A 72,089-nucleotide genomic window follows, 5' to 3' on the forward strand; every position below is an offset into this window, starting at 1 on the left:
GAGTTGCTGCAGTGCATCCTGTGGATGGTACATACTGCAGCCATGGTGCGCTGGTGGTGAAGGGAGTGAATGTTTAGGGTGGTGGATGGGGTGCCAATCAAGTGGGCTGCTTTGTTCCTGGGTGGTGTCAAGCTTCTTGAGTGTTGTTGGAGCTGCACTCATCCAAGCAAGTGGAGAGTATTCCATCACACTCCTGACTTGTGCCTTGTAGATGGTGGAAAGGCTTTGGGGAGTCAGGAGGTGAGTCACTGACCGTAGAATACCCAGTCTCTGACCTGCTCTTGTAGCCACAATATTTATGTGGCTGGTCCAGTTAAGTTTCTGGTCAATGATGACCCCCCAGGATGTTGATGGTGGGGGATTCGGCGATGGTAATGCCGTTGAGTATCAAGGGGAGGTGGTTAGACTCTCTTTTGTTGAAGATGGTCATTGCCTGGCACTTTTCTGGCACGAATGTTACTTGCCACTTATCAGCCCAAGCCTGGTTGTTATCCAGGTCTTGCTGCATGCGAGCACGGGCATGGAGGGAAGCTCATTGACGAAGCAGCTGAAGATGGTTGGGCCTAGGACACTGCCCTGAGGAACTCCTGCAGCAATGTACTTGGGCTGAGATGATCGGCCTCCAACAACCATTACCATCTTCCTTTGTGCTAGGTATGACTCCAGCCACTGGACAGTTTTCCCCCTGATTCCCATTGACTTCAATTTTACTTTGGCTCCTTGGTGCCACACTCGGTCAAATGCTGCCTTGATGTCAAGGGCAGTCACTCTCACCTCACCTCTGGAATTCAGCTCTTTTGTCTATGTTTGCACCAAGGCTGTATTGAGGTCTGGAGCCGAGTAGTCCTGGCAGAACCCAAACTGAGCATCGATAAGCAGGTTACTGGTGAGAAAGTGCCGCTTGATAGTACTGTTGATGACATTGTCCATCACTTTGCTGATGATTGGGAGTAGGCTGATGGGGCGGTAATTGGCCGGATTAGATTTGTCCTGCTTTTTGAGGACAGGACATAACTGGACAATTTTCCACATTGTCGGGTAGATGCCAGTGTTGTAGCTGCACTGGAACAGTTTGGCTAGAGGCGTGGCTAGTTCTGGAGCACAAGTCTTCAGCACTACAGCCGGGATATTGTTGGGGCACATAGCCTTTGTTGTATCCAGTGCACTCAGCCGTTTCTTGATATCACGTGTGGTGAATCGAATTGGCTGAAGACTGGCTTCTATGATCGTGGGGATATCAGGAGGAGGCCGAGATGATTCATCCACTCGGCACTTCTGGCTGAAGATGGTTGCAAACGCTTCAGCCCTGTCTTTTGCATTCATGTGCTGGACTCTGCCATCATTGAGGATGGGGATGTTTGCAGAGCCTTCTCTTCCCGTTAGTTGTCTAATTGTCCACCACCATTCACAACTGGATGTGGCAGGACTGCAGAGCTTTGATCTGATCTGTTGGTTGTGGAATCGCTTAGCTCTGACTATAGCATGTTGCTTCTGCTGTTTGGCATGCATGTAGTCCTGTTTTGTAGCTTCACCAGGTTGGCACCTCTTTTTTAGGTAAGGCTGGTGCTGCTCCTGGCATGCTCTTCTACACTCTACATTGAACCAGGGTTGATCCCCCAACTGGTTGGTAATGGTAGAGTGAGGAATATGCTGGGCCATGAGGTTACAGATTGTGCTGGAATACAATTCCGCTGCTGCTGATGGCTCACTGCGCCTCATGGATGCCCAGTTTTGAGCTGCTAGATCTGTTCTGAATCTATCCCATTTAGCACAGTGGTAGTGCCTCACAACATGTTGGATGGTGTCCTCAGTGTGAAGACGGGACTTCGTATCCACAAGGACTGTGCAGTGGCCTACCAATACTGTCATGGACAGATGCATCTGTGACAGGTAGATTGGTGAGGACGAGGTCAAGTAGGTTTTTCCCTCGTGTTGGTTCGCTCACCACCTGCCACAGGCCTATTCTGGCAGCTATGTCCTTCAGGACTCGGCCAGCTCGGTCAGTAGTGGTGCTACCGAGCCACTCTTGGTGATGGACATTGAAGTTCCCCCACCCAGATTACATTCTGTTCCCTTGCTGCCCTCAGTGCTTCCTCCAAATGGTGCTCAACATGGAGGAGGACTGATTCATCAGCTGAGGGAAGGCGGTAGGTGGTAATCAGCAGGAGGTTTCCTTGCCTATGTTTGACCTGATGCCATGAGATTTCATGGGGTCCGGAGTCAATGTTGAGGACTCCCAGGGCCACTCCCTCCTGACTGTATATCACTGTACCGTCACTCCTGGTGGGCATGTTCTGCCAGTGGGACAGGACATACCCAGGGATGGTGATGGAAGAGTCTGGGACGTTGGCTGAAAGGTATGATTCTGTGAGTATGGCTATGTCAGGATGTTGCTTGACTAGTCTGTGGGACAGCTCTCCCAATTTTGGCACAAGTCCCCAGATGTTAGTGAGGAGGACTTTGCAGGTTCGACTGGGCTTGGTTTGCCTTTGTCGTGTCCGGTGCCTAGTGGTCCGATGCCGGGTGGTCTGTCCGGTTTTATTCTTATTATGACTTTTTGTAGTGAGATGAGAGGCTGGATTATTGCTTCTGGCTGCCAAGACATTTGTAATTGTTTTTGGAGGTCTCCTACACTTGAATACTAGGACGCGGGGACATACCCTAACATTTAGAGCCAGGACATGCAGGAGTGAAGTTAGGAAATGCTACTACATGCAAAGGGTGGGAGACATTTGGAAAGCTTTTCTGCAGACAGCAGTTGATGCTCGCTCACTTGTGAATGTTAAATCCGAGATTGATAGATTTCTGTGAACCAAGGGTATTCAGGGATATGGGGCTCAGGCGGGTATATGGATTTAGGTCACAGGTCCACCATGATCTCATCGAATGGTGGAACAGGCTCGAGGGGCTAAATGCCACTTCCACTCGCTGCCTCCTGATATGTGCCATCTTCACCTGCAAGAAATCGGAACGTGTGTCCGGATGATGAGCCTATCATGGTTGAATAGCTGCCAGTGTATGTGGCCTGTGAGTTGTGGGTGGGCAGCTTGATACAGTGGTAATATGTGAGGGTGAGAGGAAGCATTTGGTTGGAAGAGTTGAGTACTGATGGAAAGAGTTTGTTGGTATGTGGGTGATGGGGGGTGTAGTGCATGGTGCAGATGGTAGAAGACGCCACTTGACAGATGACCTCACTCACTTTGACCACTCATGTCAAGGCATTGAACTTCTTCCTGCACTGCATCCATGTTCATGATACTGTGCGCCTGGCATTGACTTCGTCCCCCACTGCCTGCCACTGCCTTTTGGAAAAATGTCTGGAGGGCCTCTTGCCACTCCTCCCCACCCTGAGGATATAGGATATCCCTCCTTCTGTCCACACTTCTTGCACCAAGGCCTCTCGTGCATCAGCAGAGAAGCTTGGTGCACGCACTCTCGCAAGCCTGGTATCAACTTAGATTGGCAGATTGGTGAGGTCTGGCGTGCAGATTGGAGGATGTGGGATTTAGTGTTGCGCAACCTTTATTCAATGTTTTAACATAACTCATCAGTGTGTAAACATGGGGGATGGGACCTGAATCTGTGTTTTACGTATGCGATGTTTGATCTCTGTTCAGACTCCGTGCAGACAGTAGACTGTTATTTTCAGCAAATAACAGGTACCAGCTACCTTTAAGAGTTTGCTAAGAAACATCCTCCCTTTAAGAAATTAGGCTTCCCTTCTGGTGGAAAGTGCGAATTGCATTGATTCCATGTGCAAGGCCTGGAATGGAATGCTGATTGTAGTTTCGTACTCAGGCCAGCCGAAACTCGCGTCCTCCCTGCGCAGCGGTCATTGGGCGTGGGGTAATAGCGCATCACGCTACCCGCGCCCAAAAACGGCCCTTATCCAATTCTTCCCCCATGATTTGATTTGGTTTGATTTGATCTGAACTAATGTGGTGGACTTGATTTAATATGATTTGATTTGAATTGATTTGACTGATCTGATCTGATCTGGACTGCTGAGTTTGATTTGATTTGATTTGATTTCATTTCATTTGAACTAAACTGAACTCAGCTGGTGGATTGGATTTGAATTGATTTGATTTGATTTGATCTGATTTGACCTGATCTGGACTGGTGGGTTTGATTTGATTTGACATGATTTGATTTGGTTTGATTTGAATTGAACAGATCTGGTGGGTTTGTTTTGTTTTGATTTGATTTGATTTGACCAACCAGCAGTGGAGGGGTGGCAGTAGAAGTTGGGGAAGTAGCAGAAGACCCTATTGGACAGAGATGGTCCGAGTAGTGGGCATATCTCCCTCACTTCTGTCCCCAGTCACTAAATTTATACAAACCTCGGCTCATTCAAAGGTCGTAAATAAAATTGAACTATTAATCTTTGGGGAGTTTCTTCCACCATTAATGGTGACTCTTCCTCTTTCTGGCACTGCTGTGCAATGCCACAATTCCCTGGCTGGCAGAGGTCAGCTTCTTGAAGTATGGCAGAGATCCCGCTGGGAGCCTGCCCTGCAGTTCTATTGAGCTCAGTGCAGTTCACAGCGGGTTCAGAACGTTCAGTGGCAGTTCCACTTGACTCACCTCCAGCAATGAAACCGTCCTGGTGGAAAACCCAGCCCAGGAAGATATAATGATATAAAAAAGATACCATGAGAAAAAGCTGCAGCGATGGTTGAAGGCAGTCACGTTATGTACAGGGTTAAGATTAAGTCCTGTCAGTTGATTTATCAACTTTTTTCAAATTTTCTTTCACTGAGGTTTATGGTGGAAGAGGGAAAACTATCGAGGAGACAATTTGACATACTTTAGGTACTTCATAGTCTAAAGCACCCCTGTGTCAACTAGGGACCAAAATTACTGTTTAAGAATGCCAAAAAATGTATTCTATAATTGTTTCCATTGCTTTGTGATACCCCATTTCTTTTGTTACTATTTTGGTTTTCTCTCTGGGGCCATGGGCCATGGAATCAGAACAAACCGTGATTCCCAGAAGTTGAAATTCAAACAAACCACTCTCACATGAATGCCTAAGCGTGAAAGAGCTGTTCATTGTCTATTCATCATTGGGACCATTTTCTGGCATCTCAGTGCACTGTACATTGAGGAGCCATAAGTCTTATGGGTGCTGTTCCTCTACATGTGAGCATCAAACATATATAACACTCAGTGACCTCCTGATTAGAGGTGGATACGGTGCCTGGAAGGACTCAAGAGCCTCAAAGGTTTTGTTTCTAATTTAATATCCTCTGCCTATTTTTCCATTCTTCTCCTCTCCTGAAGGTGTTGACTCATTAGTGGTACAGTCCCCTGAGCACTGGACATCCTGCAATACCTTTAAATCAGTTTCCAGCATTGTACAAACCTGATACAACACCTCCATAGCAAGGCTGAGCCCTTCCCGGTGCTGATTTTCCAATAGGTCTAAATATGATGTGAGGCCTCTGCAAACTCTCCTAATGTTAAGTTCCTCCATTGTCCTAATCCTCTGGACCTTCCCAACCATTCCTTTCTAACCTTTCTCTAACAGCGTTATGACTACAGCTAGCAGTGCAAGTGCCATGTTTCACTCCACAAACAACAGCTGTTAAGTTTACTGCCAGTGTTAAAGGCTGGTCTGAATGTTCCTTACAGAGCTGGTACAGTTCACCATCTCAAAGGTTGGACTATGAACAGCACTTACTGTCAGCATTAGCACAGATCAATGACACAAATAAAATCGTAGCTACAGTTTCTTTTTATTGGTTATTTTAACACTCAGTCTCTGATAATACAGCAAATTAACATTTCTGGTTGGAAAACCTGTATCTGCAACTAAAAGCTTTCTTATTTGTAACCATTTTAATCTATTTTTATATCCTTTAGCTATTAGTCACCCGGTGGAATTTAAGCACTTCCATTAAAGAGGCTGCAAATCGGGGAGCTGCGGGGGGCTCGTTACAGGGAGAGAGAGAGCGAAAATAAACTTTCCTCAGGCATTATTCCAGCCATCGCGTACAGCGGGCAAATCACATTCACATAAACACACCCGCAATTCGTGGTGGGGACTGTACTCACAAATATTTATGCGTGTACAAACAAAAGGTTGCTTCGAATGAAAGTATTAACAGTGTATATTAAGTAAATTAAGTCAGATGAGTATGCTGACAAACTTGTTCATTGGTCAGAGAGCATTCATTTATTTTTCAAAGCTGTGTTTATTTTTAGCTGGGAAAGTCAGCGTTGATCTAGATAGAAAGGCGTAATTCACAAAGAGCACTTAGATATTCTTCATTATCACCATCAAACTCCAAGGCCTTTTCAAACCATCCAATAGCTTCATGCTTCTCCCCATCCAGCTGGTGCAGTAACCCAAGAATACCAAAGGCCTTGCTGTCTCTTGGATTCCTGTCAATTTGTTTTGCTGCAATCTTTCTCAAGTTTGTGCGACACATTTCCCATTCTTTTGTGCCACGTTGGATTTTAAGTCCTTCCAGAAAATGGGTGATGGCATTTGATTCAGGCCTTTTGTGTCGCAGTTGAAATAATCCAGCCTGGCAACATACTGCCTGCTTATTATCAGGGCGAATATCCTCTAATTTCAGGAGATCGCTGCAGATCTCTTCTGCTTTCCAATATTCTCCATTAATTGAACAGATTACTGCAAAATCCAGTTGTGCAATAATAAACGATGGCTTGAGCTCAAATGACTTTTGAAAATAGAACTTGCATTGTTTGACCAACTCGGCTCTCTGTTGAAAAGCAGGATTGCGAGGGTCTTTGCTGCATGGATTTTTGTTCAGTTGAAATAGTTTGCTTCTGTAACACAGACCTATTTGGTGGTGTAAGAAGGTAGAGTTTGGGGTAATTTCTAATGCTTTTTTCAACAGCTGCAGAGATTTTTCCACAGCTCCTTCTCTTCTCAAAAGTTTTGCTGCATATCGAGTTACATATGGAAGATCAGGGGACATCTGCAATGCTCGTTCAACTAATTTGAATGCTTCCTCCTTTTGGTTGAACTCTTGTAGTTTTAGAGCCAACAGCACCATGGCGACAGAGTCATCTGGATCAAGCTCCAGCACACGTCGCAACTGTTTCATTGATTGACTGTGTTCACCACTCTCTGAGGTACAAGAAAACCCTTCCAGACGAAACAGAGCAATCGCATAGCCAACATTCCATTCTGTGTCATCAGGATCTTCCTCCAGAGCCTTCTCAAAACATTCCTTTGCCTCTTCATAATATTTCCTGCAAGATTTCAACAGTGACCAACCCTTCTCCCCGTATACTTCAGGTATCATTGCTGTATACCGAGAGCCATTAGTAAATCGTTTACAGATCATCTCCAGCTTGTCGAGGTAGGACTGGACCTCTGTCAGTTGGCCCATGTGATAATATACCCAGGCATAGTTTCCATAGGTGATGATGCTTCTTTTTTCAAATTCATGTTCATGATTCTCCCTCAGAATCTTTTCAGCTTCCTTTAAGTTTTGAATTGCCTCGTCACAGTTTCCTTGCAGACAGTTTACAAAAGCGAGTTGGTTGTAAGACATGGCTTGATATTTCACACCAGCCTGTATTGAATCTTGTACTCTATGCTTCATGTCGTCCAAGTCAATACTGTCTATCTGTGGGCCCCACGTGAAGTGACATTGAAGCTGATCAAGTTTTGCTTTTAAAGAATCCTTCTCTTTGTTGCTGCAAGAAAGCACAAAATCATCAAAGCCCATCTTATGTGTATCTAACTTACATTTTTAGCTCGTATATAATCAATGTTGCAATGCTGGCAAAGTCTTAATAGCAGAGCAGGTGTGCGGGTAAGTGCAAGTGGGCACAGAAGACCTCTGTAGTAGTTTGACCAGCCTGACATCCCTCAGCCAGGGGGAAACCCATTGGAATCCAGTAATGTTCCTTCAAGCAACAAAAAATGAACCATTGGCTCATGTGTCCAACAGAAAAACAATGACGAATAATGTTTAGGAAATGACTTCAATGAATTTGTCTCAAAGCACTTTACCTTGAAAAGGGAAAACGGTGGCAAGGAGGGAAAAAGTTTGGTGCAGCCAAAGTCACAAAGGATTTTGAGTGGTTTTTGAAAGCACGGGAGGAGATGGCAAGGTGGCAAAACGAAAGGAGGAATTACATTGCACAAAGCAGAGTGACTACCCCACTGCAGCTGGACAACGGAGGCATCATCAAAGTCAGGGCACGAAATGGGGGCTTCATGCCTGCTCTTTGCCCACCCACATGAATAGTGCTCCAAGTTAAAATTGGGGCTACTGCCGTCAGGTATCAGAAGAGGAAGGGAGCAATTGTGGATAACAATCGAGCTGGAGAGTATCACAAGGCAGTGACGTATTGGTTGTTGAGGTGATTTAAGAACAAAAGTCCAGCAAATTAGTATTACTCTCTTTTCTACATTGACGTTCTGATTTTAAGGAGTTCTTTTCTGGGGTTTTAGGAGTTGTAACATTGTACCCTTGACTGCCAGCCAGGCCACTCATTGTATCTCCCCTCCCAATAATTCCAGACCCCACCACCCCCCTCATATAATTCCTATACCGTAAATCCTCCCCGTCGCCCCCCCACCCCCAACCCTGGCACTGTTACAAATTCCACTCTGCTGTAGATACTTCCTGTCACTCATTCCCGTAACTGTTCAGCACATCTTAAATTTATGGGAGTTGTCCTACACTGCCCCATATCTACTTGTATGATGGCAGGGCCCAGGGACATAACAATAGCACCCCCTTGTGACCTGAATCAGATATTTGTGTCTTTCCCATTGGGACCTCTTCAATCTATTTGAGCAAACACTGTGCAAGATGAGACTCATTGCACATCATTAAGCTCACTTTATTTTACAACGAATTAAAAAAACAAAGCAACAGTTACGATTGAATTTATTTATTCCAATTGATAGAACTTGGCTTCGAGGAATAACACAAAATATTGAACACTTTATGTGGCCACACATCAGTGCTTGACTTAAACAGGATCACTCCTAACTATTTTTTATGCATTCCACCCTTCTCATAGCCCTTGGTATCTCCTGCCTGTCTCTGTATTTATCCCTTGCTATTCTCAGCCAGAAAGGGAAGGCCCACGAGACTTCCTGCCTGGGACCAATGGCTCGCCAACATACTGGGTGTGAGTCACTGGATCAATTCATAATGCAAACTAACATAATCCATGGAGAAACATTATCAAAGGCGACTCTTGAGCAGGTTAGCTGCCTATCATCTCAGAGTCTTTTATTTCAATTTGCAAGAATGCACTGTGCTTTAAAACACAACATTTAAAGGTAACTCAATCGCAGAATTATAATTACCTATAGAATTTTCTTTTATATTTTACCGAGCCTTCATTAACGTTTCCATCCTGAGCCTGATCATTGTTACAAACTTTGGGTGTTACATGTTGTGTCCTGGGTTATTAAACTATCTTTTTCCCATAGTTCTGCCAGACTCTGCCCTCGGAACGCTGCCAGGACCCCTCTGCCCACTCATCCCAGACACCCTCCCCAGTACATCCTACCCCATCCAGCCCTCTGCCAGAGCTTTCAGACCCCAGGAACAGGAGTAGGCCATTCAGCCCCTTGAGCCTGTTCCGCCATTCAATTCGATCACGACTGATCTGTATCTTAACTCCATTTACCTGCCTTGGTTAATAATCTATCAATCTCAGTGTTGAAATTTTCAACTGACCTAGCCTCTAAGTTTTTGGGGGAGCGAGTTCCATGGGCCCGATGTTAGCAGGCCTGCGGGTTCCTGGCGGGGTTGTTATCGGGCGCGTGGATAACGCGGCCAGTGAATTGAGTGCGTCCCCCGTGCGATCACAGGATAATTGAAGTCATTTACCTGTGGTTACGGGTTTTCCGCTGCTCAGCTGCGCGCCGGCAGCCTGTGCATGCGCAGTGACGTCTGAGTGGTGGTGGAGCTCTATTTAAAGGGGCAGTCCACCAATGCTCCTCCTGCTGCAAACAAGAAGTAGCACACCATGGAGCACCCCAGGGGTAAGGCTGCCCCACGATTTTCTGACCACTCACTCCAGCTGCTGCTGGACGGGGTAAGGAGGAGGAGGGAGACGTTGTTCCCCAGCGACGGAAGGAAGTGCCCTGGCTCCGCCACCAGGAAGGCATGGGCGGAGGTGGCCGCGGAGGTTAGCAGCAGGGGCAACACCACCAGAACATGGATCCAGTGTCGCAAGAGATTCAATGATCTCACTAGGTCCGGCAAAGTGAGTACACTAACGCATTCTCCCACACTCCGTCTTCCACATCACCTCAAAGACCTCACAACCCCTTCTGCACTGCCACCACAGCGCTCCCGCATCCATCCTCACAGCCACTCAACTATCATCCTCACCGTGCCTGCACGTACCCAACGTCCCTGTCCCCATTCGAACACTACCACACACCCCAATCCCCATACAATGGGATGGGCATGTGGCACACGCATCCTCCCATCCATCTCCCACACGCTCAACCCACCCACACCAATGCTTGAAGCGTCTCACAATGCAATCATCACTCAATCACACATCTGTGTTTTGCCTTGACAGGAGAAGAGATGCAAGAACGCCCTGGAAAGGGCACGCAGCGGAGGGGGCCCGCCACACGAGGTGGTTCTAACGCACGCAGAGCTGGACACCTTGGAGATCAGCCACACGCTACATTGCCTGTCCGTGGCGGATGGTGAGGCTGGGGCTGCAGAAATGTCCGGTTACGGAAAGCTGACACTCAGCACTCATGATCGCGAATGATCTTAGCATCACCTGGCATCTGCCGCACCTCAACATTTGTCCACATGCCTGATATTGCCCTTTGTTCTCTTGCAGGGCCGTCTGCGAGCGCCGTGTCTGTGGAGGGCGATTCCTCAGAGGACATGCCGGTCTCTGAGGGTCCATCGTCACATAGGAGCCAAGCATCCACCAGTGCAGATACACACACCTCGGTGGGTCCCCCTCCTCAATTAGTTGGGATTGCACATGGTGAGTCACCGCGCACATGTGAGCATGAGCAGACCCTGGTGGCAGGGGCAGCCGCGGAGGGTCCGCGTCGGTGGGAGCACTCTTCTCCAGGCTCTGCTCAGCTGGACCCAGATGCTGAACCCAGGGGGCCACCAGTCAAAAGGCGAGTCGTCGAGGGGCACCAGCACACTGCCGAGGTACTGGAAGAGGTGCCAAGCACACTGTCCACAATCGCGCAGGTGATGGAGGAGTCCAACTCCTGCATGCGGGCAATGGTGGCACACGTACAGGAGGGTATCGGCGACATAGTGTCGCGGGTCGGTGCGGGAACGTCTGCGGTGGAGGAAAGGCTAGCCTCCCTCGAGCGTCACGCACAGCTCAACATTGAGTCCATCCAGGCCCTGACAACGGCTGTTCGGATTCAGGGTGAGCAACATTCTGCCGCCATAAACAGGCTGTCAGATACATTAGAGGTGGCCTTGCAAGGTCTCACACAGGTCATCAAAACAGCCGTCCAGCAGGGTGGAAAGGGTGATGTGGGCCTAGGCCATGAGAGGGAAGATGGTGAACGGGGACATGGAAGTGGGGACGCTACTCAAAGTGCTCCCACGTCTCACCCGTTGCCCCCCTCTCAACCAGTACCCGCAATGGTGCTTCCTCTCCAGGTGGCCGAGTCTGCCCCTGCACAGGTGCAGGAGGAGCAGTCTGTGGAGGTGCCCTCACGGGCACCGAAACCCAGGGGGCGTCGGCCCAAAGCATCTACCCGGTCAGGGCACGAACAAGAGCAACCTGCCACTACCTCTGCTGGAGCCACAGGGGTAGCACCACGTAGGGGTTCCCGCAAACGTAAGGCCAAGGTGTTATGAACACAAAGGGAATGCACCAGGGTGTATGACAATTTGTTATGTTTTTATTTATCGTCGTTTACTGCACATACACAATAAACACAATTGTTCTCACCACTACTGCCACCTCTTGTCCATTCTTGAGTGGCTTGTGCAATAGGTCCCTTTCGTGGGGCTCATCATGACGACGAACACCTGGTCCCACCCATTGGGTCACACTACAGTGGGTGCAGGAGTAATAGCACCACTCTTCTGTGGAGGGGGCTAGTATGGCCGCTCCTCTGTGCACGTGATGAGGTCTGGACGCCTCAGACAGTCTGATGTTAGGAGAACCGTTGACATATGAGTGCCTCCCTGGCCTGACGAGCATCCAGGTGAGCCGGTGTTCGGCCCATGGGTCGTTCCTCCTGCTCTTGCTCCTCCTCCTCCTCCTCCTCCTCCTCATCGTCGTCCTCAATATGGGTGGTGGATGTGCATGGGGCCTCCTCCAGCGGCACCCCTCTCTGTTGTGCCATGTTGTGCAGGGCACAGCAGACAACTATAATCCGTCCCACTCTGAGTGACGCGTATTGGAGCGCTCCCCCAGAACGATCAAGGCACCTGAAGCGCATCTTGAGCACCCCTATAGCCTGCTCAATTGTAGACCTGGTAGCAATGTGGCTGTCATTATACCGACGCTGTGGCTCGGTGATGGGGCTCCTCAGAGGTGTCATAAGCCACGTGTGCAGGGGATATCCCTTGTCGCCGAGGACCCAGCCGTTGCCGGTGTTGGGTGAGTGGAAGAGGGGCGGGACGGTGGACTCCCAGAGGACGAAGGCATCGTGGCAGCTGCCAGGGTATCTGGCGCACACATGTAGGAATCTCTGGCGGTGGTCACAGATGAGCTGGGCGTTCATGGAGTGATACCCCTTCCTGTTGATGAACAGTCCTGGCTCACGTGGAGGTGCCCGTATTGCGATGTGGGTGCAGTCGATTACACCCTGTACCCGTGGGAAGCCAGCCATGGCATGGAATCCAACCGCCCTCTCCATCTGGCCGCGCTCATCCATGGCGAAGTTGATGTAGTGCGAGGCCCTGTGGAACAACCCATCGGTGACCTGCCTTATGCACTTGTGTGCAGAGGACTGACAGACCCTGGTGATGTCCCCGGTGGCACCCTGGAAGGATCCGGAGGCGAAGAAGTTGAGGGCAATGGTGACTTTGACGGCGATGGGTCAGGAGATGCTGCTTGGTCCATCCGGGAGCAGCTCGTCATGAAGGAGGCTGCAGATGTCGACGACTACCTGGCGACTGACTCTGAGCCTCCGTATGCACTGCTCCTCAGAGAGGTCCAGGAAGCTGAGCCTCGGTCTGTAGACCCTGTGCCGAGGGTAGTGCCTCCTGCGACGCATCTCTCTCTGCGGTTGCCCTCCCTCCTGCTGTGCAGGTGGATGTGCCACAGCACCGTGTTGTGGGGCTCCACGTGTCTGAGTCGGACGGCGTGGCCTGCGAGGCTGCTGAGGCTGGTGATGCTGTCCGTCCTCCGAGGAGGTCAAGGCGGCCCCCATCTGGAAGGTGTAGGTCTGAGGGGTTCTGCAAGGTAGGTAAGTGTGTCCTCGCACCGGGGTTGTGGTTCCACGCCGGTGAATCTTCTTGCTTGGAGGAGGGTGGTGGAGGGCAGGCGTTGCCCTATGTGACAGAGTGGCCTCCTGCGTTGGTGAAGGGTCTCCCCCACCCCCCACCTGTGGAATGCACCTTGCCAGCTGCCACAGGCTGCTGGCTGCAACTCGTCCGTTTGAAGTGAGAGTGTTTCCCCCAGGATGGGAAACAGTCTCAGTTCAAGGTAAAATCCCACCCTTCCTAATAAAACAGCTCAATCAGGCCTGTAAACGACCTGAAATAGCTAAATAAATACTGTCAAGTGGCATCCCGCTGGCTTTAATTGCCTGCGGGATTCCCACCAGCGGGGGCTGCGCGCGCACGCTGGCGCGTCCGTGGGGAACCCGGATGTGGGCGGGATCGAGGCGGGCTCCGGTCCCGCGCCGGGATTCCCCGATTTTCGGGGCCCCCCCGCCGAGAACGCACCCGATAGCGGGTGGTAAAATCGAGCCTCATATTTCCAATATCCTTTGTGTGAAAAAGTGCTTCCTGACTTCACCCCTGAACGGCCTGGCTCTAATTTTAATGTTATGCCCCATTGTTCTGGACACTTCCACCAGGGGAAATAGTTTCTCTCTACCTACCCTAAGAAATACATTAATCATCTTAAACAACTCAATTATATCACCCTTTAATCTTCTATACTCTGGAGAATCCAAACCTAGTCTATGAAACCTGTTCTCATAATATAACCCTTTTAACCCCTGTAAACAATTTTACAACACCAAGTTATAGTCCAGCAATTTTATTTTAAATTCACAAGCTTTCGGAGATTTTCTCCTTCCTCAGGCAAATGTTTCAAGATCTCCTTGAAGCCTACGCATTTATACATATTGAACAATAATAAATGGTGTTTACAGACTGCCCCTGCAACTGCCCGTTGCCAAGGCAATCACCGTGTTCAGACAGAGAGGTGTTACCTGCAGAACCTCCGAATACACATTCAATAAAAAAACAAACAGGGAAAAAAAACAGAGAAAAAAAAACACAGAGAGAGGCAGAAACATCCGGAAGGCAGAGAGAGCCAGCAAATGACCCATTATATTAAAAACAGATAACATTTGTTCGCTGGTGGGGTAACGTGTAGCGTGACATGAACCCAAGATCCCGGTTGAGGCCGTCCTCATGGGTGCGGAACTTGGCTATCAATTTCTGCTCGACGATTTTGCGTTGTCGTGTGTCTCGAAGGCCGCCTTGGAGTACGCTTACCCGAAGGTCGGTGGATGAATGTCCATGACTGCTGAAGTGTTCCCCGACTGGGAGGGAACCCTCCTGTTTGGCGATTGTTGCGCGGTGTCCGTTCATCCGTTGTCGCAGCGTCTGCATGGTCTCGCCAATGTACCATGCTCTGGGGCATCCTTTCCTGCAACGTATGAGGTAGACAACGTTGGCTGAGTCACAGGAGTATGAACCATGCACCTGGTGGGTGGTGTCATCTCGTGTGATGGTGGTATCTGTGTCGATGATCTGGCATGTCTTGCAGAGGTTACCGTGGCAGGGTTGTGTGGCGTCGTGGACGCTGTTCTCTTGAAAGCTAGGTAGTTTGCTGCGAACGATGGTCTGTTTGAGGTTGGGTGGCTGTTTAAAGGCGAGTAGTGGAGGTGTGGGGATGGCCATAGCGAGGTGTTTGTCCTCATTGATGACATGTTGAAGGCTGCGGAGAATATGGCGTAGTTTCTCCGCTCCGGGGAAGTACTGGACGACAAAGGGTACTCTGTTGGTTGCGTCCCGTGTTAGTCTCCTGAGGAGGTCTATGCGATTTTTTGCTGTGGCCCGTCGGAACTGTCGATCGATGAGTCGAGCGTCATATCCCGTTCTTACTAGGGCGTCTTTCAGCGTCTGTAGGTGTCCATCGCGTTCCTCCTCGTCTGAGCAGACCCTGTGTATTCGCAGGGCCTGTCCATAGGGGATGGCCTCTTTGACGTGGTTAGGGTGGAAGCTGGAAAAGTGGAGCATCGTGAGGTTGTCCGTGGGCTTGCGGTAGAGTGAGGTGCTGAGGTGCCCGTCTTTGATGGAGATTCGTGTGTCCAAGAAAGAAACTGATAACCCCGGTATCATTCTGGTGAATTTGCGTTGACCCACTCCAAGGCCACTATATCCTTCCTGAGGGGCGGTGCCCAGAACTGAATGCAGTGCTCCAGATGTGGTCTAATCAGAACTTTATACAACTGTAGCATAACTTCTACCCCTTTGTATTCCAGTCCCTGAGATAAAGGCCAACGTTCCATTAGCTTCTTTGATTTATTTTTTCTACCTGAACACGAGTTGTTAGTGATTTCTGTACATGGACCCTTAAATCTCTCTGCTCCTCCACAGTTCCTAGCTTCTCACCATTTAGATAATACACTGATCAATCTTTCTTATGTCCAAAATGGATGACCTCACATTTCTCCACACTGAACTCCATCTGTCACAGTTTTGCCCACTCACTTAATCTATCAATGTCCCTTTGCAACTTTCCACTCCCATCTGCACTACTTACTGTGCCACCTAACTTAGTGTGGTAGCAAACTTGGATAAACAGCTCCCGATTCCTTTATCTAAATCAATGATAACTGTAGTGAAAAGCTAAGGGTCCAGTATAGATCTCTGAAGGACACGGCTAATCACATCCTGCCAATTATAGTAAATACCCATTATCCCTGCTCTCTATCTCCTACCTCCCAACCAATTCCTTACCCTTCAAAGCTGTAAGACCACAGGCCTTGCCTGAAGGTATTACCAGATCCTGGGATCCCACTTTCAATGCTCCCATACCCTAGTTCACATCCCAACCCCATCCCTCCCAGTCTTCTGATATCTCAGGATCACCCCAAAGTTTCTAGGTTCCTAAGTGCCCACAGACCAAGAGACAGATTCTAAACCCACCCCCTAAGTGCTAACAGACGGAGGCAGATTCCAAACCCTTTCCCCTAAGTCCTCACAGATCCAGAGACCCCTCTTTTGCACCAGTCCCTTCCTCGTCCTCCCGCACGCCAGGTCCCTTTTCCAATATTGCCAGACTTCAGGACACAATTCCAATGGCTCCAATATCCCATGAAGTTATCACAAACCTAGACTCACCCTTTCTCCTTCTACCAGATCTCCATCCCCAAAACACTGATTAAAAACTCCATAAAGCAGTTAACAAAAATGAAATTTGACAGAATCTGTTTTCATAAATCAGTGGCCCCTGACAATGATACATGATTATTGTTATAAAACAGGATATCCATCGAGTAACCATTAGCAACGCACTTGGAGATTCCTCATTGTGTCTTATATAAAAATGTACAATCTGTTTGTACAGTAATAATGCGTGCAACTAATAACTCTACACTGTCACCCTCTGGAACCAAGTGTATGCACCATTCCCAGCACTCACAGAGAGGGAGGGAATACAGGGAGATGCAGTGGAGAGAGATAAAAAGAGAGAGAGAGAGAGAGAGCAATTCCACTGTCACCAACCTCCTGCTTTAAGAAATGCTCGATTTTCTTTGCGGCAGACATAGGGAGCTAGGTTTGGGAAGGAGCTCGCGCTGAGGCAGGTACCTTGCTCGAAATATCCTGCTGCTGTAAACAAATAGCTCCATCTCCCTTCATTTCAGTGGGTTTGAAAACAATGGCTTCGATATTAACCAACCCACGAGGGGCGGGGGGGTGTTGGTTAAACAGTCAATTTTGTGAAACGCGACCCTAACCCTCCGCGAACACACCTGCCGCCTTTTTTAGGGCAGTGGATATCGGGGCATCCGGGTTCGGGAAACTCGGCAGTGAAACCGAGGCGAGATTGAGCAGCAATTTATCGGGGCAGTTAAAGGTCAGGAGGCCCGATCTGAATAAAGGTTCAGTGCTCACTGCTGCTTTCTCAGTTCCCTCTGGGACATAGTTTGGGGAGAGTACTTGATGTGAGAGACTTATTTGTAGAGTTTTGAGGTGTTCCGACAGACAAGGTCATGACGGGTGGCGCCATGGCTTCTAACCAAATCGATTCTGTCTTTGAACCGATTACGAAGAAGAGCAGAGGTGCTCTCCCCAGTGTTGTGATCAATTAACCAACATCACTACAAATAGATTATCTGGTCATTATCACATTGTTGTTTTTGGGACCTTGCTGTGTGCAAATTGGCTGCCGCATTTCCTTCAGTACAGCAGTGACTACACTTCAAAGGTACTTCATTGGCTGTAAAACACTTTGGGATGTCCTGAGGTTGTGAAAGGTGCTATATAAATGCAAGTCATTCTTTCTTTCTTTGCTTAATCAGGTTAATCTGAATTGTCATCCTTCTGCATGTTGTATAGTTTGAACAGTGTCCTGATTAAATATTGGTCTGTTGATTAAATGTGCAAATTAAGTTCTGGCAGCAAATCAGCATTTCGTGTCTCAGAGCTCCAGGTCTACAGTTAGTCAGTGCAGGTTAAAGTATTCAAGTGAGACTGTTGACACTTCGAGTGCCTTTAAACTGAAGCAAGTTACAGTCAGGCAGAGCCCAGTTTACATTGATTAGCTACCGCCTGGCTGTAACTGTCCTGTTTAGGAGAGAGCTCTGTGCATGTCAGGTTACCACGGTCAGAGCTGTCTGACAAAAGTTACAGATTTAAATGTTAGAGAATGTGGAGAGTGGAATCTCGATTCCCCAAACATTGAGATTAAGGTTCGGTCGGTTTGGAAAATATTCAGGGGATTCAACAGACCCCCTGAGTGCTTCACAAACCAGATTTGACACCACACTTCCCTCTCCTCTTACTGCCATCAAATTCAGCCCTTGCCTCCCCTTCATTGTCCTCCATTTCACTCCCTTCCCTTTCCTGTCAGAGTTGCTGTTGGACAGAAAAAGTGAGAGGGAAGGGGGAGGGATAGGCTGGTAATATCTTGCTTTATTGCAAATGACTAGTGCAGGGCTATTCAGCTCAGCTTCCTTGATCTTGCTGTGAGTCTCTCTCTCTCTCCTTCTCAGCTCCTGTCCTTCTCCAGGCTGCTCTCGGGACTCTTATCATCTCTCCGCTGCTCTCTTGAGTTTCTCTCTTGAACTCTTCTCCTCTCCAAACAGCATTCGGGGCTTTTTTGCCTCTCTTTGCCTTCCTGCATATACTGCCCCCCCTCCCTCCTGTCTTCCCATGTTCTGGCTGACTTCACCCCGCTGCCCACTTCACACTCCACCTTCTGAAGTGACGCACTGCAGCTGTTCACACTACTTCCAGAGAGTGGGGCATTCTCCCTCCTCTCCACTCAATCACGGACAGACCGTGACTGTATGTGTCACTGTTAACAGTTACATTTTGACTTGTTACATTGACACTACCTAAGACAAAGAAAGTGAACAGACCCAGAGTGAGCAAGAGACTTTGGAACATGGACTTCTTTGGTTTAATTAGTGTAATATAAAAGATTGTATTTTTTATAGAAAGACTTGCATTTATATAGCACCTTTCACGACCTCAGAAAATCCGAAAGTGCTTTACAACCAATGAAGTACTTTTGAAGTGTAGTCACTGTTGTAATGTAGGAAATGCAGCAGCCAATTTGAGCACAGCAAGGTCCCACAAACAGCAATGTGATAATGGCCAGATAATCTGCTTCAGTGATGTTGGTTGAAGAATAAATATTGGCCAGGACACCAACAACAACAAAAACAACTTTCATTTAAACATTGCCTTTAATGTAGTAAAACGTCCCAAGGCTTTGCAGGAGCGTCATCAAACAAAATTTGACACCGAGCCACATAAGGAGATATTAGGACAGGTGACCAAAAGGTCGGTCAAAGAAGCAAGTTTTAAGGAGCGTCTTCAAGGAGGAGGGAGAGGTAGAGAGACGGAGAGGTTGAGGGAGGTAATTCCAGAGCTTAGGGCCTAAGCAGCTGAAAGCACGGCCGCCAATGGTGGAGCGATTAAAATCGGGGACGTGCAAGAGGCAAGAATTGGAGGAGCGTAGGAATCTCAAAGGGTTGTAGGGCTGGAGGGGGTTACAGAGAAAGGTAGGGGCGAGGCCATGGAGGGATTTAAAAATGAGGATGAGAATTTTAAAATCGAGGCGTTCCTGGATCGAGAGTCAATGTAGGTCAGCGAGCACAGGGATGATGGGTGAACGGGAGTTGCTGCGAGTTAGGAAATGGGCAGCAGGGTTTTGGATGAGCTGATGGAGGATGGACATTATTGAGGGTGGAAGATGGAAGACTGGCCAGGGGAGCATTGGAATAGTCGAGTCTAGAGGTAGCAGAGGCATGGAATGAGGGTTTCAGCAGCAAATGAGCTGAGGCATGGGCAGAGACGGGCGATGTTACAGAGGAGGAAGTAGGCGGTCTTGGTGATGGAGCAGATATGTGGTCGAAAGCTCATCTCAGGGCCAAATAGGATATGAAGGTTGTGAACGGTCTGGTTCAGCCTTAGACATACGAACATACGAATTAAGAGCAGGAGTAGGCCATTCGGCCCCTCGAGCCTGCTCTGCCATTTGATAAGATCATGGCTGATCTGATTGTGACCTCAACCCTACTTTCCCGTCTACCTACTATAACCTTTGACTCCCTTGTTAATCAGGAATCTTTCTAACTCAGCCTTAAAAATATTCAATGACCCCGCCTCCACCGCTCTCTGGGGAAGGGAGTTCCACAGACTCACGACCCTCTGAGAGAAAAAATTTCTCCTCATCTCCGTCTTAAATGGGAGACCCCTTATTTTTAAACTGTGGCCCCTAGTTCTAGTCTCTCCCACAAGGGGAAACATCCTCTCAGCATCTACCCCTTCAAGTCCCCTCAGGATCTTATATGTTTCAATAAGATCACCTTTCATTCTTCTAAACTCCAATGTATAAAGGCCCAACTTGTCCAACCTTTCCTCGTAAGATAACCCCCACATCCTGGGAATCAGTCGAGTGAACCGTCTCTGAACCGCCTCCAAAGCAATTATGTCCTTTCTTAAATAAGGAGACCAAAACTGCACACAGTATTCTAGATTTGGTCTCAACATTGCCCTGTACAACTGTAGCAAAACATCTCTACTTTTATATTCCATTCCCCTTGCAATAAATGACATCATTCCATTTGCCTTCCTAATCACTTACTGTACCTGCATACTAACTTTTTGTGATTCCCGTACGAGGACACCCAGATCCCTCTGTACCTCAGAGTTCTGCAATCTCTCTCCATTTAAATAATATGCTGCTTTTCTATTCCTCCTGCCAAAGTGGACAAGTTCACATTTTCCCACATTATACTCCATCTGCCAAATTTTTGCCCACTCACTTAACCTATCTATATCCCTTTGCAGACTCCTTATGTCTTCTTCATAATTTACTCTCCTACCTACCTTTGTGTCATCAGCAAATTTAGCAACCATACATTCGGTCCCTTCATCCAAGTCATTGATATAGATTGTAAATAGTTGAGGCCCCAGCACTGATCCCTGTGGCACTCCACTCATTACAACTTGCCAACCTGAAAATGACCCATTTATGCTCACTCTCTGTTTCCTGTTAGCTAATCAATCCTTTATCCATGCGAATATGTTACCCCCTACACCATGAGCTCTTATTTTGCGCAGTAGCCTTTGATATGGCACCTTGTCAAATGTCTTCTGGAAATCCAAGTACACCACATCCACAGGATCCCCTTCATCCATGTTGCTTGTTTGTCCCTCAAAAAACTCTAATAAATTAGTCAAACACGATTTCCCTCTCACAAAGCCGTGATGACTCTGCCTGATTGCATTGAGATTTTCGAAATGCCCTGCTATAACGTCCTTAGTAATAGATTCTAGCATTTTCCCGATGACGGATGTTAAGCTAACTGGCCAGTAGTTTCCTGCTTTCTGTCTCCCTCCTTTCTTGAAATGAGGAGTTACATTCACTATTTTCCAATCAGATGGGACCCTTCCAGAATCTAGGGAATTTTGGAAAAATAATACCAATGCATCTATTATCTCTGCAGCCACTTCTTTTAAGACCCTAGGATGAAGTCCGTCAGGACCTGGGGACTTGTCAGCTTTTAATTTTTTCAGAACCCTTTCCCTGGTGATTATAAATGTTTTAAGTTCCTCCCTCCCTTTCACCTCTTGATTCACAATTATTTCTGGCATGTTATTTATATCCTCTACAGTGAAGACGGACGCAAAATATCTGTTCAATTCATCCGCCATTTCCTTGTTCTCCATTATTAATTCCCCAGATTCACTCTCTAGAGGACCAACGCTCATTTTACTTACTCTTATCCTTTTTAAATACCTGTAGAAACCTGTAGAAACAGTGGCCAGGGCGAGGGATGGAGTCGAAAGACAAATGGCTTCATTCTTTCCAATATTTAGTTGGAGGAAATTTTTGCTCATCCAGTACTGGAGGTCGGAAAAACAGTGTCACAAATGAGAGACAGTGGAGGGGTCGAGAGAGGTGGTGGTGAGGTAGAGCTGGGTGTCGTCAACATGCATGTGGAATCTGATGTTGTGTTTTCGCATGACATGGCTGAGGGGAAGCATGTAGAGGAGACCTCCGCTGCTCTTCTTCGAAATGGTGCCTTGGGGTCTTTTATGTCCACCTGCGAAGGCGGACAGGGCCTTGGCTTAATGTCTCGTCCAAAAGACGACACCTCCGACAGTGCAGCACTCCCTCAAAAGTGCACTGGAGCGTCAGCATGGATTTCGTACTCAAGCCTTTGGAATGGGACTTGAACCCACAACCGTCGTGACTCAGAGGCAAGGGTGCTACCACTGAGCCACAGCTGACAACTCTACCATATATGTTAGTTACACATGAAAATTTCTCTTACCTCATGATGTTTTGAATTAATAGGCCAGTTTCTTGTTAACTTTCACATCTGTTGTCTGATCAGCTGGAAAAACAGAACTAAGTGCATTCAGCTCTTCCAAGACGTTTATATACCATCCACACCCTTTATAGTCGGGTGATTTTGCAGAATTGCACTTGAGATTGGAAAGTGAAAGCAACAGAGAACTTATCTGCTGCAGAAAATGTGTTAGCCAACGTCACCAAAACAGAAGAACCCCCTAGATTATTTGCTTTTTCACATGTTGTTTAGAACTTCCAGTGTGTATATTGGCTGCTTTGTTGACGTTATCTTCTGCTGCATAGCAACAATGGCTGGACATTATAAAAGAATTAATTGCATGTGAAGTGCTTTGGGATGACAATGATAGGGGAGCGATGAGATAATTTCCATGAACTGTTCCCCAGGTGTACAGACATCAACATACTTCCATACTTTCAGTAGTGACTGGGATAGAAATTGGACCCCACTGCACCTGTTTTTACATAAAGGGGCAAAAAGCTTCAATTTCCCAGTGCCGTCTCCCATGCCCCAAGGGTGGCTTATTGCGCCGGACAACAATCAGGCATCCAGGCCCCTTGCATATGTTAAAGAGGGGCCCAGCACCTGTTTCAGGACCTCTGGTGAAATCTATGAAAAGGAAAGAGGATAATCTTTAATCCCCTAACAAAATACGAGCAACTTCAACGGATCAAAATATCTGGGTTGACCCAAAAAATAAATAACCCACCAATGTTTCTGATGCGTGTAAAACAAGATCATTAGGCTTAAAAAATAACAATAAAAAATCTCAAAATTAAGGATAAACCTAGACAATCTGAAACAAACTTGACTCAGCGTCTTGCCTTTGAGTCAGAAGGTTGTAGATTCAAGTTCCACTCCAGAGATTTAAACACTTAATCGAGGCTGACAGTTCAGTGCAGTACTGAGGGAGTGCTGCACTGTCGGAGGTGCTATATTTCAGATGAGATGTAAAACTGAAGCCTCGTCTGCCTTCTCAGGTGGACATAAAAAATCCAATGGCACTATTCGAAGAAGAGCAGGGCAGTTCTCTCGGGTGTCCAGGCCAATATTTATCCCTCAACCAACATATCTAAAAAAACAGATTATTTGTCATTACCTCATCTTTGTTTGTGGGACCTTGCTGTGTGCAAATTAGCTGCCGCATTTCTTACATTGCAACAGTGACTACACTTCAAAAGGCAGCATCTGCCTGTTCCAATGGTTCAGGTGGATTCTATGACACAATTTGAATGGAGTTGTACTTTCCAACATTCTTCCCTCAGCCAACACCACCAAAAACAGATTGGGTGGTCTTTCATTTCGCTGCTATTTTTGGGATCTTGCTGTGTGCTGAGCTTCCGACCCCATATCCTCTCCATCACAAAGACCATTTACATTCACCTCTACAACATTGCCTGATCCACTCCTGTCTCAGCCCATCTGCTGATGAAACTTTCATCCATGCCTTTGTCACCACCAGACTTGATTACTCCAATGCTCTCCAGACCGGATTCCCATTCTGCACCTGTCATAAACTTCAGCTCATCTAAAACTCTTCTAGCTGCACCAAGTCCCACTCACCCATCACCCTTGTGCATGCTGACTTATATTGGGTCCCAGTCCACCAACGACACAAATTGAAATTCTCATCCTGGCGTTCAAATCCCTTCATAGCCCCACCCCTCCCTGTCTCTGTAATCTCCTCCAGCCCTACAACCCTCTGAGAACTCTGTATTCCTCTAAATCTGGCCTAGTGATCATCCCCCACTTCCTTCACCATTGGCGCCCATGCCTTCAATGCAAACAGTCCCGAATCTCTGGAATTCCCTCGCTAAACCTCTCCATCTCACTCTCCTCCTTTAAGACTCTCCCTAAAACCTACCTCTTTGACTATGCTTTTAGTCACCCCTCCAAATGTTATCTTTAGCTCGGTATCAATTTTTGTCTGATTACGTTCCTGTGAGGCGCCTGGGATGTTTTACTATGTTCAAGGCGCTATATAAATACAAGTTGTTGTAGTCGTGCAAACTGAGCTGTCACATTTCCGTACAAAACAACAGTGACGGCACTTCAAAATAATTCACTGAGTATGAAGCACTTTGGGACATTTCTGAGAGGTGTGATAAAGTGTTATATCAATACAAATTCTTCCTTGCTTTCTTCCTGTTCAATTCACACCAGCTCACTTCATCTCCCACCCAACCCAGCTCATTCTTGTCTACTCCACCTGCCTCATGTTGATACTTTTCTTCCTTTCCCCATTAATCCAAGCTGTCGTTCTTACCCCCCTGCCCCAGTTCATGGTGGCATTCCTCCTTTTGCCACCCAGTTCAAACTGGTACACCTGTCCTTTTCCCCAGTTCATGTGGGCACTCTTCTCCCCCTCCCCCCATTCTCAATTTAAGTAATCACTTCCCCTTCTCCTGCCCACTTTAACCTGACACTCTTCTCCTGCATTTCATGCTACATTCATCCCCCCATCCTAGTTCATGCTGTTCTCTCCCTTTGCTTTATACTTCTGATTGCTTTAGTTTGTATATATGCTGAAAATCACGATTTTAAATTCGTAAATCTTTTCTAGATTACCAAAGGACACAAACTTTTTTCTTCAAAGTCTGCATACAGCCTGAACACACCTACACAATACTCGTTTCTACAACATTATAAAATTCAAGCTTAACTTGGTACTTTCTACAAAGTCTGAGTGGAAAGTAATTTTATTGTTTATTTGAAATATTACCTGATATAATACAATAAACAGATCTGCCTTTTGTCTCTTATTTCTTCTGACAATCACCAGTCTTGGTGAAGCAGTATTAGGGTTAGGGTTATTTGTACGTCTCACTATGAACAAACAATCCCATTTCTATGCATTTCAACTGCTTTGTAATGAATGCTATTCTATTTCTGAAAACAAGCCCCCCATTCAATAGTCTACCTGTAAATTAAAATACAAAAGGAATTCCTATTGATCTGGACCTCATGATGCTGATCCGATGGAAAATGATGTTGATTTCCTTTTTCAGCTTCAACTTTACTTCCAATGGTGAGCTGATCAAGAACTGCGTTTGGTTTGTTATCATTTCCAGCACATTTATACTGCCCAGTCATGTGATTTCTAGGAATCATTGCCGGAATGTGAAGCAAAACTATAGCTGGAAAATTAAACTAAGAACAAATGTTTTTATCCAAGAAATAGTGGTGCCAGTATAGTAACATTGTGTGCTGTCACAGGACTCCACAGAGCCTATTATAAACATAGGCCAGTTCAGAAACAGAAAAAGGACACTTGGCCCAAAAGGACCAAACTTTTTGGTTCATCTCAACTCTGCCTGCTCACCATATCCCTCAGTCACCTCCAGTTGTCTTTTGAACTCACTTAATCTATCTGCTTCAATGGCATTTCTCTGGTAACTTGCTCCATGTTACTCTTACCCATTACCAGGCTGCATCCAGTTATTTTTCTGTAAGAATGGCTAATCCAGCGGCAGCGTTGAGGGTGCCAACGCCTGGAAGGGCTCCCAGTTTCTTGGACGCATCCTTGGTGGTCTTTTCGTAGAAGTCAGGGCCGGAAGAGCAAAACACTTTTGGACACTGAGGGCAGAAAGCCCCATAAGAGGGTGGTGTAGTCTGGCTGGAGGGAGATGGCAGAGCCAGACAGTGCTACCTCCACCATCCCAAGAGCTGCCACACAGTGTGGGAAGAGATTCAGTGACCTCATAAGCATAGCTAAGGCAAGACAAGATACTCATCCAATACACATTCTCTATCACTCATAGGACCTTCACTCACATCTTTCCCGCTCATACTCTTTCTCTCTCAGAATCTGGGTGTCAGAGGAACTCACTTCTGAAAAGGGAAACTTCTGTAAACACTCAAGCACCTTCTTTCTTCAAAGCCAATCTCCCAACTCATACTGCCTGCCACAAGGGCGACAACTAGTCAACAAGGATGCTTCACTTAAAGGAACAATGCACCTCCATATTTCAGCATCACGGAATGCATGCATTCATATGGGGGAAAGTGTGTATGGAATTTATATGCCCTTAACATTGTAGGAAATACAACCAGCACCAAAAAAAATAGAACCGAGGGGAGGAGCAGCAGATTCTGAGCACGCATGAAGAGGAGATGATGTATATCATGGGCAGGGAGACAGGAGAATCTGTGCAAGAGGTTGAGGTTGGAGGCAAGATGGCAACACAAGGTTGGTAAAAGTTGGGAAATGCCCATCATAGGTAATCTCAGCTTTATGTGCTTTCTTAAAGCATTGCAATCAGCTTACACTCAGCAATTATTAATTCAAGGGGAATGTCACCGTGCATGCGATTAAACGAGCTCTTGTTTGTTTCACATCATAGGGCATGCCTTCAGGCAAGAAGCCAACCATGATGATGACCACCCAGGCACGTCCACTTGGGGAATTCGCTGCTGGAACCACAGCCTCAGCTCCTGTCACTTCCTCACCAACTGTGCAATGACATCTTGTTTGCACCAGTACCAGCACAGAGACACTGACTGTAGAGGAAGTAGCTGATGAGTCAGAACGGTTGTCACTGGGTGAAGCACCGAGCACTAGTGAGAATGAGGATGTGGGAATGGAAGAGCTGGAGATTGCCTTTCCTCCATGGAGGATGGAGAAACGACCACTCTCGGCTGAAGAACCTGGAGACCCAGATCTCAATGGCCCAACTAATAAATGTTAGCAGTGATCGTCCCTGGAATCACTCTAATAAATCTCTTCTGCACCCTCTCCAAGGCCTTCACATCTTTCCTAAAGTGCGGTGCCCAGAATTGGACACAAAGCTCCACTTGTGGCTGAACCAGTTATATAAAGGTTCATCATGACTTCCATACTTTTGTACTCTATGCCTCCATTTATGAAGCCCAGTATCCTGTATGCTTCTTTAACTGCTTTCTTAACCTGCCCTGCCACCTTCAACAATTTGTGCACATACACCCCCAGATCTCTCTGTTCCTGTACCCTTTTAGAGTTGTGCCCTCTAGTTTATATTGCCTCCCTTCATTCTTCCTAGCGAAATGTATCACTTCGCATTTTTCTCCGTTAAATTTCATCTGCCACGTGTCCGCCCATGCCACCAGCCTGTACATATCCTTTTGAAGTCTATCACTATCCTCCTCACTGTTCACTGCAGCCTGGTTTGTGTCATCTGCACATTTTGAAATTGTGCCCTGTACACCCAAGTCCAAGTCATTAATATATATCAAGAAAAGCAATGGTCCCACCACTGACCCCTGGGGAACACCACTGTACACCTCCCTCCAGTCCGAAAAACAACCGTTCACCACTACTCTCTGTTTCCTGTCACTTAGCCAATTCTGTATCCATGTTGCTACTGCCCCCTTTATTCCATGGGCCGCAATCTTGATAATAAGCCTACCATGCAGCACTTTATCAAACGCCTTTTGAAAGTCCATACACACATCAACTGCATTGCCCTCATCTACCCTCTCTGTTACCTCATCAAAAAACTCTATCAGGTTAGTCAAACATGATTTCCCTTAATAAATCCATGCTGGCTTTCCCTAATCAATCCACACTCGTCCAAGTGACTGTTAAATCTGTCCCGGATTATCGTTTCTAAAAATTTCTCCACCACTGAGGTTAAACTGACCGGTCTATACTTGCTGGGCTTATCCTGACACCTTTTTTTGAACAAGGGTGTAACATTTGCAGTTCTTCAGTCCTCTGGCACCGCACCCATATCTACGGATGTTTGGAAGATTATGGCCAGTGCCTCTGCAATTTCCACCCTTACTTCCCTCAGTAACCTAGGATGCATCCCATCCGGACCGGGTGACTTATCTACTTTAAGTACAGCCAGCCTTTCTAGTACCACTTCTTTATCAATTTTTAGCCCATCCAGTATCTCAACTATATCTTCTTTTACTGAGACTCTGGCAGCATCTTCTTCCTTGGTAAAGACAAATGCAAAGTACTCATTTAGTACCATGGCCATCCCCTCTGTCTCCATGAGTAGATCTCCTTTATGGTCCCTAATCGGCCCCACCCTTCCTCTTACTACCCGTTTACTATTTTCATGCCTGTAGAAGGCTTTTGGATTCCCTTTAATTTTGGCCGCCAGTCTATTCTCATACTCTCTCTTTGCCCCTCTTATTTCCTTTTTTACTTCCCCTCTGAACTTTCTATATTCTGCCTGGTTCTCATTTGTATTATCAACCTGATATCTGTCATACGCCCCTTTCTTCTGTTTCATCTTACCCACTATCTCTTTTGTTATCCAGGGAGCTCTGGCTTTAGTTGCCCTACCTTTCTCCCTCGTGGGAATGTGCCTAGACTGTACCCGAACCATCTCCTTTATAAAGGCCGCCCACTGTTCAATTACATTTTTGTGTGCCAATCTTTGATTCCAATTTACTTGGGCCAGATCTGTTCTCATCCCATTGAAATTGGCCCTCCTCCAATTGAGTATTTTTACTTTAGAGTGGTCCGTGTCCTTTTCCATACATATTTTAAACCTTATGATACTATGATCGCTGCTCTCTAAATGCTCCCCCACTGACACTTGCTCCACTTGGCCCACCTCATTCCCTAGAATCAAGTCCAGCAATGCCTCCTTCCTTGTTGGGCCGGAATCGTACTGGTCAAGAAAGAGCACAAGAGGTCTGAGTCCCTGATGAATACCTGAGTGTGTAGATTCTCCCCCTATTTCTTTTCATATCATAAAATTATAGAATGCCATGTGTATGCCCATTTCAACAGTCTGTGTTCTCCTGAAGTCTTTTACTATCCTTCTCACTGTTTATTACATTTCCGAGTTTCGTGTCATCTGCAAATTTTGAAATTATGACCTGTATGCCCAAGAACATGTCATTAATATATATCAAAAAGAGCAGTGGTCCTAATAGCAACCACTGGGAGACACCACTATATACTTCCCGTTAGTCTGAAAAACAACCGTTCACCGCTACTCTCTGCTTTCTGTCCCTTAGTTAATTTCATATCCCTGCTGTCACTGTCCCTTTAATCCCATGGGCTTCAATTTCATATACAATCATAGAATCATACAACGATACAGCACAGAAAGAGGCCACAGGAGGCAGATGTTACACAAAATAAGGCCTAATGGGGTTTGGGGAATATATTAGCATGGATAGAGGATTAGTTAATGGGTCATTTTCAGATTGGCAGGCTGTAACTAGTGGGGTGCTGCAAGGATCAGTGCTTGGGCCTCAGTGTTTACAATCTATATTGATGGCTTAGATGAAGGGACGATACAAAGCTAGGTGGGAAAGTAAGCTGTGAGGAGGACACAAAGAGTCTGCAAAGGGATATCGACAGGTTAAGTGAATGGGCAAGAATGTGGCAGATGGAATATAATGTGGGGAAATGTGAGGTTATTCACTTTGGTAGGAAGAATAGAAAAACAGAATATTTTTTAAGCTCCTCTTATTTCTTGATTAATACTCTTTCCAACAGTGTAACTACTATTAGGGGGCCTATAAACTACTCCCACCTGTGTTTTCTGCCCCTTGTTATTTCTTATCTCCATCCATACTGATTCTACTTACTGATCTTCCAAGCCAAGATCCTTTCTCACTACTGTCTTTATCTCATCCTTTATTATCAGGCCTACGCACACCCCGCCCCCGCCACCCTTTTCCATTTTGTCTGCCTTTTCAAAAAGTCAAGTACGCTGGAATATTTAGTTCCCAACCTTGGTCACCTTGCAACCACGTCTCAGTAATGGCTACTAGATCAAACCCATTTATCTCTATTTGTGCCATTAATTCATCTATCTCATTACGGATGCATCATGCATTCAGATAAAGCGCCTTTAAATTTGACTTTTTACTACTTTTCCCTGATTTGACCTTATTTACTGATGCACTATTACCATTAAACTCTTTGACGCACTCTGCTTATCTTTGCCAAAATCGCTGCACTGCTCAATGGCCTTGATAAGAGGAGGGTTGGGGCCGATTAGGGAACAAAAAGGAGATCCATGCATGGAGGTAGAGGGCATGGCTGAGGTACGAAATGAGTACTTTCCACCTGTCTTTACCCAAGGAAGAAGATGTTGCCAAAGTCACAGTGAAAGAGATGGTCGTTGAGTTATTGGATGGGCTAAAAATTAATAAAAAGGAGGTACTAGAAAGGCTGATTGTACTTAAAGTAAATAAAGTCACCATCCGGATGGGATGCAACCTAGTTTGCTGAGGGAAGTAAGGGTGGAAATTGCAGAGGTGCTGCAATCATAATCTTTCAATCCTCCTTCAGATGGTGCTGGAGGACTGGAGAATTGCAAATGTTACAACCTTATTCCAAAAAGGGTGTAAGGATAAACCCGGCAACTACAGGCCAGTCAGTTTCACCTCAGTGGTGGGGAAACTTTTAGAAACGATAATCCAGGACAAAATTAAAAGTCACTTGGACAAGTGAGGATTAATAAAGGAAAGCCAGCACAGATTTGTTAAAGGCAAATCGTGTTTAACTAACTTGATTGAGTTTTTTGATGAGGTAACAGCAAGGGTTGATGGAGTATTGTGTCCAATTCTGGGCACCACGCTTTAGGAAGTATGTGAAGCCTTAGAGAGGGTGCTGAAAAGATTTACTAGAATGGTTCAGTTACATGGATAGACTGGAGAAACTGGGGTTGTTCTCTTTAGAGGAGAGAAGGTTAAGAGGAGATTTGAAAGAAGTGATCAAAATCATGAAGAGTTCAGATAAAGTAAATAAAGAGAAACTGTTCCCATTGGCGGAAGGTTCGAAAACAGAGGACACAGATTTAAGGTGATTGGCAAAAGAACCAAAGGCGACATGAGGAAGAACAGTTTTACGCAGTGAGTAGTTATGATCTGGAATGCACTGCCTGAAAGGATGATGGAAGCAGATTCAATTGTGGCTTTCAAAAAGGAATTGGACAAATACTTGAAGAGAAAAAATTTACAGGGCGACAGGGAAAGAGCGGGGGATTGGGACTAACTGGATTGCTCTAACAAAGAGCCGTCACGGGCTCGATGGGCCGAATGGCCTCCTTCTGTGCTGTAACCATTCTATGATTCTACGATTCTATGATTCTAACTTGTCCTACCACCTTCAGCGATTTGTGTATGTATACCCCCATTCTCTCTGTTCCTAGACCTCTTTTAAAATTATACAATTTAGTTTATAATGCCTGTCCTCATTCTTTCTACCAAAATGCATCACTTCACACTTTCCTGCATTAAATTTCATCTGCCCCTGAGTCTACCCATTTCACTGTCTATGTCCTCCTGAAGTCTGTTACTATACTCCTCATTGATTGCTACATTTCTGAGTTTCATTCATCTGCAAACTTTGAAAAGTCCAGGTTATTGATATATATCAAAAAAAGCAGTGGTCCCATCACCGACCACTGGGAGACACAACTGCACACTTCCCTCCAGTCTGAAAAACAACCATTCACCACCACTCTCTGCTTTTTGTCCCTTCGCTAATGTCGTATACAGTGGTCACTGCCCCTTTAATCCCATGGGCTTCAATTTTGCTAATAAGTCCATTATGTGGTACTTTAACAAATGCCTTTCAAAAGTCCATATTCATAACATCAACCGCACTACCCTCATCAACCCTCTCCAACACTTCATCAAAGAACTCAGTCAAGTTAATGAAACACAATTTACCTTTAACAAATCCGTGCTAGCTTTCATTTATTAACCCATATTTTTCTAAGTGCCAATTAACTTTGTCGCCGATTAGTGTTTCTAAACGTTTCCCTCTCACCGATGTTAGACTGACTGGCCTGAAGTTGCCGGGTTTATCCCTTTCCCCTTTTTTGAACAGGGGAGTAACCTTTACAATCCTCCAGTCCTCTGGCACCACTCCCATATCTAAGGAGGATTGGAAGATTATGGCCAGAACATCCGTAATTTCCACCCTTACTTCCCTCAGCAACCTTGGATATATTCTATACAGACCAGGTGACTTTTCAACTTTGAGTGCTGCCAACCTTTAAAGTGCCTCCTCTTTATATCCATTTTCATCCGATCCAATTTCTCTACTATCTCTTTCTTTATTGTGACATTGGCAGCATCCTCTTCTTTAATGAAGACAGATGCAAAGTATTCAATTATTACCTCAGCCATGCCCTCTGCCTCCATAAGATCATCTCCTTTTTGGTCGCTAATCAGCCCCACCCCACAATTAAGGTTCGGTCGGTTTGGAAAATATTCAGGGGATTCAACAGACCCCCTGAGTGCTTCACAAACCAGATATGACACCACACTCCCCTCTCTCCTTCATTGCCCTCCATTTTCTCCCTTATCTCTCCTCTTCACCTTCACTCCATTGTCCTCCATTTCGCTCCCTTCCCTTTCCTGTCAGAGCTGCTGTTAGGTGGAAATGGAGAGAGAAAAAGTGAGAGGGAAGAGGGAGGGACATGCTGGCAATATCTTGTTTTATTGCAACTGGGTATTGCAGGGCTATTCAGATCAGCTTATTTGATCTTGCTGTGAGTCTCTCTCCTTCTCAGCAGCTGTCCTTCTCCAGGCTGCTGTCAGGGCTCTTGTTTTATTTTGACTTGTTACATTGATACTACCTAAGACAGAGAAAGTGAACAGACCCAAAGTGAGCAAGAGACTTTAGAACACTGATTTCTATGGTTTAATTATTGTAATATAAAGGATAATATCTTTTAAACAAAGGAAGACTTGCATTTATATAGGGCCTTTCACGACCTCAGGACATCCCAAACACTTTACAGCCAAAGAAATACTTTTGAAGTGTAGCCACTGTTGTAATATAAGAAATGCTGCAGCCAATTTGGGTACAGCAAGGTCCCCCTAACTGCAATGTGATAATGGCCAGGTAATCTGTTTTAGTGATGTTGGTTAAGAGATAAATATTAACCCCCTCAGGACAGTAGAACTCCTCTACTGTTCTATTGATCTAGTACCATGGAATTTTTTACATCCACCCAAGAGGGCAAACAGGTTTAACATCTCATCTGAAAGACAGCACCTCTGACAGTGCAGCACTCCCCTGGAGTGTCAGCCTGCATTTTGTGCTAGGAGTTTCTGGAGGTGATTTGAAGCCTTAACTCACTGACCCAGAGGGGAGAATAGTACCACTGAGCCACAGCTGACACCTGTATGTGGTATGTTATTTACACATGAAAGTCTCTCTAACCTCATGATGATTTGAATGAATAAGCCAGTTTCTTTTTTATTATCAATTATGCTGTCTGATCAGCTGGAAAAACAAAATTAATTGCATTCGGCTCTTCCAAAATATTTATACACCATCCACCCCCTTGAGAGTCAGGTGATTTTGGAGAATTGTGCTTAAGGCTGGAAGATGAAACGAAAAGGTAATTTATAATCTGCAGACAATGTGTTGATCAATGTCACCTAACCAAAATAACCCCTCTCTGGATTATTAGTTCATTTATATGTTGTTTAGAACTTACTGTGTGTATATCGGCTGTTCTATTGACATTATCTTCTGCTGCATCACAACAATGGCTGGACATTACATGTGAAGTGTTTTGGGATGACAATGATCGGGGAGCGATGAGATATTTTCCATGAACTGTTCCCCATACTTTCAGTAGTGAGTGGGGTAAAAATTGGACCCCACTGTGCCCATTTTTTCGGGTACATAATGGGGGCAAAAAGCATCAATTTCCCAGCGCTGTCTCCCATGCCCCAAGGGTGCCTTATCGGACTGAACAATACTCAGACGTCCAGGCGTTAGGCCCCTCGCCTATGTTAATGAGGGGCCTAGCAGCTGTTTCAGGACCGTTCCTGGAAGTTCATCAGCGCTGAACGGAGCAGGCGTCAGCATTTTGATTCCTTCTGCGGCCTATCCAGCTGTCCTTAAAGAGACCGCTGGAGGAAGTCACCAAAAAATAACGTTTTTCTTTTAACTTACCTTCATGTGGAGCCAGGAGGAGCAGGATTGTTCCCCCAGTTTCACAGCACTATTGCGGGCCGCTGCTGGCCCGTGTTCACCCCCTCCCCCTTCCCAGGACCACCCTGAAGGTCACTGCCTGACGAAGCAGCCGGACCAAATTGGTGCTCCATAGTCGGGCAAGCTTCCTCTCGACACCGGATTGGTGTCTGCGGTTCGTCAGAAATATGTTGCTGAGGCCCGAGGTCCAATGTCAGTCGAGCCCGAGCCTCGAGTCTCAGGCGTCTGGCACGGGCCTGAGTGCACCGACTATTCTGCATCTGAAAACGGGCCGAAACCAATTTCCAGGTCAGTGTGTGCTGACTGCATTGATGTACTGCTGAGCTGTTCAGAATGTTATTTTCTAACTAGAGTTAAACTTACACCAAATTCACAACATTAATCTGAACTTTAACTTGTGCGGTTAATACCAGACAGTCAAAGTGCAGAAAACAGCATCCAAGACCGAAGATAGAGAAATGACTGTTACATTTCATGGAGATAGAACTGTAGAAATTGGTGAAATCTATGAACAGAAAAGGGGATAATCTTTAATCCCCAACAAAATACGAGCAACTTCAATGGATCAAACTATCTGGGTTGACCCAAAATATAAATAAGTCACCAATGTTTCTGATGAGAGTAAAACCAGCTCATTGGGCTTAAAAAATAATAAAAATCTCAAAATAAAGGATAAACCAAGACAATCTGAAGCAAACTTGGCTCAGTGGAAGCACTCTCACCTCTCAGTCAGAAGGTTGTGGATTCAAGTCCCATTTCAGAGACCTGAGCACATAATCTAGACTGACAGTTCAGTGCAGTACTGAGGGACTGCTGCACTGTCAGAGGTGCCATCGTTCAGATGAGGAGGAGGAGCCCATGGAGATGAGTAGAATCAGTGCTTCAAACAACAAGGGATCCTGACTTACAGGCCTCGATTTTATTGCGGGGCGAGATCCTTCTGTGTGATGCGCCAGAGTGAGCAATAAGCTCACATGTTGAGGCCCGGAGAGATTTTAACTCCTGGGTCTCATTTCCACACCCAGGCCCCAACTCCCTCCCAAACTCGGCTTGAATCACTACCTGGCTGGCAGACAGGAGTGAAAATTCGGACAGCAGAAGGCCACTGCTGGGGACCAGAGGGAACAGTCCTCGGCAGTAAAGTAAGTGGTGAGGAGGGAGTCCTGGGGCAAGGGAGGTGCAAGATTTCCTTGTGGGGACCAGAGGAGCACTCCTGCTCCTCCTGGCCCACTCCTGCTCCTCCTGGCCCATTCCTGCTCCTCCTGGCTCACTCCTATTCTGCCTGGCCCACTCCTGCTACTCCTGGCCTACTCCTGCTCCTCCTGGCCCATTTACTGCACCTGCTGGCCCATTGCTGCTCCTCCTGGCCCACTCCTGCTCCTCCTGGCTCATTCCTGCTCCACCTGGCCCACTCCTGCTCCTCCTGGCTCACTCCTGCTCCTCCTGGTCCACTCCTGCACCTCCTGGACCACTACTGCTCCTCCTAGCCCATTCCTGCTCCTCCTGGCCCACTCCTGCTCCTCCAGGCCCATTCTTGCTCCTCCTGGCCCACTCCTGCTCCTCCAGGCCCATTCTTGCTCCTCCTAGCCCATTCTTGCTCCTCCTGGTCCACTCCTGCACCTCCTGGCCCACTACTGCTCCTCCTAGCCCATTCCTGCTCCTCCTGGCCCACTCCTGCTCCTCCAGGCCCATTCTTGCTCCTCCTAGCTCATTCCTGCTCCTCCTGGCCCACTCCTGCTCCTCCAGGCCCATTCTTGCTCCTCCTGGCCCACTCCTGCTCCTCCAGGCCCATTCCTGATCCTCCTGGCCCATTCCTGCTCCTCCAGGCCCATTCTTGCTCCTCCTAGCCCATTCCTGCTCCTCCTGGTCCACTCCTGCACCTCCTGGCCCACTACTGCTCCTCCTAGCCCATTCCTGCTCCTCCAGGCCCACTCCTGCTCCTCCAGGCCCATTCTTGCTCCTCCTGACCCACTCCTGCTCCTCCAGGCCCATTCTTGCTCCTCCTAGCCCATTCCTGCTCCTCCTGGTCCACTCCTGCACCTCCAGGCCCACTACTGCTCCTCCTAGCCCATTCCTGTAACTCCTGGCCCACTCCTGCTCCTCCAGGCCCATTCCTGATCCTCCTGGCCCATTACTGCTCCTCCAGGCCCATTCTTGCTCCTCCTAGCCCATTCCTGCTCCTCCTGGCCCACCCCTGCTCCTCCAGGCCCATTCTTGCTCCTCCTGGCCCACTCCTGCTCCTCCAGGCCCATTCCTGCTCCTCCAGGCCCATTCTTGCTCCTCCTGGCCCACTCCTGCTCCTCCAGGCCCATTCTTGCTCCTCCTGGCCCACTCCTGCTCCTCCAGGCCCATTCTTGCTCCTCCTAGCCCATTCCTGCTCCTCCTGGCCCACTCCTGCTCCTCCAGGCCCATTCTTGCTCCTCCTGGCCCACTCCTGCTCCTCCAGGCCCATTCCTGCTCCTCCTGGCCCATTCCTGCTCCTCCAGGCCCATTCTTGCTCCTCCTGGCCCACTCCTGCTCCTCCTGGCCCATTCCTGCTCCTCCTGGCCCACAAGAAAACCAATATATTTTTAGTATTACCTTATGAACCTCTTTTGGCCCACGGTCCAGCTTCCATCAATTTTGACCGGTTGGGGAAGCCGTCACTGCTACTCTGTTCAGGCCTCCAGGTGAAATAGCAGATTGGGGCCCCGATGATGCTCGGCTTGGGGCGGGTGTCCTCACTGCCTACAATTTAAAATTGCAGACGGTCAGATCAGGACAGGAAAGGAGTGGGTAAGTACCCCACTCTCTTTTAACTAACCCCTGGCCTGTTTCCGCCAGGCAGGAGGAATTAAAATTGGGGCCACAAAATCAGTTCCAAAGGGGGAACAGAGCTGACAACTGAATTGCTGCCTCTCCCATTTTATTTCTGGAAACCAACTCCTTGTTCAATGGTCGATATGTAAATTTAAATACAGATGGAATTCCAATGATTTATACCTCATAATGCTGATCGGATGGAAAATCGACAAATTCCTTCCTTAATTTTACCACCAATGGTGAGTTGATCGAGAACAGAGCTCAGTGTGTTATCATTTCCAGCTTATCTGTTTCCTGAATGTGAAACTAGAAACTGAGCCTGATAATCGAAACTAACCACCACTGTTTTGCTCTCTGCCTTCTCACCATATTCCTCAGTCACCTCCTCTGCAATCCACTTATACGACATTCTTCAGTGGTATCTCCATGATAAATTGATCTAAGTGTCTGTTACGCCTAAATCTGGAAATCCCAGTCAGACTGCTGAGCCACTAGAACTGGGCTGTGGCAGGACTTCCCGCCCACCAGTCTGCCCCAGCACTGACACCATTCCCAATCCCGGGGGCAGGGCCATTAGTATAAAGGGGGAGGATGCTTCCGGGGCATCACCCATACCACCCCCCCATCCTAATAACCAAAGTTCCTGATCCTTTGCAGCCCACTCAGTACAGCTGTATTCAACATTTAATGCATTTCAATGGTGAGCAGATATCAAGAGGAGCAGGAGTGCTTCATCCAGGCCCAACAGGGTCATCTGGCCGACAGGAACCCTGTGATGCTGGACTTCCCTCGCCCCCCCGATCTCTGTTGCTGGCTGGATGTTGTCGCTGGCTGACCCCCCCTCCCCCCACCGATCTCTGATGATGGCTGATACCCCACCCCCTTATTGTTGCTGGCTGACCCCCTGGCATTGAATGCAGCCAGTCTGACTTCAGGAGTCCACAGGAGAACGCCAAGTCATTTGAAGATTAAAGCCATCCCTACTTTTTTTAGGGAATCTTTCTGCTTCATTCCGACAACTTCCACACACTGCTGGAAACTGTCCAACTGGTACTCAGGGTGAGAAGTGTGGACCCGACAAGGGAACAGAATCCGGCTCCCAGGACAAATAGGTCAAAGTGAGTGTGATTCATGGGCGCTCGATCCAAACAGTGAGCTGAAGCATCAGGATCTGGATCTGGATCCTGCCAGCTACTGATTGATGGAGTGGCTGTTGAGATGGAATGCCTATCAGATCAGGGTAGACCAGCAGTGCGCCATTCATGGGTGATGCTCACATTATCATGTCTGTCCTGGTCCACTGAAGACTTCGATCCCATACAAGTACCTCCATCCTCCTTGTCCTCAGTACCACTTGGTTAGTCCCCAGCAGTGTGTGAAGAATGCCTGAATGGCCATCAGCCCCCTTGTAAGTTGCTCCCTTGTAAGGTCCTCTTCATTCTTCAAGTAACACGGCATTTTCCAACCACCTGTTTGGGTCTTGGGTCTTGTGGGGAGTGTTTGGTTTGTTTGTATTCCTCTGGGTTGCCTTTGGGTGTCAACAAACTGAGTTCTGGGATGTGCTAAATGTTAACACTGCACGGGAGCTGAGGAGGGAGGGGAAAAACATGTGGGCATGTTCTCCAAATTAGGACATCTAAAAAATGTCTTAAAAGGGAGGTCAGGCCATAAGAAATTTTCCCCAGCAAATTGTGCCGATGCTTCCCGATAATTAGGTTCACATTCCCCCCCATTCAGCCCATCAATGTTTAGGAGCTGATGTTTCATCCAATCATTGCTGGGTCATTAACTGAACTCCAATCCACTGAGCACGGCACGGCCTAAGGGAATGGCATCAGCTCCCAGCGAATTAAAGGGCGTTACAGTTAGCACTTCAAAAAAGATTGGGACAGTTTTCGTTCAAGCTGTAACAAAACAGAAGTGGGAACTCTGGACAAGCCACCGACCAGTTTCAAGTCATCGTCGAATGTTCGGGGAGTGGCTGCTGGTACGGAGATAATTGGAAACCGTGCTCCGAGGCAGCTGTGTTCAGATGGTGTCAGCAAAGTAGAAGTGGAAAAGCAATCGCCTTGTAATGCATGTCCTTATCAGGGCCAGAGGATCATTGCAAGGAACAGAAAGTGGAAGAAATGAGTTCTCCAATGGGGGGGGGGTTGAAGAATGGGGATTGTCCCTGGGCTCAGCTGCTGTCTGGGTGAACTGTCTGAGCCACACACCAGGCAGGGCCCAGAGACAATCCCCAAATGTACAAAAAGAGCAAGTAAAGACTATTAGGCCCATCAACCTCGCCCCATCCAGTAGACAGGATAACCTTGCACGCTGCTGTCCCACCTCCTGATTACGCTGTCTCGTGGAACAAACAGAAGAAACTTGGCCAATTCAGGAAAAACCTCGGGGTAATTTCTCTGCAATCTCTGAGGCTCCAGGAGAGCACTGTTGCTCCCAAAACATCACAATCTAAACTTGCCACTAACTCCCTGTAATTGGTAATGTCCTCTCAGGAACTTGTCAAGTTCCCCTTTAAACAACTGTACTGGCCCCAAACTCACATGTTGCGTATGTTTGTTCCAGAGGGCGATGACTCTGTGACAAGTCAGAATCGTACAGCACAGCAGGAGGCCATTTGGCCCATCATGCCTGTGCCAGCTCTTTGAAAGAGCAATCCAATCAGTCCCTCTCCCCTGCACTTTCCCCATAGCCCTGCAATTTTTTCATTTGCAAGTATATATCCAATTTCCTTTTGAAAGTTACAGTGGATGGAATTATAAGTGGATGGAATTCTGTAATGTGATCCCCAAAGTTCCAGTAATTAAATCCCACAATCCCATGTCAGTAAAAACTGAATTTGACTTATTCAGTCAGCAAAGAACCAGTGGCACTTTTAAAGTTTCAGGTCACATCAAGGGACCCCTCCAAAGTCTGATTAAATAACAAGGTTGTGAATTGGTACAAAAGAAATACGAGGGGGAAGGGGTTGTGGGGGTGAAGAATTGAGTGGGGGAAACAAGACAAGACTGGCATCCTTACCCAACCATGTATTAAGAGCCAGAGTTGTGTGTTGGGTTTCCAGCCCTCCGGGATTGTCCTGGAGTCTCCAGGAGTTAAAGATTAATCTCCTGGACACTATTGTGGACAACCCAGGAAATAAAAAGGTGTGTTTTTTTTCCATTTTCTTTGAACACTTTCATTTATAAGTTATAAAAATATTGGAGATGGGGGAATAAAGGCTGTTTAAGCAGACGGGGTGGTTGGAGGCAGGAGGTCATGTGATGAAACCTCCAGGAATATGTCCAACCAGAGATGGTAATCCTCGTTGTGTGACTCATGCCATTTATATATTATGACAAAATAAAATAAGAATAGAACAAATTGAAAATTATGGGCAACACAAAAGAAAGACGCAGAATGTGAACCCTGTTGAATTATCGTTGACTGATGGCACTCACCGTTATTTATGTGCAAATGCTACAGCAACTTTAGGCGAGGGACAGATGAACGGTTAAACCTGGATATCCAAAAGTTGCTGTTCGAGATGCGCTGCTCCACCGTTAATTTCGCAAAAATGGCATCTCGATGTCTGCTCACCATTGAAATGCATTGAATGGTGGGAAGTTGCTGTATTTGTGTGGTAGACACAAACTAAACTCTCCACAGAAAGTTGTCAAGTCATTTCAAGTATCCGTATCCTTTTAACGATGTGATCAGTGTTAAATTCTGTGGCACTGAAAATGAATTATTACAAGTGTGGAGTCTCATTCCTTCAGGTTTTAATTGTTGTTCAAGATTTTAAAAATGTAAAATTTAAAATTAAACATTTTTTTAAACTTTTCCTTTCTGTATCTTTTTTCTCTCTTATTCCAATCTTTCTATCCCTCTCTTTATTTCTATTTCTGTACCTGATTTGACATTGAATTCACCCACTCTAATTTACACTTCCTTCTCAGTCCTTGCATTGTTTATTCACAATCCTTCACTCTGATTGGTGAAGGAGATACACAGTTGCTTGCCCTGTTTCCCTCCTGCCCCGTTATCAGCTCGCACTTTCAGCAACTTACTCCGCAAAAAATTTAAAAACCTAAATGTGCAAGGCCAAGTCTAACTAACGGCAGACACCGTTAGATGTGTTGCTACATCAAAATGTGGCCCAATAGGTTTCGTTTTGGATGTATTTAACTCTCAAACTCTCATTACATGGAGTTACATCGAGTCTAAAGCACAGAAACAAGCCATTTGGACCAACTGGTCTGTGCTGGTGTTTATGCTCCACACGATCCTCCTTCCTCCCTACATTATCTAACCTTATCAGCATGCCCTCCTGTTCCTTTCTCCATCATGTGCATATTTATCTTCCCCTTAAGTGCATCTATATTGTTCACCACATAGCTTGCCAAAAAACAATTGGTTTTCTTTTGATCACATATTCAAGTTACAATCAGTCAGCTCAGTTTTACCCCTTCTGTACCCAGAAGATTGAAGAACTTTAGTTTTCAATAGGAATTGAGAATTACTTTTTGGGACCACCTTCCCAGGTTTAACTCAAGAATTTGCACAAGATAACATACATAGAATTACATCGCATGCGTTTATAAAGCTCTGATGACATATTAAATGCCCCAAGGCACTTCAGAGAAGAGAAAGAGATGCCAAATAGTAAAAGAAGGAAAGAAACCATGGACACGAATAACACCACCTTAACTGGAGAGCTGCTCTAACTATAACCTTCAATCTGTCTCCTCAACAGATATCAATCCAGCTCCTTCTTTAAGGTGACAATTGACCCTGGATGATAATCTTGAGATTTATTCTCCTTTTTCTTTCTTTTCCTGGCCCCAGCATTAAATTACTTTTATTTTCCATTGTCTTCCATCTGCAAATGTGAGCTCTGGTGTTTGATAGGCAAACATGCTCACATGGATCGCCTATATACACATTCGCATTTATATATATATTTTTAAAAAGTGAGGATATTGCACCGCGAGATCCAATCCATGTGCTGCCCTCATAGTGGGTGAATAGTCTAGGGCCTGGTCATTACTAGGACAATGTTGAAGGAAAAAGAACCACCTTCAAGGTTGGTGCTAAATTTAGCAATCACCAACTTTCCAATGTTGACACAAGATAAATAATAGCACAATACAATTTTAATTTATGCCCGCCAATATCTAAGTGGTATCCAAAGGAAAGAACTTGCATTTATATAGTGCCTTTCACAATCCCAGGACCTTCCAAAGTGTTTACAGCCAATGAAGTACTTTCTTGAAGTGCAGTCACTGTTGTAGTGTAGGAAACACAGCAGCCAATTTGTGCACAACAAGGTGCCACAAACAACAATGAGATAATGATCAGGTAATCTGTTTTAGTGATGTTGGTTGAGGGATTAATATTGGTTTGGATACTGGGGAACGCCCCTGCTCTTGTTCTTAATAACACCAAGCAATCTTTTACATCCACCCGAGAGGGCTGACGGGGTCTCCGTTTAACGTCTCATCTGAATGACAGTACCTCCGACATTGCAGCACCACGTCAATACTGCACTGGAGAGTCAGTTTGGATTACTAAATTCCGTTCTACCACTGTGCCATGGCAGACACCTAAATCCAAGATCTAGATGATTTTAAAAGCACAGATAATGGAACAAGAAACATGAATGAGTTTCAAGAAGGAACTAAACAGGTTCATATCAACAAATGGGTTTCAGGGTTATTAGAAATGCACCAAGGGAGTACAGTGGATCGGTGGGCTAGATGGACAGAAGGTTTCCTGCCTGCAACTGTTGCTATGTTACCCAACTGGTTCACTAATGTCACTGAGAGAAGGAAACCTGCCATCCTTACCTGGACTGGCCAATATGTGACTCCAGCCCCAGCCCAACATACTTGACTCTTAACTGCCCTCTGAAGTGACCAAGCAAACCATTCCATAGTATCAAACTGCTACACTGCGGAGGTTCAAGAAGAAGACCCACCACTACTTTTTCAGGGCCACTAGGGACGGGCAATACATGCCGGCCTTGCCAGCCATGCCCACATCCCACAAATAAATTTTTTAAAAATTACTGATTGCATGGTTCCCTGTGTTCAGTTACAAGCAACAGATTTTATAAATGTAGAGCTCATTAATGTCAGTAGACAAGTTCTTTCATAAGTGACGAAATAAATAATGTTACTATTGTTCACCTCATACTACTGCATTATTGAACTTCTGCATGCAACCCTTTCTCAAAAATATCAAATTAAAATACAGTCAGTGGCCTCACCGAGTGTGAAGGATACTTGCACACTTATTGTAGGGATCACAAATACACAGCTTAAGATTTGTGGTGAAATGTAAAGCATCACTCCCACGCCAAATTAACCCCTCCTCTCTTCTCCTGAAGCTAATGACTCATGCTGTACAGAATGGTTCCACCACGAAAAAAAAGACTTACATTCACATAGCACCTTTCACATCCTCAGGCCATCCCAAAGTGGTTTACAGCCAATGAAGTACTTTTGAAGTGTAGTTCCTGTTGTAATGTAGGAAATGTGGCAGTCAATTTGTACACAGCAAGGTCCCACAAACAGCAATGTGATAATGATCAGATAATCTGTTTTAGTGATGTTGGTTGATGGATAAATATTGGGCAGGACACCGGGAAGAACTCCCTCTACTCTTGTTCGAAATAATGTCATGGGATCTTTTACATCCACCTGAGAGGACAGATGGGGCCTCAGTTTAACATCTCATCCGAAAGGCAGCACCTCCAACAGTGCAGCATTCCCTCAGTACTGTACTAGAGTGTCAAGTCTCCGGAATGGGACTTGAACCCACAACCTTCTAAATTAACTCAGTATAGACCAAGGATCGAGCCCAAGTCTTTCCTGGACTGTTCGCTCAATACCACTCCAAATGGAGCAATTAATCACTTTGCCACTGGTGGGGCCCCATGTGGAAGAACAGAAAAAAAAGACCAAGCTGAATTTTCTTTGACCTCATTAACTGAAATCGTCAAGTGCCACAATTTTAAAAGTAATCAGCAAGGAAACTGAGGGGAGGGGGGAAGGGGGCAGGGAAAGGGCAATTAAGCAGCTATTCTAACTGTTGCCCACACAATGCTGCGGGAAAAGTGTCACAACAACTGCACAGAAGCACAGTGGCACAGAGTAAAAGTGATTATTTTAATTATTCATGCTTTTTAAATTATTTTTAAAAATATGGAAATTGAACATTATTGCATAGACTTTCCTATTGCCAGTTTAAAGATTAAACACCACGGATAAGAACAAGATAGTCCACCCTACCTAAACTGAGCCCACCTTTAAGGACTTCCTTCACCTGTAAACGACATTTGCACAAACAATGGGGACGAAATTCGTCTTCGTTGCAACGTAAAACAGGCGATAGTGAATCGGCCGCCCGTTTTTACACTCCGTCCAATTTCCTTTTCCATTGAAGCAAAAAATTTAAATGGTGCCTTCAATTTGCTGTTGCCCCTTTTACACTACAGCCCAAGACTAATTTCTACCCCCACAGGGGGGCGAAATCGGTCTCCGATCATCGGGCTTGTCGGCAACTTGGCGGCATCTTCTACACCACGGGAGAACGCAAAAGAAAACCGGGCTGGTGGTTTGTGATGAGTTCATTTTACACTACTGGTGGAGACCAGTTTCACTCACAGTATGTTAACATGTATAACAACATCTTGCATTTATATAGCGACTTAAAGGAGGGGAGAGAGGTGGAGATGTTTAGGGAGGGAATTCCAGAGCTTAGGACCTAGACGGCGGAAGGCACGGCCACCAATGGAGAAGCGATGAAAATCCGTGATGCGCAAGAGGCCAGAATTGGAGGAGGGCAGAGATCTCGGAGGGTTGTAGAGCTGGAGGAGGGTACAGAGAAAGGGAGGGGCAAGACCATGGAGGGATTTGAAAACAAGGATGAGAATTTTAAAATCAAGGCATTCCTGGACCAGGAGTCAATGTAGGTCAGTGAGCTCAGGGGTGATGGGTGAACGAGACTCGGCGCGAGTATCTACACATGAGGTATTTGGTCGGAGGTGGGGGGGGGAAGTACTTCCCTCTGGCCCTACCCCTGCATTCGATTACAATCAATGGAATGCGTATGAAAAGCATAGTTTTCTGGTTGTGTTTAACAAATCTAACACCAAGCCAACAAGTAATCTAATTTAAACAGGGCAACAACTGGCACTGCAAGGAAATGTGATTTCCATTTTCAGTTATTTCATTCCAGAATTCCCCTGTGGACATTTTAACAAGAGTTTTGCACGTTTAACCACAGTGATACTTCAAGGGGTTATTTCATAGTATCATATTATCATAGTAGGTATAGCACAGGAGAAGGCCAGTTAGCTCTTTGAAAGAGCTATCCAATTAATCCCATTCCCCTGCTCTTTCCCCATAGCTGTGTAAAATTTCCCTTCAAGTATTTATCTAATTCCCTTTTGAAAGTTACTGTTGACTCTGCTTCCACCACCCTTTCAGGCAGTGAATTCCAGATCATTACAACTCGCTGCGTAAAAAGATGTTTCCTCATGTCGCCTCTGGTTCTTTTGCCAATCACCTTAAATCTGTGTCCTCTGGTTACCGACTCTTTTGCCACTGGAAACAGTTTCCCGTTATTCGCTATCAAAACTGTTCATGATTTTGAACACCTCTATCAAATTTCCCATTAACCTTCTCTGTTCTAAGGAGGTGATGCTCTCCTTCACTTCAATAACAGTCCTGGGCCAGATTGTTGTATCATCCTCAGCTCCACTTCCCCATAGAATCATAACAACATCAACTTGTATTTATACAGCACCTTTAACATAGTAAAACGTCCTATGGCACTGCACAGGAGCGTTATCACCGAGCATCATTGGGAGATATTAGGACAGATGCCCAAAAGCTTGGTGAAAGAGGTAGGTTATAAGGAGCATCTTAAAGGAGGAGAGAGAGATGGAGAGGTGTAGATGTAGATAGGGTGTTGATAGGGAGGGAATTCCAGAGCTTACAGCCTAGGCAGCTGAAGGCACGGCCAGCAAGGGGGTGCGATTAAAATCGGAAATTCGCAAGAGGGCAGAATTGGAGGAGCGTAGAGATTGTGAAATGTTGTAGGGCGGAGGAGGGATGATGCAGCACAGAAAGAGGCCAATCAGAACATTGTGCCTGTGGTGGTTTTTGGAAGGAGCTATACAATTTGTCTCAGCCCCTGCCCTTTCCCCATAGCCCTGCAAATCATTCCCCAACTTCTGCTAGCATCACATTCCTCTCCCTCTCTTCTTCTTCATGAAAATCTTTAGCTTCAATCAAGAGGATGGGAGAACTTGCTTCGGCTTCTTCTTGATTCTGTCGCGTTGCTTATCCAACATCCACCCTTGGGTGAGCATAAATTTCTGCCAATTAAGCACTGGGAAGACTGGAGCCATTATCTTTGGCCCCCGCCACAAACTCTGTTCCCTCGCCATCGATTCCATCCCCCTCCTTGGCTACAGTCTCAAGCTGAACCAGACTGTTCGCAACCTCGGCGTCCTATTTGACCCTCAGCTGAGCTCCATCACCAAGACCGTCTACTTCCACCTCCGTAATATCACCTGTCTCCACCCCTGCCTCAGCTCACCCGCTGCTGAAACCCTCATCGATGCTTTTGTTACCTCCAGACTCGATTATTCCAATGCTCTCCTGGCCGGCCTCTCATCTTCCACCTTCCGTAAACTTGAGCTCATCCAAAACTCTACTGCCCTTCTCCCATTCCGCACCACGTCCCACTCACCCATCACTCCTGTTCTTGCTGATCTACATTGCCTCCTGGTCCTCCAACACTTCAAATTTAAAACTCTCATCATTGTATTTAAATCCATTCATGGCCTCACCCCTCTGTAACACTCTCCAGCCCTACAACCCCTCCTCCTGCACTCTCTGTTCCTCTGACTCTGGCCTCTTGTGCAACCCCCACTCCCTTTACCCCACCATTGGTGGCAGTGCCTTCAACCATCTATACCCTATGCTCTAGAATTCCCTCCCCAACCCCCTTTGCCACTAATCCCTCTCCTCTTTTAAGACCCTTCTTAAAACCTACCTCTTTTTCGATCAAGCTTTTGCTCACCCCTCTTAATATCTCCTTCTTGATCTCAGCATCCCTTTTTTCATTACATCTCAGTGAATTGCCTTGGGACATTCTACTACATTAAAAGTGCAATATAAATGCAAGTTGTTGTTGTACGTAAGAAGAGTCAATGCACTCCAAAAGTAAATTATTGCGTGAGGTGCTTCAACTCATGCTAAGGCACTGCATACGTGCAATTATTATCATTTACATTAGAGACTTTATAATGCTCCAACACTTTTCTCCCTCTATGAAGGTTGTGGGTTTAAGCCTAACTCCAGGTATTTGAGCACATCAATCAAAAGCAAAATACTGTGGATGCTGGAAATCTGAAATAAAAACAGAAAATGCTGGAAATAATCAACAAATCAGGCAGCATCTGTGGAGAGAGAAACAGAGTTAAAGTTTCAGGTCAAAGACCCCTCGTCAGAACTGGACGATAGTCAAGAGTCAACCGTTTTTAAGCAAGTACAGATTCAGGGAAAGGAGGGGGAGGGGGAGGGAGGAATGAACAAAAGGGGAGGTCTGTGATAGGGTAGAGAGCAAGAGTGGTTAAATGACAAAAGGGATGATGGTGCAAGGCAAGGAGGGTGGTAATAGGACAAGTAAAGAAAGAAAAGATGGGTCTAGAGGAGCCGTAAATGGCAACAGCAGAACCATTATCAGCATCTTCTGTTCTACAAAAAAAAATGGGAGCAGTGGTTTTGGTCTGAAGTTATTGAAATCAATGTTGAGTGTGGAAGGTTGTAAAGTACCTGAACGAAAGATGAGGTGCTGTTCCTCGAACTTCCGTTGAGCTTCATTGGAACAGTGTAAGAGGCCGAGGACAGAGTGGGAGTGGGACAGGGATTTAAAATGGCAAGTGACCGGCAGGTCAGGGTCACGCCCGCGGACAGAACAGAGGTGTTCAGCAAAGTGATCACCCAATCGGCATTTGGTCTCCCCAATGTAGAGGAGACTGCATTGTGTGCAGCGGTTACAGTGTACTAAATTGAAAAACGTACAAGTAAATCGCTGTTTCACCTGGAAGGAGTGTTTGGGGCTCTGGACGGTGGGAAGGGAGGAGGTGAAAGGGCAGGTGTTGCATCTCATGCGCTCATATGGGAAGGTGCCGTGGGGAGGAGAGCGGGTGTTGGGGTGATGGAAGAGTGGACCAGGGTGTTGTGGAGGGACCAGTCCCTGCGGAATGCTGAAAAGGGAGGGGAAGGGAAGATGTGTTTGGTGGTAGGATTACGTTGGAGGTGGCGGGATTGGCGGAGGATGATGCATTGAATGTGGAGGCTGTGGAGTGGAAGGTGAGGAAAAGGGGGACCCTATCATGGTTTTGGGGGGAGGGCAAGGGGTGAGGGCAGATATGTGGGAAATAGGACGGACATGGTCAAGGGCCCTGTCAACAGTGGAGGGGAATCCTCAGTTGAGGACAAAGGAAGACATATCGGAAGCACTGGTGTGGAAGGTGGCATCGTCAGAACAGATACTACGGAGACAGAGAAACTGGAAGAAGGGAATAAAGTCCTTACAGGAAGCAGGGTGGGAGGAAGTATAATCATGGTAGCTGTGGCAATTGACGGGCTTATAAAAAGATATTGGTTGACAGCCTATCCCCAGAAATGGAAATAGATTTGATTTGATTTGATTTGATTTAAACTGAACTGGACTGCTGGGTTTGATTTGATTTAATTTGATTTGATTTGACTTGAATTGTACTGAATTGAACTGATCTGAACTGAACTGGATTGGTGGATTTGATTTGATTTGATTTGATATGAACTGAGCTGGACTGGTGGGTCTGATTTGATTTGATTTGATTTGACTTGATCTGAAAAGGGTTTGTGGGTTTGTTTAGATTTGGTTTGATTTGATTTGTTTTGACTTGATCTGATTTGAATAGGACTGTTGTGTTTGATTTGATTTGATTTGATTTGACTTGAACATGACTGGTGGGTTTGATTTGATTTAATTTGACATGCTTTGATTTGATTTGATTTGAACTGAACTGGACTGCTGGGTTTGGTTTGATATGATTTGAATTGTACTGAATTGAACTGATCTGAACCAAACTGGGCTGGTAGATTTGATTTGATTTGATTTGATATGAACTGAGCTGGACTGGTGGGTCTGATTTGATTTGATTTGATTTGACTTGATCTGAAAAGGGTTTGTGGGTTTGTTTAGATTTGGTTTGATTTGATTTGTTTTGACTTGATCTGATTTGAATAGGACTGTTGTGTTTGATTTGATTTGATTTGATTTGACTTGAACATGACTGGTGGGTTTGATTTGATTTAATTTGACATGCTTTGATTTGATTTGTTTTGAACTGAACTAGACTGCGGGTTTGATTTTATTTTATTTGATTTGGTATCTCGTGATTTGAATTGTACTGAATTGAACTGATCTGAAGCGAACAGGGCTGGTGGGTGTTATTTGATTTGATTTGGTAAGTACTGAGCTGGACTGTTGGGTGTGATTTGATTTGATTTGACCTGATTTAAACTGATTTGATTTGATATGATTTGATTTGATCTGAACTAAATTGAACTGGTCTGATTGGTTTGATTTGATTTGATTTGATCTGAACTGGACTGGACGGATTGATTTGATTTGATTTGAACGGGGTTGGTGAGTTTGTTTAGACTTGGCTTGATTTGATTTGTTTTGAATTGACTTGATTTGATTTGAATTGATATGACCTGAGCTGGACTGGTGGGTCTGATTTGATTTGATTTGATTTGATTTGTTTTGACTTGATTTGATTCAATTTAAATTGACTTGATTTGATTTGTTATTGAACTGAACTTGTCTGCTGGGTTTGATTTGATTTGCTTTGATTGATATGGTTTGATTTGAATTGTACAGAATTGAACTGATCTGAACCAAACTACGTTGGTGGGTTTGATTTGATTTGATTTGACCTGAACATGACTGGTGGGTTTGGTTTGAATTGATTTGATTTGATTTGATTTGATTTCGTTTGGTTTGGTTTGAATTGTACTGAATTGAACTGACCTGAACCAATCTGGGCTGGAGGATTTGATTGATTTGATTTGATTTGATCTGAACCGTATAAGTGGGATGGATTTGATTTAATTTGATTAGATTTAATTTGATCTGAACTGAACTGGACAAGTGGGTTTGATTTGACTTGATTTGAACTGAATTGAGTTGACCTGGACCGAGCTGGGCTAATGGATTTGATTTGATTTAATTTGATTAGATCTGACAGGACTTGTGGGATTGATTTGATTTGATTTGATTTGATCTGACAGGACTTGTGGGATTGATTTGATTTGATTTGAATTGATCTGAACAGGGTTGGTGGGTTTGTTTATATTTGGTTTGATTTGATTTGTTTTGACTTTGTTTGCTTTGAACAGGAATGATGTCTTTGATTTGATTTGATTTGAGCTGAACATGACAGGTGGTTTTGATTTGATTTGATATGATTTGAATTGAACTGATCTGAATCCAATTGGGCTGGAGGGTTTGTTTTAATTTGATTTGATTTAATCTGAACAGGACGACCGTGATTGATTTGATTTGATTTGAACTAAATTGAACTGGACTGATTGGTTTGATTTGATTTGATTTGATTTAATTTGATCTGAACTGGACTGGTCAGATTGATTTGATTTGATTTGAATTGATCTGAACAGGGTTGGTGAGTTTGTTTCGACTTGGTTTGATTTGATTTGTTTTGACTTGATTTGATTTGAATTGAATTGACATGACCTGAGCTGGACTGGTGGGTCTGATTTGAATTGATGTGTTTTGGTTTGATTTGTTTTGACTTGATTTGATTCAATTTAAATTGACTTGATTTGATTTGTTATTGAACTGAACTGGACTGCTGGGTTTGATTTGTTTTGATTTGATTGATATGATTTGAATTGAACTGATCTGAACCAATCTGGGCTGGTGGGTTTGATTTGATTTGATTTGACCTGAACATGACTGGTGGGTTTGATTTGATTTGATTTGATATGATTTGGTTTGAATTGTACTGAATTGAACTGACCTGAACCGATCTGGGCTGGAGGATTTGATTGATTTGATTTGATTTGATCTGAACCGTATAAGTGGGATGGATTTGATTTGATTTGATTAGATTTAATTTGATCTGAACTAAACTGAACTGGACTGGTTGGTTTGATTTGATTTGATTTGATTTGATATGACAGGACTGTTGGGATTGATTTGCTTTGATTTGAATTGATCTGAACAGGGTTGGTGTGTTTGTTCATATTTGGTTTGATTTGATTTGTTTTGACTTTGTTTGCTTTGAACAGGAATGATGTGTTTGATTTTATTTGATTTGACCTGAACATGACAAGTGGTTTTGATTTGATTTGATATGATTTGAATCAAACTGATCTGAACCGAACTGGGCTGGAGGGTTTGATTTAATTTGATCTGAACAGGGCTACGGTGATTGATTTGATTTGATTTGTTCAGAACTAAACTGAACTGGACTAGTTGGTTTGATTGAATTTTATTTGATTTGATATGAACTGAGCTGAACTGGTGCATCTGATTTGATATATACTGAGCTGAACAGGTGCATCTGATTTGATTTGATTTCATTTCATTTAATTTGATTGGATTGGATTGGATTGGATTGGATTTGATTTGTTTTGATTTGACTTGATTTGATCTGATTTGATTTGAATTGTACTGCATTGAACTGCTCTGAACCAAACTGGGCTGGTGGGTTTGATTTGATTTGATCTGATATATATTTGAGCTGAACAGGTGGTGCTGATTTGATCAGATTTGATTTGTTTTGATTTCATTTGATTTGATTTGAATGAACTGAACTGAACTGGACAGGTGGGTTTGAATTGATTTGATTTCATTGATTGGATTTGACATGAACTGTGCTGGACTGGTGTGTCTCATTTGATTGGATTTAATTTGATTTGATTTGATGTGACCTAAACTGAATTGGACTGTTTTTTTTTTATTTGATTTGATCTGAACAGGGTTAGTGGGTTTATTTAGATTTGGTTTAATTTCATTTGTTTTTACTTGATTTGAGTTGATTTGATTTGATCTGAACTAAACTGAACTGCGCTATTTGGTTTGATTTGATTTGAATGAACTGAACTGAACTGAACTGGACAGGTGTGTTTGAATTGATTGGATTTCATTCAATTTGATTTGATTTGATATGAACTGAGCTGGACTGGTTGTTTTGATTTGATTTGATTTGATTTGAATTGATTTGATTTGATTTGAATTGATTATCTTTGATTTGATTTGATTTGATTTGATTTGATTTGATCTGAACAGGACTGGTGGGATTGATTTGATTGATTTGATTTGATCTGAACAGGGTTGGTGGGTTTGTTTAGATTTGGTTTGATTTGATTTATTTTGCCTTGATTTGATTTGATTTGATTTGAATTGATTTGAACAGTACTGGTGTGTTTGATTTGATTTGATCTGATCTGATTGGATTTGATCTGAACATGACTGGTGGGATGATTTGATTTAGTTTGTTTTGAACTGAACTGGACTGCTGGGATTGATTTGATTTGAATTGTATTGAATTGAACTGAGCTGAACTGAACTGGGCTGGAGAGTTTGTTTTCATTTGATTAGATTAGATTTGATTTGTTTTGATATGAATTGAGCTGGACTGGTGTGTCTGATTTGATTTGATTAGTTTTGATTTGGTTTGATTTGATTTGATCTCAACTAATCTGAACTGGACTGGTTGTTTTGATTTGATTTGGCTTGATTTGATTTGTTGTGAACAGGGTTGAATGGCTTGCTTGGAATAGGATTGATTTGATGTGTTTTGAATGGATTTGATTTGAACAGGACTGTTGTAATTGATCGATTTGATTTGACCTGAACATGACAGGTGGGTTTGGTTTGGTTCGATTTGATTGTTTTGACTTGATTTGATCTGAACATGATTGGTGGGTTTGATTTTATTTGTTTTGACTTGATTTAATTCAATTTAAATTGACTTGATTTGATTTGTTTTGAACTGAACAGGGCTGCTGTGTTTGAGTTGATTTGATTTGATTTGATTTGATATTATTTGATATGAATTGTACTGAATTGAACTAATCTGAACCGAACTGTGCTGGTGGGTTTGATTTGATTTGATTGATTTGATTAGATTGGATTTGAACTTAACTAAACTGATCTCAACTGATTGTTTTGTTTTGATATGATTTGACCTGAACAGGGTTGGTGTGTTTGTTTAGATTTGGTTTGAATTAATTTGTTTTGACTTGATTTGATTTGATTTGATTTGATCTGAACAGGGTTGGTGGATTTGTTTAGATTTGTGTTGATTTGATTTGATTTATTTGGAACTGCACTAGACTGTTGGGTTCGATTTGATTTGATTTGATATGATATGATTTGATTTGTTTGGAACTGCACTGGACTGCTAGTTTTGATTTGATTTGATTTGATTCGAATTGATTTGTTTTGAACTGCACTAGACTGCTAGTTTTGATTTGATTTGATTTGTTTTGCTATGAACTGACCTGAACCGAACTGGGTTGGAGGGTTTAATTGATTTGATTAGATTTGATTTGATTTGTTTTGCTGTGAACTGAGCTGGACTTGTTGGCCCGATTTGATTTGATGTGATTTGATTTGATTTGATTTGACCTGAACTAAACTGAACTGGACTGGTTGTTTTGATTTGATTTGATTTAATTTGATTTGTTTTGAGATGATTTGATTTGATATGAACTGAGCTGGACTTGTGGGTCTGATTTGATTTGATTTGATTTAATCTGATTTGATTGGATTTGATCTTAACTAAACTGAACTGGACTGATTGTTTTGATTTGATTTGATCTGAACAGGATTAGTGGGATTAATTTGATTTGATTTGTTCTGAACAGCGTTGGTGGGTTTGTTTTGATATTATTTGTTTAGTCTTGATTTGATTTGAACAGGTCTGTTGTGTTTGATTTGATTTGATTTGATCTGATTTGATTTGATCTGAACACGACTGGTGTGTTTGATTTGATTTGTTTTGAAATGAACTGGACTGCTGGGTTTGTTTTGATTTGATTTGCTATGATTTGATTTCAATTGTACTGAATTGAACTGATCTGAACTGAACTGGGCTGGTGGATTTGATTTGATCTGAACTAACTTGAACTGGAATGGTCGGATTGATTTGATTTGAATTGATCTGAACAGGATTGGAGAGTTTGTTTAGAATTGGTTTGATTTGATTTGTTTTCACTTGATTTGATTTGGTTTGAATTGAACTGATTTGATTTGATTTGATTTGATTTGATTTAAATTGACTTGATTGTATTTGTTATTGAACTGACCTGGACTGCTGGGTTCGATTTAATTTGATTTGATATGTATGGTGCTGGACTGGTGGGTCTGATTTGATTTTATTTGATCTGATTTTATTTCATTTTATTTGATTCAATTTGATTCGGTTTGATTTAAATTGACTTGATTGTATTTGTTATTGAACTGACCTGGACTGCTGGGTTAGATTTGATTTGATTTGATATGATTTGATTTGAATTGTACAGAATTGAACTGATCTGAAACAAACTGGGCTGGTGGGTTTGATTTGATTTGATTTGATCTGACAGGACTGGTGGGATTGATTTGATTTGATTTGAATTGAATTGATCTGTACTGGATTGGTGGGTTTCTTTTGATTTGATTTGATTTGATTCGATTTGAATTGAACTGATCTCAAGTTGTGGTTTTGATTTGATTTGATTTCATATGAACAGGACTGGTTGGTTTGATTTGATTTGATTTGAACTGAACTGATCTGCTCGCTTTGATTTGATTTGAATTGATTTAATTTGATTTGATTTAATTTGAACTGGACTGAAGGGTTTGATTTGATCTTGTTTGATTTGACTTGATTTGATTTGAACTGGACATGTGGATGTGATGTGATTTGATTTGATTTGATTTGATCTGAACTGAAGTGGTAGATTTGATTTGATAGTATTTGATTTGATTGCATTTGGCTGATTTGATCTGATCTGCTCAGGACTGTTAGGTCTGATTTGATTTGATTTCATTTGATTTGAACTGAACTGAAATCAAGTGGTTGTTTTGATTTGATTTGACTTGAATTGAGTTGAACTGGACATGTGGGTTTGATTTGATTTGAACTGCACTTCCATTATGGGCGTTAAATTGGGCCATGCAGCGCCCGTTGCTTTGGAGCTACACGGCATTTTTGACATCCAAGATGGTGTCTTGGATGCGTACGCACGTTTCCAGCGTAATGTCCGCTGGACATCATCTTGGTATAGGAGTTATGGTAGGCGCAGATAATGAACACTGGAATCATGTAAAGTAGGCAGAAAATGGATACAATCAGTGTGCAATGCTGATTTAAAGTGATAGACACCATTTTGGGACTTAATGCTCAACTCAACACACAGTCTTAACCCCGACCATCTGAATGTGTCTCAGAGTGCCTGGAGGACTCCCAACCAGCGCTATTTATAGGGACCATGCAGGATTTACAGAGTTTTTTTTATTCGTTCATGGGATGTGGGTATCGCTGGCGAGGCCAGCATTTATTGCCCATCCCTAATTGCACCTGAGAAGGTGGTGGTGAGTCGCCTTCTTGAACCACTGCAGTCCGTGTGGTGAAGGTTCTCCCACGGTGCTGTTAGGTAGGGAGTTCCAGGATTTTGACCCAGCAACGATGAAGGAACGGCGATATATTTCCAAGACGGGATGGAGTGAGACTTGGAGGGGAACGTGCAGGTGGTGTTGTTCCCATGTGCCTGCTGCCCTTTTCCTTCTAGGTAGTAGAGATCGCGGGTTTGGGAGGTGCTGTCGAAGAAGCCTTGGCGAGTTGCTGCAGTGCATCCTGTGGATGGTACACACTGCAGCCATGGTGCACTGGTGGTGAAGGGAGTGAATGTTTAGGGTGGTGGATGGGGTGCCAATCAAGTGGGCTGCTTTGTTCCTGTGTGGTGTCAAGCTTCTTGAGTGTTGTTGGAGCTGCACTCATCCAAGCAAGTGGAGAGTATTCCATCACACTCCTGACTTGTGCCTTGTAGATGGTGGAAAGGCTTTGGGGAGTCAGGAGGTGAGTCACTCACCATAGAATACCCAGCCTCTGACCTGCTCTTGTAGCCACAATATTTATGTGGCTGGTCCAGTTAAGTTTCTGGTCAATGGTGACCCCCAAGATGTTGATGGTGGGGGATTCGGTGATGGTAATGCCATTGAATGTCAAGGGGAGGTGGTTAGACTCTCTTTTGTTGAAGATGGTCATTGCCTGGCACTTGTCTGGCACGAATGTTACTTGCCACTTATCAGCCCAAGCCTGGTTGTTATCCAAGTCTTGCTGCATGTGAGCACGGGCATGGAGGGAAGCTCATTGATGAAGCAGCTGAAGATGGTTGGGCCTAGGACACTGCCCTGAGGAACTCCTGCAGCAATGTACTTGGGCTGAGATGATCGGCCTCCAACAACCATTGACATCTTCCTTTGTGCTAGGTATGACTCCAGCCACTGGACAGTTTTCCCCCTGATTCCCATTGACTTCAATTTTACTTGGGTTCCTTGGTGCCACACTCGGTCAAATGCTGCCTTGATATCAAGGGCAGTCACTCTCACCTCACCTCTGGAATTCAGCTCTTTTGTCCATGTTTGCACCAAGGCTGTATTGAGGTCTGGAGCCGAGTAGTCCTGGCAGAACCCAAACTGAGCATCGATAAGCAGGTTACTGGTGAGAAAGTGCTGCTTGATAGCACTGTTGATGACATTGTCCATCACTTTGCTGATGATTGGGAGTAGGCTGATGGGGCGGTAATTGGCCGGATTAGATTTGTCCTGCTTTTTGAGGACAGGACATAACTGGACAATTTTCCACATTGTCGGGTAGATGCCAAGGGGTGTTGAAGCTGTACTGGAACAGTTTGGCTAGAGGCGTGGCTAGTTCTGGAGCACAAATCTACCAATACTGTCATGGACAGATGCATCTGCGACAGGTAGATTGGTGAGGACGAGGTCAAGTAGGTTTTTCCCTCGTGTTGGTTCGCTCACCACCTGCCACAGGCCCATTCTGGCAGCTATGTCCTTCAGGACTCGGCCAGCTCTGTCAGTAGTGGTGCTACCGAGCCACTCTTGGTGATGGACATTGAAGTTCCCCCATCCAGATTACATTCTGTGCCCTTGCTACCCTCAGTGCTTCCTCCAAATGGTGCTCAACATGGAGGAGGACTGATTCATCAGCTGAGGGAGGACGGTAGGTGGTAATCAGCAGGAGGTTTCCTTGCCTATGTTTGACCTGATGCCATGAGATTTCATGGGGTCCAGAGTCAATGTTGAGGACTCCCAGGGCCACTCCCTCCTGACTGTATATCACTGTACCGTCACTCCTGGTGGGCATGTTCTGCCAGTGGGACAGGACATACCCAGGGATGGTGATGGAAGAGTCTGGGACGTTGGCTGAAAGGTATGATTCTGTGAGTATGGCTACGTCAGGATGTTGCTTGACTAGTCTGTGGGACAGGTCTCCCAATTTTGGCACAAGTCCCCAGATCTTATTGAGGAGGACTTTGCAGGTTCGGCTGGGCTTGGTTTGCCTTTGTCGTGTCCAGTGCCTAGTGGTCCGATGCCGGGTGGTCCGTCCGGTTTTATTCTTATTATGACTTTTTGTAGTGAGATGTGAGGCTGGATTATTGCTTCTGGCTGCCAAGACATTTGTAATTGTTTTTGGAGGTCTCCTACACTTGAATACTAGGACGCGGGGACATACCCTAACGTTTAGCGCCAGGACATGCAGGAGTGAAGTTAGGAAATGCTTCTACATGCAAAGGCTGGGAGACATTTGGAACGCTTTTCTGCAGACAGCAGTTGATGCTCGCTCACTTGTGAATGTTAAATCCGAGATTGATAGATTTCTGTGAACCAAGGCTATTCAGGGATATGGGGCTAAGGCGGGTATATGGATTTAGGTCACAGGTCCACCATGATCTCATCGAATGGTGGAACAGGCTCGAGGGGCTAAATGCCACTTCCACTCGCTGCCTCCTGATATGTGCCATCTTCACCTGTAAGAAATCGGAACGTGTGTCTGGATGATGAGCCTATCATGGTTGAATAGCTGCCAGTGTATGTGGCCTGTGAGTTGTGGGTGGGCAGCTTGAAACAGTGGTAATATGTGAGGGTGAGAGGAAGCATTTGGTTGGAAGAGTTGAGTACTGATGGAAAGAGTTTGTTGGTATTTGGGTGATGGGGGGTGTAGTGCGTGGTGCAGTTGGTAGGAGAGGCCACTTGACAGATGACCTCACTCACTTTGACCACTCATGTCAAGGCATTGAACTTCTTCCTGCACTGCATCCATGTTCATGATACTGTGCGCCTGGCATTGACTTCGTCCCCTGCTGCCTGCCACTGCCATATGGAAAAATGTCTGGAGGGCCTCTTGCCACTCCTCCCCACCCTGAGGATATAGGATATCCCTCCTTCTGTCCACACTTCTTGCACCAAGGCCTCTCGTGTATCAGCAGAGAACCTTGGTGCATGCACTCTCGCAAGCCTGGTATCAACTTAGATTGGCAGATTGGTGAGGTCTGGCGTGCAGATTGGAGGATGTGGGATTTAGTGTTGCGCAACCTTTATTCAATGTTTTAACATGACTCATCAGTGTGTAAACATGGGGGATGGGACCTGCATCTGTGTTTTACGTATGCGATGTTTGATCTCTGTTCAGACTCCGTGCAGACAGTAGACTGTTATTTTCAGCAAATAACAGGTACCAGCTACCTTTAAGAGTTTGCTAAGAAACATCCTCCCTTTAAGAAATTAGGCTTCCCTTCTGGTGGAAATTGCGAATTGCATTGATTCCATGTGCAAGGCCTGGAATGGAATGCTGATTGTAGTTTAGTACTCAGGCCAGCCGAAACTCACGTCCTACCTGCGCAGCGGTCATTGGGCGTGGGGTAATAGCGCATCACGCTACCCGCGCCCAAAAACGGCCCTTATCCAATTCTTCCCCCATGATTTGATTTGGTTTGATTTGATCTGAACTAATGTGGTGGACTTGATTTAATATGATTTGATTTGATTTGATTTGACTGATCTGATCTGATCTGGACTGCTGAGTTTGATTTGATTTGATTTGATTTCATTTCATTTGAACTAAACTGAACTCAGCTGGTGGATTGGATTTGAATTGATTTGATTTGATTTGATCTGATTTGACCTGATCTGGACTGGTGGGTTTGATTTGATTTGACATGATTTGATTTGGTTTGATTTGAATTGAACAGATCTGGTGGGTTTGTTTTGTTTTGATTTGATTTGATTTGACCAACCAGCAGTGGAGGGGTGGCAGTAGAAGTTGGGGAAGTAGCAGAAGACCCTATTGGACAGAGATGGTCCGAGTAGTGGGCATATCTCCCTCACTTCTGTCCCCAGTCACTAAATTTATACAAACCTCGGCTCATTCAAAGGTCGTAAATAAAATTGAACTATTAATCTTTGGGGAGTTTCTTCCACCATTAATGGTGACTCTTCCTCTTTCTGGCACTGCTGTGCAATGCCACAATTCCCTGGCTGGCAGAGGTCAGCTTCTTGAAGTATGGCAGAGATCCCGCTGGGAGCCTGCCCTGCAGTTCTATTGAGCTCAGTTCAGTTCACAGCGGGTTCAGAACGTTCAGTGGCAGTTCCACTTGACTCACCTCCAGCAATGAAACCGTCCTGGTGGAAAACCCAGCCCAGGAAGATATAATGATATAAAAAAGATACCATGAGAAAAAGCTGCAGCGATGGTTGAAGGCAGTCACGTTATGTACAGGGTTAAGATTAAGTCCTGTCAGTTGATTTATCAACTTTTTTCAAATTTTCTTTCACTGAGGTTTATGGTGGAAGAGGGAAGACTATCGAGGAGACAATTTGACATACTTTAGGTACTTCATAGTCTAAAGCACCCCTGTGTCAACTAGGGACCAAAATTACTGTTTAAGAATGCCAAAAAATGTATTCTATAATTGTTTCCATTGCTTTGTGATACCCCATCTCTTTTGTTACTATTTTGGTTTTCTCTCTGGGGCCATGGGCCATGGAATCAGAACAAACCGTGATTCCCAGAAGTTGAAATTCAAACAAACCACTCTCACATGAATGCCTAAGCGTGAAAGAGCTGTTCATTGTCTATTCATCATTGGGACCATTTTCTGGCATCTCAGTGCACTGTACATTGAGGAGCCATAAGTCTTATGGGTGCTGTTCCTCTACATGTGAGCATCAAACATATATAACACTCAGTGACCTCCTGATTAGAGGTGGATACGGTGCCTGGAAGGACTCAAGAGCCTCAAAGGTTTTGTTTCTAATTTAATATCCTCTGCCTATTTTTCCATTCTTCTCCTCTCCTGAAGGTGTTGACTCATTAGTGGTACAGTCCCCTGAGCACTGGACATCCTGCAATACCTTTAAATCAGTTTCCAGCATTGTACAAACCTGATACAACACCTCCATAGCAAGGCTGAGCCCTTCCCGGTGCTGATTTTCCAATAGGTCTAAATATGATGTGAGGCCTCTGCAAACTCTCCTAATGTTAAGTTCCTCCATTGTCCTAATCCTCTGGACCTTCCCAACCATTCCTTTCTAACCTTTCTCTAACAGCGTTATGACTACAGCTAGCAGTGCAAGTGCCATGTTTCACTCCACAAACAACAGCTGTTAAGTTTACTGCCAGTGTTAAAGGCTGGTCTGAATGTTCCTTACAGAGCTGGTACAGTTCACCATCTCAAAGGTTGGACTATGAACAGCACTTACTGTCAGCATTAGCACAGATCAATGACACAAATAAAATCGTAGCTACAGTTTCTTTTTATTGGTTATTTTAACACTCAGTCTCTGATAATACAGCAAATTAACATTTCTGGTTGGAAAATCTGTATCTGCAACTAAAAGCTTTCTTATTTGTAACCATTTTAATCTATTTTTATATCCTTTAGCTATTAGTCACCCGGTGGAATTTAAGCACTTCCATTAAAGAGGCTGCAAATCGGGGAGCTGCGGGGGGCTCGTTACAGGGAGAGAGAGAGCGAAAATAAACTTTCCTCAGGCATTATTCCAGCCATCGCGTACAGCGGGCAAATCACATTCACATAAACACACCCGCAATTCGTGGTGGGGACTGTATTCACAAATATTTATGCGTGTACAAACAAAAGGTTGCTTCGAATGAAAGTATTAACAGTGTATATTAAGTAAATTAAGTCAGATGAGTATGCTGACAAACTTGTTCATTGGTCAGAGAGCATTCATTTATTTTTCAAAGCTGTGTTTATTTTTAGCTGGGAAAGTCAGCGTTGATCTAGATAGAAAGGCGTAATTCACAAAGAGCACTTAGATATTCTTCATTATCACCATCAAACTCCAAGGCCTTTTCAAACCATTCAATAGCTTCATGCTTCTCCCCATCCAGCTGGTGCAGTAACCCAAGAATACCAAAGGCCTTGCTGTCTCTTGGATTCCTGTCAATTTGTTTTGCTGCAATCTTTCTCAAGTTTGTGCGACACATTTCCCATTCTTTTGTGCCACGTTGGATTTTAAGTCCTTCCAGAAAATGGGTGATGGCATTTGATTCAGGCCTTTTGTGTCGCAGTTGAAATAATCCAGCCTGGCAACATACTGCCTGCTTATTATCAGGGCGAATATCCTCTAATTTCAGGAGATCGCTGCAGATCTCTTCTGCTTTCCAATATTCTCCATTAATTGAACAGATTACTGCAAAATCCAGTTGTGCAATAATAAATGATGGCTTGAGCTCAAATGACTTTTGAAAATAGAACTTGCATTGTTTGACCAACTCGGCTCTCTGTTGAAAAGCAGGATTGCGAGGGTCTTTGCTGCCTGGATTTTTGTTCAGTTGAAATAGTTTGCTTCTGTAACACAGACCTATTTGGTGGTGTAAGAAGGTAGAGTTTGGGGTAATTTCTAATGCTTTTTTCAACAGCTCCAAAGATTTTTCCACAGCTCCTTCTCTTCTCAAAAGTTTTGCTGCATATCGAGTTACATATGGAAGATCAGGGGACATCTGCAATGCTCGTTCAACTAATTTGAATGCTTCCTCCTTTTGGTTGAACTCTTGTAGTTTTAGAGCCAACAGCACCATGGCGACAGAGTCATCTGGATCAAGCTCCAGCACACGTCGCAACTGTTTCATTGATTGACTGTGTTCACCACTCTCTGAGGTACAAGAAAACCCTTCCATACGAAACAGAGCAATCGCATAGCCAACATTCCATTCTGTGTCATCAGGATCTTCCTCCAGAGCCTTCTCAAAACATTCCTTTGCCTCTTCATAATATTTCCTGCAAGATTTCAACAGTGACCAACCCTTCTCCCCGTATACTTCAGGTATCATTGCTGTATACCGAGAGCCATTAGTAAATCGTTTACAGATCATCTCCAGCTTGTCGAGGTAGGACTGGACCTCTGTCAGTTGGCCCATGTGATAATATACCCAGGCATAGTTTCCATAGGTGATGATGATTCTTTTTTCAAATTCATGTTCATGATTCTCCCTCAGAATCTTTTCAGCTTCCTTTAAGTTTTGAATTGCCTCGTCACAGTTTCCTTGCAGACAGTTTACAAAAGCGAGTTGGTTGTAAGACATGGCTTGATATTTCACACCAGCCTGTATTGAATCTTGTACTCTATGCTTCATGTCGTCCAAGTCAATACTGTCTATCTGTGGGCCCCACGTGAAGTGACATTGAAGCTGATCAAGTTTTGCTTTTAAAGAATCCTTCTCTTTGTTGCTGCAAGAAAGCACAAAATCATCAAAGCCCATCTTATGTGTATCTAACTTACATTTTTAGCTCGTATATAATCAATGTTGCAATGCTGGCAAAGTCTTAATAGCAGAGCAGGTGTGCGGGTAAATGCAAGTGGGCACAGAAGACCTCTGTAGTAGTTTGACCAGCCTGACATCCCTCAGCCAGGGGGAAACCCAATGGAATCCAGTAATGTTCCTTCAAGCAACAAAAAATGAACCATTGGCTCATGTGTCCAACAGAAAAACAATGACGAATAATGTTTAGGAAATGACTTCAATGAATTTGTCTCAAAGCACTTTACCTTGAAAAGGGAAAACGGTGGCAAGGAGGGAAAAAGTTTGGTGCAGCCAAAGTCACAAAGGATTTTGAGTGGTTTTTGAAAGCACGGGAGGAGATGGCAAGGTGGCAAAACGAAAGGAGGAATTACATTGCACAAAGCAGAGTGACTACCCCACTGCAGCTGGACAACGGAGGCATCATCAAAGTCAGGGCACGAAATGGGGGCTTCATGCCTGCTCTTTGCCCACCCACATGAATAGTGCTCCAAGTTAAAATTGGGGCTACTGCCGTCAGGTATCAGAAGAGGAAGGGAGCAATTGTGGATAACAATCGAGCTGGAGAGTATCACAAGGCAGTGACGTATTGGTTGTTGAGGTGATTTAAGAACAAAAGTCCAGCAAATTAGTATTACTCTCTTTTCTACATTGACGTTCTGATTTTAAGGAGTTCTTTTCTGGGGTTTTAGGAGTTGTAACATTGTACCCTTGACTGCCAGCCAGGCCACTCATTGTATCTCCCCTCCCAATAATTCCAGACCCCACCACCCCCCTCATATAATTCCTATACCGTAAATCCCCCCCGTCGCCCCCCCACCCCAACCCTGGCACTGTTACAAATTCCACTCTGCTGTAGATACTTCCTGTCACTCATTCCCGTAACTGTTCAGCACATCTTAAATTTATGGGAGTTGTCCTACACTGCCCCATATCTACTTGTATGATGGCAGGGCCCAGGGACATAACAATAGCACCCCCTTGTGACCTGAATCAGATATTTGTGTCTTTCCCATTGGGACCTCTTCAATCTATTTGAGCAAACACTGTGCAAGATGAGACTCATTGCACATCATTAAGCTCACTTTATTTTACAACGAATTAAAAAAACAAAGCAACAGTTACGATTGAATTTATTTGTTCCAATTGATAGAACTCGGCTTCGAGGAATAACACAAAATATTGAACACACCATGTGCCCACATATCAGTGCTTGACTTAAACAGGATCACTCCTAACTATCTTTTCTGCATTCCACCCTTCTCATAGCCCTTGGTATCTCCTGCCTGTCTCTGTATTTATCCCTTGCTATTCACAGCCAGAAAGGGAAGGCCCGCGAGACTTCCTGCCTGGGACCAATGGCTCGCCAACATATTGGGTGTGAGTCACTGGATCAATTCATAATGCAAACTAACATAATCCATGGAGAAACATTATCAAAGGTGACTCTTGAGCAGGTTAACTGCCTATCATCTCAGAGTCTTTTATTTTAATTTGCAAGAATGCACTGTGCTTTAAAACACAACATTTAAAGATAATTCAATCGCAGAATTATAATTACCTATAGAATTTTCTTTTATATTTTACTGAGCCTTCATTAACGTTTCCATCCTGAGCCTGATCATTGTTAGAAACTTTGGGTGTTACACGTTGTGTCCTGGGTTATTAAACTATCTTTTTCCCATAGTTCTGCCAGACTCTGCCCTCGGAACGCTGCCAGGACCCCTCTGCCCACTCATTCCAGACACCCTCCCCAGTACATCCTACCCCATCCAGCCCTCTGCCAGAGCTTTCAGATCCCAGGAACAGGAGTAGGCCATTCAGCCCCTTGAGCCTGTTCCGCCATTCAATTCGATCACGACTGATCTGTATCTTAACTCCATTTACCTGCCTTGGTTAATAATCTATCAATCTCAGTGTTGAAATTTTCAACTGACCTAGCCTCTAAGTTTTTGGGGGAGCGAGTTCCATGGGCCCGATGTTAGCAGGCCTGCGGGTTCCCGGCGGGGGGGCTATCGGGCGCGTGTGTAACGCGGCCAGTGAATTGAGTGCGATCACAGGATAATTGAAGTAATTTACCTGTGGTTACGGGTTTTCCGCTGCTCAGCTGCGCGCCGGCGGCCTGCGCAAGCGCAGTGACGTCTGAGTGGTGGTGGAGCTCTATTTAAAGGGGCAGTCCACCAAAGCTCCTCCTGCTGCAAACAAGAAGTAGCACACCATGGAGCACCCCAGGGGTAAGGCTGCCGCACGATTTTCTGACCACTCACTCCAGCTGCTGCTGGACGGGGTAAGGAGGAGGAGGGAGACGTTGTTCCCCAGCGACGGAAGGAAGTGCCCTGGATCCGCCACCAGGAAGGCATGGGCGGAGGTGGCCGCGGAGGTTAGCAGCAGGGGCAACACCACAAGAACATGGATCCAGTGTCGCAAGAGATTCAATGATCTCACTAGGTCCGGCAAAGTGAGTACACTAACGCACTCTCCCACACTCCGTCTTCCACATCACCTCAAAGACCTCACAACCCCTTCTGCACTGCCACCACAGCACTCCCGCATCCATCCTCACAGCCACTCAACTATCATTCTCACCGTGCCTGCACGTACCCAACGTCCCTGTCCCCATTCGAACACTACCACACACCCCAATCCCCATACAATGGGATGGGCATGTGGCACACGCATCCTCCCATCCATCTCCCACACGCTCAACCCACCCACACCAATGCTTGAAGCGTCTCACAATGCAATCATCACTCAATCACACATCTGTGTTTTGCCTTGACAGGAGAAGAGATGCAAGAACGCCCTGGAAAGGGCACGCACCGGAGGGGGCCCGCCACATGAGGTGGTTCTAACGCACGCAGAGCTGGACACCTTGGAGATCAGCCACACGCTACATTGCCTGTCCGTGGCGGATGGTGAGGCTGGGGCTGCAGAAATGTCCGGTTACGGAAAGCTGACACTCAGCACTCATGATCGCGAATGATCTTAGCATCACTTGGCATCTGCCGCACCTCAACATTTGTCCACATGCCTGATATTGCCCTTTGTTCTCTTGCAGGGCCGTCTGCGAGCGCCGTGTCTGTGGAGGGCGATTCCTCAGAGGACATGCCGGTCTCTGAGGGTCCATCGTCACATATGAGCCAAGCATCCACCAGTGCAGATACACACACCTCGGTGGGTCCCCCTCCTCAATTAGTTGGGATTGCACATGGTGAGTCACCGCGCACATGTGAGCATGAGCAGACCCTGGTGGCAGGGGCAGCCGCGGAGGGTCCGCGTCGGTGGGAGCACTCTTCTCCAGGCTCTGCTCAGCTGGACCCAGATGCTGAACCCAGGGGGCCACCAGTCAAAAGGCGAGTCGTCGAGGGGCACCAGCACACTGCCGAGGTACTGGAAGAGGTGCCAAGCACACTGTCCACAATCGCGCAGGTGATGGAGGAGTCCAACTCCTGCATGCGGGCAATGGTGGCACACGTACAGGAGGGTATCGGCGACATAGTGTCGCGGGTAGGTGCGGGAACGTCTGCGGTGGAGGAAAGGCTAGCCTCCCTCGAGCGTCACGCACAGCTCAACATTGAGTCCATCCAGGCCCTGACAACGGCTGTTCGGATTCAGGGTGAGCAACATTCTGCCGCCATAAACAGGCTGTCAGATACATTAGAGGTGGCCTTGCAAGGTCTCACACAGGTCATCCAAACTGCCGTCCAGCAGGGTGGAAGGGGTGATGTGGGCCTAGGCCATGAGAGGGAAGATGGTGAACGGGGACATGGAAGTGGGGACGCTACTCAAAGTGCTCCCACGTCTCACCCGTTGCCCCCCTCTCAACCAGTACCCGCAATGGTGCCTCCTCTCCAGGTGGCCGAGTCTGCCCCTGCACAGGTGCAGGAGGAGCAGTCTGTGGAGGTGCCCTCACGGGCACCGAAACCCAGGGGGCGTCGGCCCAAAGCATCTACCCGGTCAGGGCACGAACAAGAGCAACCTGCCACTACCTCTGCTGGAGCCACAGGGGTAGCACCACGTAGGGGTTCCCGCAAACGTAAGGCCAAGGTGTTATGAACACAAAGGGAATGCACCAGGGTGTATGACAATTTGTTATGTTTTTATTTATAGTCGTTTACTGCACATACACAATAAACACAATTGTTCTCACCACTACTGCCACCTCTTGTCCATTCTTGAGTGGCTTGTGCAATAGGTCCCTTTCGTGGGGCTCATCGTGACGACGAACACCTGGTCCCACCCATTGGGTCACACTACAGTGGGTGCAGGAGTAATGGCACCACTCTTCTGTGGAGGGGGCTGGTATGGCCGCTCCTCTGTGCACGTGATGAGGTCTGGACGCCTCAGACAGTCTGATGTTAGGAGAACCGTTGACATATGAGTGCCTCCCTGGCCTGACGAGCATCCAGGTGAGCCGGTGTTCGGCCCATGGGTCGTTCCTCCTCCTCTTGCTCCTCCTCCTCATCCTCCTCCTCCTCATCGTCGTCCTCAATATGGGTGGTGGATGTGCATGGGGCCTCCTCCAGCGGCACCCCTCTGTGTTGTGCCATGTTGTGCAGGGCACAGCAGACAACTATAATCCGTCCCACTCTGAGTGACGCGTATTGGAGCGCTCCCCCCAGAACGATGAAGGCACCTGAAGCGCATCTTGAGCACCCCTATAGCCTGCTCAATTGCAGACCTGGTAGCAATGTGGCTGTCATTATATCGACGCTGCGGCTCGGTGATGGGGCTCCTCAGAGGTGTCATAAGCCACGTGTGCAGGGGATATCCCTTGTCGCCGAGGAGCCAGCCGTTGCCGGTGTTGGGTGAGTGGAAGAGGGGCGGGACGGTGGACTCCCTGAGGACGAAGGCATCGTGGCAGCTGCCAGGGTATCTGGCGCACACATGTAGGAATCTCTGGCGGTGGTCACAGATGAGCTGGGCGTTCATGGAGTGATACCCCTTCCTGTTGATGAACAGTCCTGGCTCACGTGGAGGTGCCCGTATTGCGATGTGGGTGCAGTCGATTACACCCTGCACCCGTGGGAAGCCAGCCACAGCATGGAATCCAACTGCCCTCTCCATCTGGCCGCGCTCATCCATGGCGAAGTTGATGTAGTGCGAGGCCCTGTGGAACAACCCATCGGTAACCTGCCTTATGCACTTGTGTGCAGACGACTGACAGACCCTGGTGATGTCCCCGGTGGCACCCTGGAAGGATCCGGAGGCGAAGAAGTTGAGGGCAGTGGTGACTTTGACGGCGATGGGTAAGGAGATGCTGCTTGGTCCATCCGGGAGCAGCTCGTCATGAAGGAGGCTGCAGATGTCGACGACTACCTGGCGACTGACTCTGAGCCTCCGTATGCACTGCTCCTCAGAGAGGTCCAGGAAGCTGAGCCTCGCTCTGTAGACCCTGTGCGGAGGGTAGTGCCTCCTGCGACGCATCTCTCTCTGCGGTTGCCCTCCCTCCTGCTGTGCAGGTGGATGTGCCACAGCACCGTGTTGTGGGGCTCCACGTGTCTGAGTCGGACGGCGTGGCCTGCGAGGCTGCTGAGGCTGGTGATGCTGTTCATCCTCCGAGGATGTCAAGGCGGCCCCCATCTGGAAGGTGTAGGTCTGAGGGGTTCTGCACGGTCGGTAAGTGTGTCCTCGCACCGGGGTTGTGGTTCCACGTCGGTGAATCTTCTTGCTAGGAGGAGGGTGGTGGAGGGCAAGCGTTGCCCAATGTTATGGAGTGGCCTCCTGCGTTGGTGAAGGGTCTCCCCCCCCCCCACCCCCCACCTGTGGAATGCACCTTGCCAGCTGCCACAGGCTGCTGGCTGCAACTCGTCCGTTTGAAGTGAGAGTGTTTCCCCCAGGATGGGAAACAGTCTCAGTTCAAGGTAAAATCCCACCCTTCCTAATAAAACAGCTCAATCAGGCCTGTAAACGACCTGAAATAGCTAAATAAATACTGTCAAGTGGCATCCCGCTGGCTTTAATTGCCTGCGGGATTCCCACCAGCGGGGGCTGCGCGCGCACGCCGGCGCGTCCGTGGGGAACCCGGATGTGGGCGGGATCGAGGCGGGCTCCGGTCCCGCGCCGGGATTCCCCGATTTTCGGGGGCCCCCCCGCCGAGAACGCACCCGATAGCGGGTGGTAAAATCGAGCCTCATATTTCCAATATCCTTTGTGTGAAAAAGTGCTTCCTGACTTCACCCCTGAACGGCCTAGCTCTAATTTTAATGTTATGCCCCATTGTTCTGGACACTTCCACCAGGGGAAATAGTTTCTCTCTACCTACCCTAAGAAATACATTAATCATCTTAAACAACTCAATTATATCACCCTTTAATCTTCTATACTCTGGAGAATCCAAACCTAGTCTATGAAACCTGTCCTCATAATATAACCCTTTTAACCCCGGTATCATTCTGGTGAATTTGCGTTGACCCACTCCAAGGCCACGATATCCTTCCTGAGGGGCGGTGCCCAGAACTGAATGCAGTGCTCCAGATGTGGTCTAATCAGAACTTTATACAACTGTAGCATAACTTCTACCCCTTTGTATTCCAGTCCCTGAGATAAAGGCCAACGTTCCATTAGCTTCTTTGATTTATTTTTTGTACCTGAACACGAGTTGTTAGTGATTTCTGTACATGGACCCTTAAATCTCTCTGCTCCTCCACAGTTCCTAGCTTCTCACCATTTAGATAATACACTGATCAATCTTTCTTATGTCCAAAATGGATGACCTCACATTTCTCCACACTGAACTCCATCTGTCACAGTTTTGCCCACTCACTTAATCTATCAATGTCCCTTTGCAACTTTCTACTCCCATCTGCACTACTTACTGTGCCACCTAACTTAGTGTGGTAGCAAACTTGGATAAACAGCTCCCGATTCCTTTATCTAAATCAATGATAACTGTAGTGAAAAGCTAAGGGTCCAGTATAGATCTCTGAAGGACACGGCTAATCACATCCTGCCAATTATAGTAAATACCCATTATCCCTGCTCTCTATCTCCTACCTCCCAACCAATTCCTTACCCTTCAAAGCTGTAAGACCACAGGCCTTGCCTGAATGTATTACCAGATCCTGGGATCCCACTTTCAATGCTCCCATACCCTAGTTCACATCCCAACCCCATCCCTCCCAGTCTTCTGATATCTCAGGATCACCCCAAAGTTTCTAGGTTCCTAAGTGCCCACAGACCAAGAGACAGATTCTAAACCCACCCCCTAAGTGCTAACAGACGGAGACAGATTCCAAACCCTTTCCCCTAAGTCCTCACAGATCCAGAGACCCCTCTTTTGCACCAGTCCCTTCCTCGTCCTCCCGCACGCCAGGTCCCTTTTCCAATATTGCCAGACTTCAGGACACAATTCCAATGGCTCCAATATCCCATGAAGTTATCACAAACCTAGACTCACCCTTTCTCCTTCTACCAGATCTCCATCCCCAAAACACTGATTAAAAACTCCATAAAGCAGTTAACAAAAATGAAATTTGACAGAATCTGTTTTCATAAATCAGTGGCCCCTGACAATGATACATGATTATTGTTATAAAACAGGATATCCATCGAGTAACCATTAGCAACGCACTTGGAGATTCCTCATTGTGTCTTATATAAAAATGTACAATCTGTTTGTACAGTAATAATGCGTGCAACTAATAACTCTACACTGTCACCCTCTGGAACCAAGTGTATGCACCATTCCCAGCACTCACAGAGAGGGAGGGAATACAGGGAGATGCAGTGGAGAGAGATAAAAAGAGAGAGAGAGAGAGAGCAATTCCACTGTCACCAACCTCCTGCTTTAAGAAATGCTCGATTTTCTTTGCGGCAGACGTAGGGAGCCAGGTTTGGGAAGGAGCTCGCGCTGAGGCAGGTACCTTGCTCGAAATATCCTGCTGCTGTAAACAAATAGCTCCATCTCCCTTCATTTCAGTGGGTTTGAAAACAATGACTTCGATATTAACCCACCCACGAGGGGCGGGGGGGTGTTGGTTAAACAGTCAATTTTGTGAAACGCAACCCTAACCCTCCGCGAACACACCTGCCGCCTTTTTTAGGGCAGTGGATATCGGGGCATCCGGGTTCGGGAAACTCGGCAGTGAAACCGAGGCGAGATTGAGCAGCAATTTATCGGGGCGGTTAAAGGTCAGGAGGCCCGATCTGAATAAAGGTTCAGTGCTCACTGCTGCTTTCTCAGTTCCCTCTGGGACATAGTTTGGGGAGAGTACTTGATGTGAGAGACTTATTTGTAGAGTTTTGAGGTGTTCCGACAGACAAGGTCATGACGGGTGGCGCCATGGCTTCTAACCAAATCAATTCTGTCTTTGAACCGATTACGAAGAAGAGCAGAGGTGCTCTCCCCAGTGTTGTGATCAATTAACCAACATCACCACAAATATATTATCTGGTCATTATCACATTGTTGTTTTTGGGACCTTGCTGTGTGCAAATTGGCTGCCGCATTTCCTTCAGTACAGCAGTGACTACACTTCAAAGGTACTTCATTGGCTGTAAAACACTTTGGGATGTCCTGAGGTTGTGAAAGGTGCTATATAAATGCAAGTCATTCTTTCTTTCTTTGCCTAATCAGGTTAATCTGAATTGTCATCCTTCTGCATGTTGTATAGTTTGAACAGTGTGCTGATTAAATATTGGTCTGTTGATTAAATGTGCAAATTAAGTTCTGGCAGCAAATCAGCATTTCGTGTCTCAGAGCTCCAGGTCTACAGTTAGTCAGTGCAGGTTAAAGTATTCAAGTGAGACTGTTGACACTTCGAGTGCCTTTAAACTGAAGCAAGTTACAGTCAGGCAGAGCCCAGTTTACATTGATTAGCTACCGCCTGGCTGTAACTGTCCTGTTTAGGAGAGAGCTCTGTGCATGTCAGGTTACCACGGTCAGAGCTGTCTGACAAAAGTTACAGATTTAAATGTTAGAGAATGTGGAGAGTGGAATCTCGATTCCCCAAACATTGAGATTAAGGTTCGGTCGGTTTGGAAAATATTCAGGGGATTCAACAGACCCCCTGAGTGCTTCACAAACCAGATTTGACACCACACTTCCCTCTCCTCTTACTGCCATCAAATTCAGCCCTTGCCTCCCCTTCATTGTCCTCCATTTCACTCCCTTCCCTTTCCTGTCAGAGTTGCTGTTGGACAGAAAAAGTGAGAGGGAAGGGGGAGGGATAGGCTGGTAATATCTTGCTTTATTGCAAATGACTAGTGCAGGGCTATTCAGCTCAGCTTCCTTGATC

The 72,089-nt window shown here is 45.6% G+C and overlaps 2 protein-coding genes across 4 annotated transcripts in view; both read right to left on the minus strand.

Moving 5' to 3' along the window:
• Positions 1 to 5,725: 5,725 nt before the first annotated feature.
• On the minus strand, positions 5,726 to 22,281 carry LOC137340152 (interferon-induced protein with tetratricopeptide repeats 5-like). Of its 2 annotated transcripts, none has more exons than XM_068002497.1 (2): positions 22,172 to 22,281; positions 5,726 to 7,680 (listed from the first exon to the last, which is right to left on the minus strand). In XM_068002497.1, exons 1-2 carry the CDS (start codon positions 22,174 to 22,176, stop codon positions 6,231 to 6,233), a joined length of 1,455 nt encoding a protein of 484 aa, XP_067858598.1. In that variant the 5' UTR covers positions 22,177 to 22,281; the 3' UTR covers positions 5,726 to 6,230. The 2 variants fall into 2 exon arrangements, with proteins under 2 accessions (XP_067858598.1, XP_067858597.1); XM_068002496.1 differs by lacking the exon at positions 22,172 to 22,281 and adding an exon at positions 21,634 to 22,062.
• Positions 22,282 to 60,821: 38,540 nt separating this feature from the next.
• Positions 60,822 to 72,089, minus strand: part of LOC137340153 (interferon-induced protein with tetratricopeptide repeats 5-like) — a 15,205-nt gene continuing 3,937 nt past the window's right edge. For both annotated transcript variants that reach the window (XM_068002499.1, XM_068002498.1), the window contains exon 2: positions 60,822 to 62,779. In XM_068002499.1, the coding sequence (XP_067858600.1) occupies positions 61,330 to 62,779 (1,450 nt within the window). In that variant the 3' untranslated portion in view covers positions 60,822 to 61,329. The remainder of the gene's footprint in view (positions 62,780 to 72,089) is intronic.

The sequence above is a fragment of the Heptranchias perlo genome, chromosome 21, assembly GCF_035084215.1.
Source record: "Heptranchias perlo isolate sHepPer1 chromosome 21, sHepPer1.hap1, whole genome shotgun sequence".
NCBI lineage: Eukaryota > Metazoa > Chordata > Chondrichthyes > Hexanchiformes > Hexanchidae > Heptranchias > Heptranchias perlo.

Bases quoted from the DNA above. Each gene is read 5' to 3' on its own strand.
- LOC137340152 (XM_068002496.1), bottom strand. From the start codon at position 21,734: ATGAGCAAAAATTTCCTCCAACTAAATATTGGAAAGAATGAAGCCATT. The intron at 7,681-21,633 runs GTATTTAAAAAG...GCTTTCTTGCAG, and splicing joins GTTTCTACAGGTTTCTACAG to CAACAAAGAGAAGGATTCTT.